The sequence below is a fragment of the Spinacia oleracea genome, chromosome 4, assembly GCF_020520425.1.
Source record: "Spinacia oleracea cultivar Varoflay chromosome 4, BTI_SOV_V1, whole genome shotgun sequence".
Classification (NCBI taxonomy): Eukaryota; Viridiplantae; Streptophyta; class Magnoliopsida; order Caryophyllales; family Amaranthaceae; genus Spinacia; species Spinacia oleracea.
This window is the reverse complement of record NC_079490.1, coordinates 172,758,327-172,819,274: the sequence shown is the minus strand read 5'-3', so window position 1 is coordinate 172,819,274 and position 60,948 is coordinate 172,758,327. Positions and strand designations below refer to the sequence as shown.

Here is a 60,948-nt window from a genome sequence, read left to right as displayed (position 1 = left end):
AAGCAATATACCAAGAACACCTACATTATAAGACAATACTAGATTCGTAGGTATACTTGGGGGCTAGCATGAAAATGCCCAAATTCAACAAAAATCAACATACTTGCAAAAATTAACATGCACAAACTAATTAACATGTTATGTGGAACATTTCCAACTATCTAATTGAAGAAAAGGGGCACAAAATCAAAAACCCCCAAATCAATTTCATGCACGAAAATACTTGACAAAAATACTGAAATTGACAAAAAAGCTCAAAATTATTGAAAATTACTTACATTGGGGAGATTGGGAAGTAATTTGGAGTAGAATTCGTGAAGGAAAGTGAAGAAAACGAGCAAAAATCAGTAGAGAGAAGTGAAGAAGTTTGAGCGAAAATGGTGGAAATGGGAAAGGAAGGAGACGGTCCGCGAATTTAAAGACCAGCCCCCCCTTCGCATTTTCAACGCCCAGCTCTGGGCGTTAGAAATTCTCGCGCCCACTGCTGGGCGCTGAAAATGCTTCCTAGACAGCGAATATTCGCTGTCGGGCACGCGTACTCCCCTATTTTGTGTAAGATATCCGTTATCTTGATATTTCTATCCCAAATATATATATATATATATATATATATATATATATATATATATATGTATATATATATATATATATATATATATATATATATATATATATATATATATATATATACATATATATATATATATATATATATATATATATATATATATATATTATATATATATATATATATATATATATATATATATATATATATATATATACATATAAACAAAATAAAATTTCAAAACAGATTCGTCCACTTCTATCGGACGGGGCGTCCACCCTCAGCGGACAGGTTCGCCATCTTCAGCCAGCGGGGTCTACGTCACAAACCGCGTAGGTCCTTATTTTCAAAAACATCAAAACAGATTCGTCCACTTCTATCGGACGGGGGGTCCACCCTCAGCGGACAGGCTCGCCCACCTTCAGCGGGCGGGGTCTGCGTCACTAACAGCGCAGGTCCTTAGTCGCTGCAGCGATAACTTTTATTGGTTTTCCCTTTTTCCAAAAATTAAAGGATTGGTTTTCCCTTTTTCCAAAAATTAAAGGATTGGTTTTCCCTTTTTCCAAAAATTAAAGGATTGGTTTTCCCTTTTTCCAAAAATTAAAGGATTGGTTTTTCGTTTTTCCAAAAAAGAACGATGTGCTGGATTTTCCTTCGTTTTACGTCCTATAAAAACAAGGGGGTTTTCTCGTTTAGCTATCCCTGAAAATGAGAATCTTTAAAAACGTTTTACCTCGTGATTGGGCTTGGCCAGGCCCAATTACACTTTACAGCTTCAATTTCGAAAACATTTGTAGCTACTCCCAATGACAACGTGAGGGAGCTTCTACGCATCTTTAGATCCTTCCAATGACAAAGTGAGGAAGTTTCTATACTATTAGTTGACAAATCCCAATGACACGTGAGGGATATGTCGACACTTCAAGTGATGACCCTTAAGTCAAATGTTATCACTCGGGGGCTCGTGAGACCCTCGCAAAACAGGTCACATACACCATGGCTTGTGTGACGCACTCCGTCTAATACTTTGACCATCGTCTTACTCCAAGACTCAGTCAAAGTGGGGGCTAACTGTAGACACCTACTTTTGTCCCCGTTCCTGCAAGGGAAAGGTTCGATGATGAAAGCATAAAAACTCCACTTGACAATGCATCTCCTATAAAATAAACGAATCTCGATTCCCCATTTCATTTCACCCGAAACCTTCTATTTATGAAAACCTGCTAAAAATAGTAACTACCGTAAAAGGTAGCTTCTAAAAGTGGCAAATCATAAAAGATAGAAACCTGTCAGAATTAGGTGTTGCATTCCAACATAAATCCTAAATGAGATAGAAAACTGCGAGAATCCTATTCCTAATAGGATTCGGAAATAAGAGTTACGTATTAATTAAAATCCTAACGAGCCTAGAGTTCGTAACGGGCCCAGACGCATTCCGTCACAAAATTGATACGCGCTAAAAGACTCGAATTAATCTCAAACTCTACGGATTTTAGGAATCCGAATCTGACTAAACAAAACTGCCCAGACCCTATTTTCAACGCCTGGCTCTGGGCGCCGAAATCTTCGGCGCCCAGGCCTGGGCGCTGAAAATACCTGGGTACGTCTCTTTTTCTAATTCTTTGTGGATTAGAACTCTGCAATTCTATCTTTCCACGAACTCTTCCCTATAAATAGGCCCCTAGTTTCGACGTGAAAGAAGACACAACAACACATAATATATTCTGAGTATTGACTCTAAACCCCTTAGCCTAAGCCTCTCGCTGCGAAACTGTTCACGCGTTCTGTCGCAATCGATCCATAAATCGAACAGAACGTATCCTGTCCCATAATTGAGATTCGTTAAATAAAAAGGAGAAATAGCAAAGTCAAAGTGGTTAGTTTTCTGAGAACCGTGACGCACCTCTCAAGGGTGCGTCGTAATGTGTCCCTTTTCGATGATTTAACTGCTTTCCTCGCCCTTTTTATGAACTGTTAAACTAACCTAATATGATTGTTCTATCACGCCTAACAAATATAATATTTTTGGGAAATCGGATTATCATGCTAGGTCCCTTAATGCTATTTAAATCAGATAATCACGATCGAATTAGTATTATATGTTGCATATTGCTAAAATCAATTCAGATTAGTTTAATAATTAACGCATGTCCCTTCAATTATTTATGCTGAGCTAGTAAGGATATCCTGCCTCTGGAGTTATCGACGAGCGAATTACTCCTCTCGGTAGTTACAGTCCCCCGAACCCTCAATCTCTACCTTGCGGGTGTATATTGAGAGATCCCCACACCAGGGATCACAAGAGAACCTACGGCCGTCGTGGTCAAACATAATTGCACTCTCTTTATGTCACGATAACCGGGTTTTGTCAGTTTTTCTCATTGTCGTTAAAAACTGAATGGCGACTCCTATATTACTAGTCAATTGGGTGTATACTCACAGGAAATCCAATTACACTTGATTGAATAAAAAGAATCGTCACACCCACGAGGGACAAGGTCACGCGTTAGCCTCGCGCTTTTTCGACCCCCTCACAGGCATGCAATCGATCGTGCACTCGATGGGGCTTGGGCGCAAGCCCAAGTGCTCGTCGTGTTACGATTGAGTCGTTTTGAATATTAATTTTAAATTTTCAGTTGGGAAATAATTTTAATTAATTTTAAAATTAATAATTTAAATTGTTTTCTTGGATTTTAATTTTGAATATTATAATTATTATAAATTTTAATTTATACTAATTATTTTACTAAAATTAAACCTTGAATTAATTTAAATTCATTTAATTCAACTGAAAAATAAATTAAATAAATGGATTCGATTACAATTTTATATGAGCTTTAAATTTTAATTAAACTTGTATGTTTCCGGTTAGACTAGAAATACATTTTTATGTTTAAAATTAGTGAAGCATATAAAGTTATTGGTTTAAGTGGGAGCAATTTTAGTCATAAACTCTTGATTAGGTCTACAAATCCTTTAAGGTTAAACAACTTGATTAGAATTAATAAGGACTGAATAATTGGTAGATTATTGGTGCCCTTGATTAATTGCTGCAAATATTTATGTGATGCATACAACGTGTTTTACTAACCAGCTATGTGGGCCATTCATGATAATGAATGGGTGAATGGTATATATTGTATATGTACTGTTTTGCAGGTTATGAAGTGACTAGTATGGCCCAAATAGGATAGAAAATATGGTCTGCGTACCATTAATTTGAATGTAATTGGTCTAATGCACCAAAGTTTGTTTTTCCAATTCAAATATGGTCTGCGTACCATCAAATAGTTGTAATTAGTTTAATTATAGCTTATCCTGTTTGAAGAAAATGGCGCTTACCACGGTGAAATTCAAGACGAAGTTTCCAACCATTTTCAAGACGGACTTTGAAGTTGAAGCTTCAAGATGAAGTCGGGCCATACTAGATCACATTTATCTTATGTATGCTTTAAGTTATTTATTTCTTTAAATATGTCTTAATTATGCATGAGATTATGGCTTGATTATGTTGCATGATTAAGGATTTTAGTTCACTTAAAATCTAACCAACATAGTAAGAGCCTTAAGTTCCAAACTTTAAAAATTGAGTTAAAAGGTGCCATGCCAAAATAACACTTACTTGGATAACCTTTACATCAATCTAGTAATAGTTTTACGCTCAGCGAGGTGTTACTTATTGATCCTAAAGGGGTAAGGTACACAAGTAATTGTGAGTACATGTTAGTTTTGGTGAAACTCAACGATATAAGTAAGGAGTCCTTTTATGTCGTGGCAAATTCGATAGGTTTACCTAATAAGTTCTTAGACGTACCTATCAAATTCTTACCATTTTATTTTATGTTGAATATTCTTTTCAACTAGATGATCTTACCAGAAGCTTCTAAAGTTCTCTAAGCATCGATCTATTCGAATGTCTAGGGACTAGACTCATTCGAGAATTAAATGGAAAAAGATATTAGGTTGTTAACCATTGGTAAAGCTGAGCGTTTAAACTCAATGCTTTATGATCTCAAAACTACATTGTATTTGAATTCACAAGCACCAATCGGTTCGCCATTCGACTTTGATACTCAAAAACAACCATAAAAGTCGCTAAAAGAAACGTACATTTTAAATTGCTCATTTTCTCTCATTTCCGTGAATCGTTCTTGGATTCACTACCAATCGAGGAAATTTACTGTTACCTTTCTAAAAGGGTTTACTGCAGTGCAAGATATTTAATTATAAATAATAATTAAAACATACATTGAAGCATGCAAAATCTAAACATTTATCATGAATAATAACTTGAAATTAAAGCAATCATGCAATTCAAACAAGTTATTAGCATTTTATTCGAATTTATTGTTCCGGCAGGTGTGAATAAAATGATTCCAAGACCCTAAAATCATTGAAGAATTTAAGCACATTATGTATTTTTGACTCAATTCTAAAATATTTTAGGTAAGCAAAAGCCTTTTGCTAATAGTCTAGAAACTACTCTTGGTAATTTCTTGTGAGAGCATGCATCTAGATCTCTCAAGAAGAGTCTTGTTCATACGCTCCGCAACCCCATTTTGTTGAGGTCTACCCACAAAAGTTCGATGCCACACAAAACCATTCTTGAGACAATAACTTGTGAGCTTATTTTCAACAAACGCTAGACCATTGTCGGTTCTCAAAGTATTGATCTTTATCTTTGTCTTCTTTTCAATCATGGTCCTCCAATTGACAAATACATCAAAGACATAATCTGAGAACACCCACACTTTTCTAGAGAAGTCATCAATAATTGTGAGCAAATAGTTACAACCACTAATTGAGGGAACTCTAGAAGGACCCCACAAATTCGAATGGATATATTCAAGTATCCCTTTGGTGGTGAGTATCGTGGGTTTGAAACTAACTCTCTTGTGTTTTTCAAACACACAATGCTCACAAAATCCAAGGTTAGCGTGCCTCATGCTTCCTAACAAACCTTGTTTGCATAGGTCCGACATTCCACATTCTCCCATATGTCCAAGCCTCATGTGCCATAGCTTGGTCTCATTATCATTCATAATGCCGGTGGAGACGTTTGACGAGCCACCATGGTGGAACCTTGTAGTACATACAAGCTCCCCAGTTTGGTACCTTCCATCAACACAAGAGCTGATTTCACAACTTTCATAACACCACCTTCCGCTATGCATCTACACCCATTAGTGTCAAGGGTGCCAGTAGAGATCAAGTTCTTCTTAAGCTCCGGAACATATCAAACTTTGGTCAAGGTTCTCACAATACCATCATACATCTTGATGGAAACCATCTCAATACCAATCACCTTACAAGTAGCATTGTTACCATGATGACATTACCTCCATTATACTCCTCATAAGAGCTAAAGAGATCCTTGTGTGGGGTCATATGAAAAGAGAACCCGAATCCAAATCCACTTATCATTTCCCTTGTTTATTCTAAGTGTGACAACCAATGCATCACAATCACTCTCGGTGTCTACATAGCTAGCATCAACGCTAGTTTAAGGTTCCTTGCTTTTCCCTTGCGATTACCTTTTCAAGGTCCAACATTCCAATTTAATGTGGTCTTTCTTCTTGCAGTAGTTACAAGTCTTGTTGCGGTTAGGGTTAGGAGGTTTTGATTTTGACCTACCCTTCTTCTTACCATTCTCATTTCCACCATAACTCGTAGAACCCTTCTCATGGTTTCTACCCCTCACAAACAAGCCATCGTTACTAGAGTTATTTGATGACTTAGAAACTAATTGATTGTCAATCAAATCTCTTTGGGTCAAAGCATCCATCACATTATCAATACTCAAATCATCTCTACCATATAGGATTGTTTCACGAAAATGTTTGTAGGATGGTGGTAATGAACACAACAAGTATATTGCAAGATCTTCACTATCTATCTCAACATCAATATTCTGAAGATCCATAACAATCGAAGAAAATTCATCAAGGTGAGGTTTTAGAGAATTACCTTACTCAAGTAGACAATCATGAAGCCTACTTTTGAATAAGAGCCGGTTTATGACACTCTTTGTCATGTAAAATTTCTCTAATCTCAACCATAGACCTTGTGTCTTCACCTCCTTTGCAACTTCCTGCAAGACCTCGATCATATGAGAGGTATAGTTGCATAGCCGACAAAGCTTTGAGATCAATCTCTTCCCATTATCATTTATCATGGATTCAAGTTTCTTTGGCTTCCCTTCAAGGGCTTTGTGGACTCCATTTTGAATCAATAAAGCCCTCATTTTTAATTTCCAAAGGTCAAAGTTAATTGACCTATCAAACTTCTCTATGTCTAACTTCATAGTTAACATAATCTTCAATCAAGAAACCACCAAAACAAATCCAAACACAACCTTGCTCTTGATACCACTTGTTATGAATTAATGTCTGATTAATTCAATAAAGATCTAAGGATTTTGATTTGTGGTTTTCTAGTTGGGCAATAAATGAAAAACAATAAATACTCAAATAAAGAACACCAAATTTATAGTTGTTAGCTCATAAATGAGCTACATCCACTTTTGGGGAGGGGGGTTAATGCTTGTATTAATCACTTCAAACTTTGAGGAGGTATTACAAGTAGAAATGGTGCGAAAATTAGTTTAGATCTACTTTCTCTCTCTAACTATCTTGTGTTTTTGAATTTCTCTCACAACAAACTCACCACACAAATCAGAAAATAGGTTTAGTTGGTATATATAGTACAAAGAAGAAATTAGATCAATGGAGTAGAAAAGGCCACGTAGCCCAAACAAAAGGCGAGTGAAAAGACCCGATCAGTTGTGCGTGCGCACAACTCAAACCTTATGTGCGCGCACACAGGTTATTTTGCGCATGCACACAAAATGCCAAAATTTGGCAATAGCTCCGTTGAAATATGTGTGTGCGCACAACTCAAACTGTGCGCGCACACATGCCATTTTTGTGCGTGCACACAAATTGGCAGAAACCTTCCAGGAACTCTTGTGAAATCTGTGCGTGTGCACGCCGTCATATTGTGCATGCGCACAGTATAAGAGAAGCAAATTGCTTCGTTTATATTCTTCCTTCAATTCTTCTTTGCATAATTAGTAAACCCAACTATATTAATCCTTCATTAAGGATTTAATTCACCTATTCACAACATATTACAAAAACTCACTTCTTTTCGTTTAAAAAAATCTTCTATTTTTCTGAATATATATGATGCATGGAGTATACATCTTAAAGAAAGGTGATACTACTTCTATATTTCCAAATAGTTTAGAAAAGTATAATAAAATCATACGAAATATATCAAATTATAAAGATTCAATTACTACTTAAGCCTTGTTTGGTTCAACTGACTTTGGCTAAAATTAATTTATCTGAACTTATCTAAAATTAACTAAACTTATTAAAATTTATTTTTGTGTTTGTATTAAATAAAATATTTATGTTTGTACTCATAAGAACTTTATCTGAAATTATTTTTGCTAAAATAAGTCAAAATACATTCATCTTTTTAATTCCTACATGGACGCTCAAAAGTCAAAACAAGATTTATCATTTTCAATTTCTTTTTGGGGTTAGCTAATTTTTTTTTTTTTTTTTGTCTTTTTAATAAAGGAGTATACCCCGACAATAAGTAATTTTGGGTCAACTACTCCCCCATCCTTAAAAAAAGTTTCCCATATTCTTTTTTTGAATGTCCCTATTTGTTCGCAATTTGGATTATAAACCCGGGTGCACAATGCTCATTGTGCAGCTTGATGGACATTCATTTAATATCTAATGAGTAATGAACATGGAGAATGCATGATATCAATGTACGCGTATAACGTGGAACATCTTATTATATGTTTTTTGGATTTAAACCATATGTTATTTGCGTATGCACAATATGTTCTTTAAATTTGAACTATATGTTCATCTAAAAACAAAGTACACCGGGTCCATAAATCATATTTCGCTATTTGTTGCACATACCTTATTAAGTAACGTTTTCCACTATCTCTCTCCTAAAAATCCCACTTTATCAATTCATAATTTCGTGTATACTTTTTATCCTAAAATTAATAAAGTGATCTTTGTTATAAATATATTGTATTGTGGATGCCCATTATACCCTCGACATCGTTATCCTATATAATGTATGTATGTGTACATATGATGTGGATGGAGAATAAGAATATAACCGCCTGTTTCTCTCTTTCTCCCTCTCCCTTTTCTCCCTAATTTCATAACACGTTATCAGCACCATTGTTAACCATTGATGGAAATCAAGGAAACCGCAATTGAACAAACGAGAAAATAACTACAAACGTTATCGGTTAGTCATTATTACGTACTAGTATAGAAGCCCGTGCGATGCACGGATTTGTCAATGTTCGTACTTTTTTTGTCTTATTATAATTATATTATCGTATACAAATACGCACTTTTTAAAGTATATCTATAATAGAAAGTTAAAATAGGTCCCTTTTCAAGTTGGAGTATAAACGTGTTCTTAAAATTAAAAATGTTTATACATAAGGCGCTCATGGAAAAGCTGAGTTATGAAATGGTAATTCAATAATGGTAAAACTCGGGTTAGTTATTCATGTGATCTCAACAAAATCATTACATATACTTTGTATAAGTATAGAATCCCTCTATCCTTATTTTCTCGCCCCATATTCTATTTAGTACATCCCTTAGATCGAGCAAATATACAAGACTCCTCCCAAACCCCAACTATATAATGTAATTACCTTTTGAATTAGCGGGTGTGGTCAATATGCTTAGTTATGTAATTACCTTTTGAATTAGCGAGGGTGGTCAATATTATCAGTACGAAGTAGTTAATAAACGAACCAATTACATTAAAAAAAATAGAAAAAAAATTCAAGGGTGTAGAATATTAGGAATATATTACGTTAGAATTATCTTAGGAAATATTATGTTATAATAAGTATTTGGTTCATATTAGGTATATATATTAATCCCTTATATGACTCTCGATCGTTCAGTTTTCAACAAACAATTTTATCAAATATCTTTAGAAAGATCTACCCTCACGTACCTCTTTTTGTTTCCAATGCTCTCTTATTTGTTTTAATGGGATAATTGTATCTTTTTCTCTTATTATCTTTTAATTAGTACTTATTTATTTTTTTATTCCTAGCAAAATTTATCTCTTATATTTTATCGGGTGCTTATTTATCTATTTTTATCTTAAAAATCTGAATAATATTAGTTAAATATTTATAGTAAGGAGGATTCATCAGACCAATATTAGTTAAATACTACCTTTTGCGATTGGTACAAAGAACTGCAATACTTTATGTACTTAGTACCAATATTAATTATAACTTAAAAGTAAATTAATTAGGATTATAGTTCTAAAATGATTTCATTATATTTTCTGTATTATTAATGACTTGATTATGAGTACGTGATTTTGTTTACTTTACGGATTATAAGAGAAAACGAAACAATAATTTGTTACTCCATATAAGATTAGTTTGCATTGGACACAAAAATTAAGTTAAAAAAAATGGAATCAAATAAAATTTACACACCAGATTCACCAACCCAAGTGGCGGCTACATGGAGTGGAGTTATCTGCACATGCCCATTGCTCAATGTCAATTCATGAGCAGAGACAAGTGCCTCATTCGTCTTGTGGGTAATCCATAAACCAATGATCATCACCAAATGCAACCAATAATTCAAAAAAATATCCTAGAACATTCATAGTTCATAACCCTCAAACGCAATTCACAAGACTGATTACTCAATCGCAATGCAACCAAATTCGTTGCGAGACCAATTTTGATGGTCTTAATCGATTTGCATAATTTTTCCTTTTTTCTGTGAAAAATTTAATGGGTCATATGATTAAATCTCGTAAAATTAGGTCTATTTATAATGTTTTATGATTGAAAGTTTAACTTAGGCTAAACTCTAAGGGTTTTTTTTAAATAAAAAAATCATACTAATCATTAAAGTATGACTCAATGTTTATCTGATGTTTATATTTTATCTTTAATTTGATTTTATCTTTCCTCGATTATTTTTTAATTATTAGAGTGTTTGATTTTCGATGGAGTTGTATATATTAATAATTAATTAATTAAAATATCTACGTGGCACCTAATTATCTACGTGGCATTTGATTTTTTAATATAATTCAAAAAGAAATTAGAAATCTTATTTTTCATTGGCCGAAACCATTAGTAATCCTATGTGGCGCTCTAATATTTCAGCAAATATGCCTCCTTTATATATGTATATTAGATTACTATATTATTTCGTATTTACTAGATCGCCTTTACTTCCATGATTTATTTTTAAAGAAGTTATGTGATCTTTCCCATGATATGATTATTATATACTCATGATTTGATAATACTGTTTACTTTATTAAGTTGTTTCAATGATGTGATCTGCACTATATGCCTATATACGTTAATTTCGTATGTCATCCAGATATTTCGTACCATATTTATGTTAATTTGTTTGTAGGTATTACCGTGTAATATTGAGTAAAAATACTATTAATTATGTCTGATCGATGATGCTAGTATATGATGCTAGTATGTGAATGTTAATGTAAATTACATTCAATGTGGCATCATCCTGCGTCGATATCGATTTGATGCACTGCATGAATTTTAGTAACCGTTTTTTTATTTTCGGTCCAACTTTACAAAGTTTTGATCTAGATATCTTTTGATTTGCATAATGCTCTAAAATATCATTTCATTAATTTAGTGTGGATCTCATGATTGATTTTACTGATCTTTTGGCAAATTGTATGTTTTTTTTTTTAACTATTTTTATTCATTCGCTTATTAGATTTTGCAGTTAACGTACATCTCGTGTATAAATGTCAGTTACTTATTTATTACTTCGTATCTAATTTCTTGTTGCACTTTACTCCTCATACTATACATACTTACTCTATCATTCTTGATTCTCAATGTGTGCCGGTTAATCATGTGGAATGTATGTATATGTCATGAATTTCTTAATCATGCTATGATGACGGTTTCGAAAAAATATTTGCAGTTATAATTGTCATATTTAATTCAGTTAAACTTGTAATGTGATTTTTGATTCGTTTGTTTTACATATTACGGAAATTTTGATGTAATTACCCCCATTTTCTTTTGGTGTCAAGAATGGAATACAAATTGTTGATTTCCTTATCACCCCTGGAGGAATAATTAAACTTCAAATGGTTTATGTTGATTTTAAGTATGGAACTCCAATAGTTTATCTAAGCTAATTTTGTTTTATGTTGTGAACCTTTTGGTTGTATTATGATTTTATGTTTTTATATGATTTAGAGATTGTATTGTTTTGGGTGGTTTATACTATGATAAATCTTGTTTATAATTTTGGAGAAATTGGTTTTGGACAACCATTTGAACATGATTGATTTCATGATCACCACTCATAAAGAAATAACTGGTTATTAAAGTTTATGAATGCCCCCTCATACATCAATGAGAATAATTATGAAAAGATGTATTTAGTGGGGAAAACAATATTTCTTACAATAGTTGAGAATATAATATATGTAAGATCAGTGGGAGATAGCTTTTTAGTTTACAAAATAGTGGTATATAGATTAAAATGATACATGGATGTTAAATGTGGTACTAGTTTTTGTTCATAAATCAATAACTCCTTTTATAAATACGAGTATGAGTTTATGATATTGATATCATCCCGAAGATGAAGAAAGATGTATATGTTTATTGAAATTGATATGTACCACATTTACAATGTATACTCCAGAAGAGTACACGCTATCTTTCCACAAGTTTTGTTAAATTGTCTTGCTATTAGAAATGAGACACCAGTTTGTGTCGTTATATCACATCACAACATGTCCAAATTATAGTATTTTATAATTAAAGTAAGTGATCACTTAAGGAAGATAACCAGCAGTTATCGAATGAAATATTTTATATGATATTATATATGTATGATGTGATAATTTAGGCCATCCGGGTTTAAGAACACCCGTCATGAGAGTTTATTGTCAAATACAAGTTTATGTGCTGACACTCCCTCATATGTTGTATATATATTCAAGGGCAAGACATATTGATGAGGTTGAGTTGTATTTCAATCGAATAGTTATAATGAATCGATTGAAATACAACTCAACCTCATCAATATGTCTTGCCCTTGAATATATATACAACATATGAGGGGGTGTCTAAATACAAGAGATATTAATAGCTTTGAAAACTTTTATAATGATAGGTGATATGAAGTTCACCATGATAGTAAATGACCTGAAGTTCACCAAAAATGATAGTAAGTGACTTGTAGGTCACCAAGAAGTTTACAAGTATTTTGTGATTGATTTAAATATCGTAAATCTCTTGATTGGGGCAATCATATGTCAGCACGAAATGAGAAAATATGAAAAATATACAACTGCACAGTGTATCTACTCCCCATGATCAATGTTAATCTCCAGAAGAGAACGAAAGTATGAAATATTTATTAAAATACACGTTTGAAAGTGTATTATTAGTTGGTGAAAGACTTTATGCCCCATAACATATTGAAAATATTTTCCCAACTTAGGGGGAGACGAGCAAGAATAAGTTGGCAAAATTGAAAGATAATAAATTGATCCCCATATGAGTAAGTGTACATGCCAACTTTATGTCCTCGAAGTATGTTTGGACATAAATATCTATGACTTAATTATGTTAAGAGACATAAAGGTATATGATAGTCATAGTGCTCGATGTTACATAAAGTAAGTGTTGAGAAATATATATCTTGCCAATATTTATTTAAATCTCTACACCTGAAGTGTAGATTATATATACGGTTCCAACATAATGATGAATTATAGATTTATTTATACGAAAGGGCAAGATAATGCAGTTGATGATATTATTGAAAATAAAGAAAACACTAATATATAGTGTATGCAATACCCTTGAAGTGGTATAGATATCTGAACTATAATAGATGGCCCGTGTGAAAAGATGAATGGTACCTATTGAATAATTATTTAGATATCATTGATGAATAGCATGCAAAGTATATGTTGAAGAATTTTGATGATACCGGTATATGATGGAACCGAAATATAATGCATATGCGAGAAATAATGGATTGAATAAGGGATCATAAATCTATGTCTATATCGATGTAGATATCATTATAATGATCAAATGAGCTCATGGACCTGAAGTCCAACAAGTTATGGATTTGAAATATCCACACTGTACAGTGTTTTGCATTTTGAGTCTTACATTCATATACATGTGTAGTTAATAGGTAAATGCATCATTCATCATACATTTAGTTTGTTTTATATTTTATCATGGTATGATGTAGAATTATCCAGTCATAATTTCATATTACATGTTTCAAAACTATTATGATGTCGTATATGAATATACATTCCAAGAATGGTATGACAGATTTGCAACTTTATGAATATTATAAGAGGAGTTTCTTACTCCAATGGGCGGATAGTTGCGAAAGAAGTATATATATAATGTTGATTTAATAGCATGTTATGAATCATGCAAATAAGAAGATTTCATGAAGAACTTATACATAATGTTCTTAACATCTAGCCCTTTAAGTTTTGCATATCAATATCACAAAATTGATGAGATATTATCAAACTCTTAAAGAGTTTTTCGATCGAACTGTCGTCTTAACCAGTAGTTTGAGTACTTCAGAATTATGAAATATACATATTAGTTTATTCACGGAAGAATTCTTGTACAAATATGAGTTGATTCAAAATTTTAAGATAAGAGTATGTAATGTCCTTACATTGAGTTTTATTTTATGGTCCAGAAGAACCATAAATTATATTATACCCTAAGTTGGACAGTGATATTATAATTTATCATATATTGTCATGAAAGTATGACTAGAGAAATTTTGATCAACATTGATGATTACTACTACTTATGACCTCCAGAAGAAGGTTTATATATGTCCAATGTGAAAGGATACATTTTGTAATATTATGTACAAGAAAGTATATTATTATTTCAGGTATTATTTTCAAAAGTTTGGTGATATAAATACTCACCTAGTGCATATAAGTGAACGTTTGAAAATTCGACTCAAATTGTGGAGAATCAATTTCCAAGGAGCTTCATGTTGCTACATTTGGAAAGTTATCAACAATATTAGATTTATTGAACTAGAAGATCTCAAGTGATGTATTCATCAGGGGGAGAAAATACGCGTTGCACTCTTTTTCCCTTAACCGTGGTTTTGTCCCATTGGGTTTTCCTGGTAAGGTTTTTAACGAGGCAACCTCCCAAGCGTATTATGATGAGTGTTGTACTTTTTTTTCCTTCACTAAGTTTTTATCCCACAGGGTTTTCTTAGAAAGGTTTTTAATGAGGCATCATCTCATATACATTATAGTTCCATTGTATTGTTTTAGATAATGGACATCCAAGGGGGAGTGTTATAAATATATTGTATTGTGGATGCCCATTATACCCTCGACATCCTTATCCTATATAATGTATGTATGTGTACATATGATGTGGATGGAGAATAAGAATATAACCGCCTGTTTCTCTCTTTCTCCCTCTCCCTTTTCTCCCTAATTTCATAACAATCTTTTATTTATAGGGCAATATTTTAAAGACAAAAGGAGTGTTTCACATAATCACATAATCATATGGGAAAGACAAAACATTTTAAGCTTAAGCAAGCCATTGCTATTTCTCACTCCATCGATTCTTATTAGCAAAGCATCAACAGCTACTTTCCTGCCAGACGGCCTGATGCTCACGCGTCTGTCAGACCGTTTGTTTGCCCACGCGCGCGTGAGCTCACGCGCAAGTATAAATCCTTTTATTTTCTCTCTCCTCTCATTCCTCTCCTGCAGCGACTCAACATTTCTCCCTCCTCTTCGTTTCCTCCGTTCTAGATTTTCTCCTTTCCTCTCTGCACTCATCTTTTTTTGCCGGAGACAACACCATTTGTGCACCAGAAATCCACGGAGCTCCTCTCCTCGTTTCTCTGCTTAAAAGCCAAAGAAAATCAGACGATGGAGGTGCGACAGTGGTGTGCGGCTGCTACATCGATCTTTCCGCCCTCACACTCGCCAAGTTGTCAGCGATTCTCCTTCCGGCTACCAGAGATGTCAAGAAGATCCGTCGTTTCCGTTTCCGTTTCTTTGAGATTATGTAAGTATATTTTTCATATTCAATTTTGCACTCAAAGTGCAGATCTAGGGTTTCGGTTTCTTCGTATATATCTTAGGTCTCTTAATTACGCTGATGTAGTTGAAATTATTCATTCGAATGTGCATGAAATTATTGATTAAATTTACATTTTAGTTAGCTCTTCTTAATTTTAGTTTTGATTTGTGGAATTCTTAATTATGAATTAAATTCGTTAATAGTTAATAATTTCTCACATTTAGTTATGTTTTTGTGGTGTTTAGTTTTCAGTATGAATTAGTTAACAATTTCTCATATTTAGTTATGTTTTTGTGGTGTTTAGTTTTCAGTATGAAATTTCTTGTACTACAGTTTGTTTGATCATTAAATTTGCTATTGCAGCAATTCAGAGGCAACCCCAAATCAATTTAAACCCTGGGAAGAACAAACCATTTACCACTACTCAGCCTCCGGAACTTGATAAGAACATCTTTGGTTGGAGTTGGTTGGACGGCTAGCAAACCATGAAAGTCACAGGCTTGCTTGGTTGTGAACTTGTGATGCCTTTCCAGGACATTTTTAGGACTAGGACTTGTCACAGGCTTGCTTGGCTGTGATGCCTTCAACACATCATTGGTAGAGGATTATCTACAGTTGAATCAGGGATGCCATTTTTTGGTCTTAGAGATTGAGAGCATTCTAGGAATTGATTTGTATTGTTAAGTGTATTTGTTGATTTATTTTTGTAATGATTAAGTTGGTTTTAGTTAAGAGTAAGTTATTTTTAGTTTAACTTTTGTTATATTTAGTTATGAAATAAAATACTCCGTACTTGAGTTAACATTGTTTTGCATTGAAGTCATTTTTTGTTTTAGTTATAATTTTCTTACCTTAAGTTAATAATAATATTGTTTGTATTAAATTTGCTTTTAGTTAAGATTTTTTTTTTTGAGCAAAGCTTTTAGTTAAGATTTGATTCGTTTTAATTAATATTAGATTTGCTTAACTAAATGATTTAATTGCTTAACTAATCGAATTTCAGATTTAACTAATAGAATTGTAGGCTTAACTAATTGGTTTCACTACTTTAACTAATTGGTTTAATTGCTTAACTAGTTGAATTCAATTGATCAACTAATCGGTTCTAATGTTTAACTAATTAGTTACAATGCTTAACTAATTGATTCTATTGCTTAACTACTTGGTTTCTATGTTTAAATAATTGGCTGCATTGCTTAACTAATTGGAATCCATTGCTTAACTAATTGGTTTCATTGCATAACTAATTAGTTTCAATGTTTAACTAATTGGTTTCATTGCATAACTAATTAGTTTCAATGCTTAACTAAAACTCAAAAAGTTTTAACTAAAATTCAAAAAATTATGATGTCAAGAAAAGAAAAACCACTTTAACGAAATAGGAACAAGATGAGTCAAAATCCTTTTCCAAGGAAAGGATGGGTCAAAGCCCAAAAAAAATTATACCTAGCCCAATATAATGTCACTTTTCACTAGTAAAGAATTTTCATTAATCGATTTAATCTTAACTAAAATATGATTATTCTTAACTAAACCTTATAAAATCTTAACTAAACTTAGAAACACGTAACTAAAACTTCTGAAATCATAACTAATTGGTTCTATTGCTTAACTAGTTGGTTTCGTTGCTTAACTAGTTAGTTTCGTTGCTTAACTAATTGGTTTTGTTGGTTAACGAATTGAATTTCAGGCTTAACTAATTGGTTCCATGGCTTAACTAATGGAATTTCAGGTTTAACAAATACTTTCTTTAAATCTGTAAACTTATTAGTTTCATTGCTTAACTAATTGGTTACATTGCTTAACTAATCGGTTCTAATGTTTAACTAATTAGTTCCATTGCTTAACTAATTAGTTACAATGCTTAACTAATTGATTCTATTGCTTAACTATTTGGTTTCTATGTTTAACTAATTGGCTGCATTGCTTAACTAATTGGATTCCATTGCTTAACTAATTGGTTTCATTGCATAACTAATTAGTTTCATTGCTTAACTAATTGGTTACATTGCTTAACTAATCGGTTCTAATGTTTAACTAATTAGTTCCATTGCTTAACTAATTAGTTACAATGCTTAACTAATTGATTCTATTGCTTAACTATTTGGTTTCTATGTTTAACTAATTGGTTGCATTGCTTAACTAATTAGATTCCATTGCTTAACTAATTGGTTTCATTGCATAACTAATTAGTTTCATTGCTTAACTAATTGGTTACATTGCTTAACTAATCGGTTCTAATGTTTAACTAATTAGTTACAATGCTTAACTAATTAGTTACAATGCTTAACTAATTGATTCTATTGCTTAACTGTTGGTTTCTATGTTTAACTAATTGGTTTCATTGCTTAACTAATTGGTTTCATTAATTAACTAATTACTTTCAATGCTTAACTAATTGGTTTCAACTTAACTATTTGGATTCAGTGCTTACGTAATTGATTCCACTGATTAACTAATCGATTCTAATGTTTAACTAATTAGTTACAATGCTTAACTAATTGATTCTATTGCTTAACTACTTGGTTTCTAAGTTTAAATAATTGGCTGCATTGCTTAACTAATTGGATTCCATTGCTTAACTAATTGATTTCATTGCATAACTAATTAGTTGCAATACTTAACTAATTGGTTTCATTACCTAAATATTTGGATCCAGTGTTTAACTAATTGATTCCATTGATTAACTAATCGGTTTCATTGATTAACTAATTGGTTCTACTGCTTAATTAATTGATTCCATTGATTCACTAATTGATTCTATTGATTAACTAGAACGAATTTTTTCTCAACTAAAACCAAATTATTTTTAACTAAACCAAAACTAAAACGACATTTTATTTTTGGTAAAATAACAAATTTTATTGCCAAAAGCTAGAAAAATCCTAATCGAAACAAAGAAAACAAACGAGAACTAGGGTGCACAAACCGCAACCCGAAACAAAACAAACAAAAAAGCACCAACTGCAGCCGAGGCACACACCAAGTTGCAACAACACACACAGCCTGCACACAATAGAGCAGCAACACGCCCTCACTCACGCCAGCAAACCAACAGACCAGCAACAACGAACACAAAAGCAACTGCACCAACAAGACACAGAAGCAGCAACACCAACTCTGCAGACCAACCAGACAGCAGACAATCATCTGCAACATACCAGCCTGCAGAACACTGCAATAGAAGTATAAAACAGCAACAATAGAACAGCAGCATCAGCCCATCAGTTGCAGAAACCACGTCCAGGTTGCACACCAGCACAACCCAAACAGCAATAACCCACAACAGCAACTAACTAACTAAAACGTCCTTATTCTTAACTAAATATAACAAAATCGTAACTAAAACAAAAAAAAATGAATTTAGTTAATGATAAAATGTAACTAAACCATAGAATTATATAACTAAAACCAAATAATTCTCAACTAGAGTACTTTAATCATTATTAAAGCACATCAAACAAATCAATAATTAGCCTTTTTACAATACAAACAATCAAATAAAATTTTGTACAAGGATTGAATGTAAAATATTCAAAATAATGACACTATTACAACACAAAGCAACATCACAGCTCCAGAATCGGCAGAAGCAGCATGGACAAAGCTGCCACCATTGGACCACCAGCAGGAGCTCCAGAATCGGCAGAAGCAGTAGCTCCAGAATGTTGCCACTACCATCTCCACCATCGAACGCTTGAAATCCCCCAACATTGCAGCCACCGAGCCAGTAGCGTATGTTTGATCAATCAAAACCAAAAACAACAAAATTAATGTATAAAAAATCTCAATCAAACAACACTTTAGGAAGCTCTTGCCATCAATCCAGGGGCAGTCATCACAATGGAAGAATTCGATGCTGCTTTTCAGCAAGAATCAATAATTACTCAGGAAGAATTTGTTTCAATAAACACCATCAAAGTAACAAAACAAAATCAAAACCAAAATTAATATTAGAAATCTAAAAGTTCTACAAAAGCAATGCATTTCATTTTCTCCATCTTAGTTGAATGTACCAGGGGTAAACTTCCACCATGTTTACATAAATCAAGCTATTTAGTCTTAAGAAAGAAAATGGAGACACAATCGTCAACCATTCATCATTAATCCGGTTCAATTTCCACTCAAAGTCAAGTTTAATCACAATAAAACATAATCAAAATCATTAATCAAAAAGCTGAAAATTAAAAAACCATACATAATACGAACTCAATAGAAGTGTTAAAGCTAGGTCGATTATCACTACCATTAATTCGCATAAAATGAGCAAACTCAATAGAATTCAATCCAAAATCCAAAATAATATAAACTGAAGTTCAAAACCCTAACTAAATGAAGAATGAAGGAGATATGAAGGAGACAGATGAAAGCATTGTGAACAAAATTCTCACCTCCGACTAACCGTCCCGCCTCCTTCCTCCACCCTCGCCGCCGTCAATCTAGTTTCTCCAGAAACCTCCGCCGTCAAGCTTCTCTTTCCAAGGGTTTCGAAAACGATGGTTCGATTGCGACAGTAGCAAGGATGCGACGCCGGCGGCTTCAACGACGCTTCCACCTCCGACATCCTCCTCCACCTCTTCTATGACCCCGATTCTCCCTCTTCCATTGTCGAAATCTATGATTTATCATAAAGAATTGAAGAATAAAAAACTTAAACAAAATTGAAAATTCTAAAACCTAACAGAATTGAAGAAAGGAGGAAAGAGATGGAAGATTTACCTCATTTACAAACTTCGCCGCCGCCGCTCCTTACCGAATCAACCGCCTTCCAGCTTCAACGCCGCCGAATTCTTGTGCACGAACCTTGCCGGAGGAAAATTTGAGCGGCGAGGTTGAGGAGAGGGAGGGAGGCAGAGGCTTTGATTGGCGAGGTTGAGGAGAGAAGGGGAGGCGGATAGGATTTGAGGAGAGAGAAAGAAGCAGGGAGTTTAGGAGAGGGAGAGGGAGAGGGAGAGGGAGAGGGAGGGAGAGACAGAGTGTGAGGAGAGAGGTAGAATTAGAAATATTTATGCGATCCGAAAATTAAAACCCATGGATTTTTTGACCCGCGAACTGACCCGCAACAGACCCATAGGTGGGTGGTCTGACCGGTCAGGCGGTTGTTTTTAAAAGTTTGTAAAGCATCAATACAGAAATACAGATCTTCATCCATCAGAAATCAAACAGAAGGAAAGTGATGTGCATCACTGTATTCCTATGGCAAGCCCACCCACTCTACCCGTTTCTCTTACTCCTCAATCGTGACGAATTCCATTCTAGGTAAACCCTTTTCTCTCTCTCCCTCCTGAATTTCATACGAAGTATATTTTAGCATAATTATGAACTGGGTGTCTTTGAAAATTTGATTTTGTTTTTATCCCTCTTTCCTAAATTTGATGTTTCTGGTTAAAATTATGAAGTGGGTAAGTTAAAAGTTTGAATCTTTTACCTTCTTCCTCCAGAATTTGATGTTTATGAACAAAATTATGAAGTGGGTATGTTAAAAGTTTGAATTTTGTACCTTCTTTTTCCTTAATTTGATGTTTCTAATCAGAATTATGAACTGGGTATGTTAAAAGTTTGATTCTTTTATATAAAAAAAACATTATTTCTTTTAAATTTTATGTTATTGAGCATAATCATGAAGTGGGTATGCTAAAAAGGTTGGTACTTCTACCTTATTTCGTCTAAATTTGGTGTTTCTAATCAAATTAATGAAGTGGGTGTGTTAAAAGTTTGTTTCTTTAACCTTAATTTGATTATTTTTTTAATCAACATAATGAAGTGGATGTATCTGAAATTTTGATTTTTTTTGGAAGGCCAACAAAACCAGCAGGGTGGTGGGAAGGAGAAGACATAATTGGCGGAAGAGACGAGGTTGGTGGTGGGACATGGTTGGCTTGTTCCAAAAGTGGAAGGGTCGCATTTCTTACTAATTTTAGAGAGAGTGAATCTAATCCTGATGCCAAGAGTAGAGGTGACTTGCCTGTTCGTTTTCTTAAGGTAATCATGGATTTGATCTTTTTTAGCTTCTTCTACTTGCTTGTAGTAGTGACTTATCATTTGATTGCTTTAGAATCTTTTTCATGCTTTAAGGTGGACTTTGATTCTTATGGATTTGAACTTTTGTGGTTGATTTTATCTGTTTTTATGAAGAGAGCATGATTCTTAAGACAAGGTTTCGAGAGTAGGCTTGAAGCTATTGTGTGTAACTTGTAAGGCAAGGGAATACATGTTCATTGTAATGGTAGATATTAGAGTATGCAACATAAGGGAAAGCTAAACTCAGGACAATTGACTTGTAATTGTTGTATGATTGCTAATATCTTTTGGTAATGCAACTATGTGCACTTTTCTGCAAGTGTGCATCAATCGAGGCATTTGTTTTATACTTTTATGCACAAAACTTAGAAGATAATGCAATTGTGTGCACTTCTTTGCAAGTTTTTATCAATCGAGGCAGTTGTGTATTTCTGTGCACTCTTACTTGTCAATTTAAAACACCAGTTCAATGTTATTTCTCAGTTTTGAATACTAAAGGAATAACTTACAATTCCTTAATATGTTATATGTGTGCATAACCTTAAAAGCTATGTTACATGGACTCTTCGTTTTACCTCAAATACCCGTGTCTGATCCTCGACACTCGGATATGAGTATGGACACTTCGACACTCTATTTTGGACCAAAACCATGCCAAAATAGCCGTGTCTGACACTTAGACATGTACTCGTGTCTGATATGGGTATCCGAGTCCAGGAAACGTAGCTAAAAGTCACTTATGTATACATGAATTTGTTTTAAGTGGTTCAAACCTTGACAAGACATCCCTGGGTTTGAGATTTGCTGCTCATGACTTCAACGGCCTGCCAATTTTTATGCCAACATTTGTCTTTTGAAATCCTTTTTTTCCCTAGATAAATATGCATTTCTGGAAGATCCTTAGGGGTCTTGTGGCTCATGTTGTACATTTGAGGTCTTATTTTGGCTATTGGATTAAGGCGAGAATTATATGACTGGCGTGAGGGTCTAATATGAAATATATTCCGTCACACTAAGGAATACCCTGGTCATTTTATTCAATTATGTCTGTTGGCTGACTTCTGAGTTCTGAGGCTCCCAATTAGTCTTGTTTGAATCTGATTATGTTGTACAAAAGGATCAAAAATATTCATCAGAGCATGACCTTTTCGTTAAAGTTTGTATACTCCTTTATGCTCTCATGTTGTTCAAATCCTATTTCCATGTGTGATTAGATGAAGTTTTTTTTTTGAAATGTTCTGTATTTCAACATTTTCAAGTGAGTATATCGTGGATAGAATTACTCATGGTTATTAGTAATTTGTAAAGTCATTCTTAGTTTTTACTCCTTTCAAGATGAAGGACTAGCAGGGATTCTTACCATCGGTTAGTTACACATCAAGCTAATCAGCAGCTTATCCAGAGAATGATGTGACCCTCCCAATAATTTGGTGAAATTTTGTTCTCTAAAAAATTGAACAAAACACTATTCAAGGTCCAAGGACTTGTAGTCTGCATTTTATTGCAAATTGTTTATCAGGTTCTTTGACTAGTTTAATACTTGGTTTTGAGTTTGAACGCCTTCGAGTTTGCTTCTTAACAGAGTAAGAAAAATCCTTCTGAATTTGCCGATGAAGTTATCCAGGAGTTTGATCAGTATAATGGATTTAACTTGATAGTGGCAGATATCTGCTCCAAAACAATGGTATACTTGACCAACAGGCCAAAAGAAAATAAACCATCTGCCTTGCAAGTTTCACCCGGGATTCATGTTTTAACCAACAGCAGTCTAGATTCACCTTGGCCTAAAGTAAGTTTTTCTTCCTTTTTGTGCTTAATTAGCTTTTGGTTCTTTACCCTTGTTTGTTGTACAAATAGCAAACAATCTGTCTCCTGTAATTCATCTCATTTTTCTGTGACTTTGTTTTCCCTTCGGCCGGGTGTGCTCAGGCTCAAAGGCTTCACCATAATTTTAAGGAATTAATGGACACATACAATGAAGGTGAAGTACAAGTGCATGAAATGGTAGAAAAGCTGATGACGGACACAACAAAAGCAGACAAAAGCTCACTTCCAGGAATTCTCTCCCCTAATTTCGAGCATCAACTGAGTTCCATTTTCATTGACACTGATTCCCCACGAGTAAATCCCATTCTTTACTACTCCCTCCGTCTCAATTTATTCTTTACGCTTTCCGTTTCTAGTGTCCCATATTAATCTTTAAACTTATAATTTTTCCTTTTATATTGTAGCATAAAAGTCACTAATATTCTGTCAAAAATCGTGTCAAATGATTATTTTAACCAATCAAATTCATTGGGTCATTTTAACCATTAAATCTCTCACACTTTTCCATTGAAAAGTCAAATCTTTCTCATGTAATTTTTTTTTGATTAAAGTGAAAATAATATTAATAAACGTAACTTGCATTGTTTAAGTAAAAAAAAAAAAGAGAATTTATTAATTATTTGTCAAAACGCGTTGTAAATAATAAAAAGGGATGGAGGGACTAGTGTTTATTTATTCGTTTCTACTTAAATCCTTGTTAAAATGATGTTAAGATCTGTATTAATTTTGATAGGGAAGGTATGGCACCAGAAGCACTTCCGTTGTGCTTGTGAAGGTCGATGGAGAGGTCTGCTTCCATGAGCGATACCTCGAGGATAACTCCTGGAAGGAGCACGCGATAAAGTACCAGATAGAGTAAGATGAAATTTCACTCTTGGGAAGTTAGTTAGTTGAATCCCCTGCTGGTATGTCCTAAAACTAGTTTCTGTTATTGTAATCATAGAATGATAAATGAACTGTATAGCATTAGTTATGCGTTATAGTTGGCTAATCATCACCAAAGCAAACAAAAGAACTCTATAGTTTGCTAACAACCCAATAGTCCACGGTTCCATGCCTCGACTTGTATATAGTTTTATGGTAATTGTAATTTGGAAGAGTTTTCCTGCCATAGTAAAACATATTATATCTATCCTGTTACACAATTCACACATAACAACATTGTATACTTCTTGTAACATATATATAGGTTCTCTTCTTAACCTGTTATATCTCTTGTCCTTGTTGTGGGTTCAGCTCACTTGTTGCACAAGTACTCCGTAAGTCATTTATCTTGTGGTTGTGAGTCTAAAATGTTGGGTTATGTTTTTAGTCCACTTGGGGCTAAATTGGTTGGCTTATGTTAGAAGCATTGGAGTGTATTTGATGTTTAGTTATGACCTAAGGGGAGTTCGGTCAGCTAATAAATAATTAGATCTAAAAACACTCACATAAAAGAAAGGAGAGAAAGAGAAGGGAGGGTTCGTAGCTTTCAGGGCAGTCATCAGAAAACTGCCGTTTGCCGGAATATTCAACGGCCGGATCGTGCTGATTTTTTGTCAGCTTGTTGAGGATATATAGGGCCTCATTTGAACGGTTGGATCGTCGTTTTGAGCACTAGTTTGTCCGTGGTCGGTGCTGGACAGTACCTATATTTTTTGGTGATATTTTTCATCTCTTATCTCTTAATTGTTCATCTCTTATGTATGGAAGTGTTGGTGGGTTGTGAACCTTTATATGTCTGATTTGGGTTCTTTTGCCCTCAATTTTGTCATAATAAGAGAAGGTGACAAGGGTCTACTCCTCATAAGTCCCGTGATTTTTACTCTTTACATCGAAGGGGTTTTCCACGTATAATTCTTGTGTGTTGATTGATTTTTGTTCTTCCGCATTTGGTTTTAGTTGTTGTCCATTATTGGTTGATTGTTAGGTTATTTGGTTGTTGGATTATTTGTGGTGTATTGGAGTTGTATTGTTTGGTTGATCGTCTTGGAGGTGATCCTTGTAGGTAGTTGATATACGCCTTAGTGTTCTATCAGTCCAATCAATCATATAATGAAGTTTTACATTTCCTTGGCTGCCAAATAACCTGTTTTCGGTAACAAATATTTTCTCCGTCTTATGTTACTTGCTCTATTTGACCAATTTTGACATAAAAACCATCCCATCATGTCGGGCAGGCTAAGTTTCAGGCCGATTAGTGCACCAAAAAAGGTTAAAATTTCGAGCCAGGCCAGGCGCTTACGTTGATCAGGTGTAGTGTTTGTGGTTTGGTCAAAATGGAGAGACGAAGCAACAAAGGGAGTACTTCTCTGGATCAAGTCATTCGATAAAATCAGAATCGATTTCTTAAAAAACAACTTAATTCATTTGTAATGAACATCACGGGCATTGAAATAAAAGTGCAAAAGTGAAGTTGAGAACTGAAACTTTTATTATTCACCAAACTGTCAAAAACCGTACAAGACTCTGATATAATAAGTGTGATTACAAGTTTACAAGTGATAATACATAAAGACTTATTTAAGCTAAAACAAAAACATGAACTCTTGAAAACAGTTTGACTAATGACAACTGCACAAACAGTAGCTGTTTCATCCTGTGGTAGATGATCAAGCAGCACAGGTTGAGCAAGCGCAGCCGGTGCTGCACTTGCAGAAGGCCTTTCCTGTGCCCTTCACCACCGTCTTACTACAGGTGCATGGATTGCACCCGCAGTGCTCCCCGCATGAACATTTATTGTGACCCATCTCTTCGCCTGATGATGTTGTGCACCTGCAAGTTTGATCACCAGGACAAGGAGAAGGGCAACCACATGTTTCGTTACAACCTGCAGTTGTTGATCCCTTTACATCTGCCATTTCTTCTCTTCTAATTCTCTCTACCTAATTGTATACGGTGTACCTCTCTTGAATCACAAACTCTGCCTTCTCTTTGCTACCTCGGTTTTATTCAATCACCGCCTCCAAATCCACGTGGCGTAAAGCTACGTTGCTGATGGGGTACGTGGCATAACTTTAAGTCTCTAACTACTCAAGAGTACAAGAGTATTCTTTTGTAATGTGGATTGTTCGACCAGCCCAGCCCAGCCCAGCCCAGTGAGCCCACTGCCCTTCCAGCTCGACTAACTTGTTTACGCCTTTAATACCAAATACCAAGTACCAAGTAAGAGAGAAACAGCCCAATATCTGTTTAGAATAATCATAATACTCCGTACTGCGTAAAATAGAAAAATTAGGAGAAAACCATTTTATGTTATTAAAAAACTAGTGTTTAGCTCCGGGCAACGCCTCGTGTTACTGCATACTCTACTAACATTTATATTATTTTTATTTGAAACAATTCGCCTTTGATTACATTTATTAGTATTTGTTTTTGCAATGAAAACAAACATAAAAAGCTGACAAATCAATCCTTAATTTCCATAGTCTTAACCAAGATTACTCACTTAATTATAGTTATTAATTAGACAATTTGACGTAACCAAAGTGCTTAGGGTTACTAGATTGCGTCAAAGTCTTGAGATCATAAACAACCCAACATTTTAACCTCTCTTCATCATAGAAAAAACCAACACACTTGCAATCTTTGCTACACATAGCCTTACACTCCCTTCCTTTCATCGGCCCCTCTCCTTCGGTGTACATGCTACTGAAATGCTCAACACCACCAACCTTGTAGTACTTGGCATTCATCCCACCACCACCACCACCGCATCCCACCAACTTGGGCGGCGCACACTTTTCCGTCCAACCCAATAGCCCTCTAGGGGAAGGACAAGCCACACACTGCCCTTTATAGCAAACACCAAACTCGCCGCACTTCTCAGGCATTTGGCATTCAGTTGCCCTTTTTTTATCATTCATCAATGGCTCACCCATAAAAAGAGTGAACTCTACTTTCCATATGGAGTCAAGACCTCCTACCCTGTTCATAGGGTCGAGATTATACGTACGTAGTATACCATCATGGTCTAGTCGGAGGAAGGAATACGTGCCATTGTACCACGTTTCGACTAACTGTTGATTCGAACTGGACGTGTCATTGTACGTACGTAGTATACCATCATAATGATCTGTAGTTATGTATTGAATGGCTTGGAAAGTAAAATGAAAAAACAAGTTTGTAACTCCTACAAAATATTTGAACTCTTTGGAAAAAAACGTTGAGTTACTACTTTGATCAATTCTAGCTGTAGTAAGGAAGTGGTGTTGGATTGTTTGAACTCTTGTAATATAAGGACACATTATTAGGGCTCATCTCTAAGGTGTAGTTCCCTTCGAAATAGCTCGAAGGCGATGCGTTACTTACGAGCTTATTAGTTAACCCGGCCTTAAGAGACTGGCCGGCCAATAATGTATCCGAAGGGTAATCAAAACTTTGCCATACAAAATTGTTATTAGCGTCGTATAATACCAAGTTGCCGTTATCAAGCAACTTGAACCCAATCACACCGTTGTTGGCCGTGTTGGTTTGCCAAACAACACGGCCATCATCATCGGCTAGTACGAGATTGCCGTCTTTCCCTAGGGAAAGACTAGCCCCGTCACGAACCGGGTTGTTCCGGTTTGGGGACCAAACCCATTTAGGTGGGTAGCTCATGCCTATACCAAGGGTAAAAGAATTTAGGATGTTAATGTTGGTGTAAAAGCATAAAGAGAATTTTGGACTATGGATTCCTACACATCGGAAGGCGGACTCGAATTCGCCGATGTTAACATCAAAGTTACCTCGATTGATATAGTGGAATGGTATAGAGCCCGGAACCGGGGCCGGAGTAAAGGATAGTTGAGAAATTGATGGCGAAATGAGGAAGCAAAGAGATGGGATTAATGTGAGGAAATAAATTAAGGCAGACATGTTCTTAAGCATGTGTGTAGGATCAGTACTAAATTGCTACTACTAATGCATACGTAGTGGTACTATTTATAGACTTAATTATCCAACGAAAGGGGTGATAAAGATAAATCTCGTCTACATGATTGATTGTCTTTGTTATCTTGATAAGTACGAGTACATTTTATCTTTTTTACTGACGTTGTTTTCTACCCACGAGTTCAGATTTTGTGCAAACTATAATTTGAATTTCTTATTATAGATAAAAGACGACATGGAATGAGATTCATAGGATAAGGTATAGTGTCACATGACATTAGTATATATTAGACCTGATCAAAAGTCAGGTCGGGCCGGGTTCGGGCCGGATCGAGAGAATAAAAAACTGCCCATTGTGTCGGTTCGGGCCAATTTTGTCTGCCTAAAACCCGCTATTTAGGGTCAAAATTAGCGGGCTTTTGAGCCGGGCCAAATTTATAACTAAAAATGTTGTTTTGCGTTGCCCAAAGCCCGCAATTTTTTTAAAAAGTTCGGGTCGTACGCCGGGCCAGAAAATCGGGCCGGAATAGGCTGCCCAAAACACATTAATTTTTGGGCCGGGCCCATAATGATCAGCTCTAATATTATATACAGATATTTCATGAAATACCCCCGAGTTTTGAAGTAATTCACCAAATGCCCATCAAGTTCCAATAATTCACCAAATACCCCTGACAATTGACTTAATGCCCAAAATACCCTTACTAATAACGGTCCGTTAGTCTGCCGTTAGCCTAGTTTCATAATTTACCAAATGCCCCCTTTTTAAAATTTATTTCACCAAATACCCCTATTATTAAACTTATTTCACCAAATGCCCCAAACTTAAAAATAGTTATTCTGATGTTCCAACGGGTAGTTTTTTCGTTTGAAAATTAGTCGTTGCTTATTGTTTGCTTATGCCTTCTTGATCCACTAAAGTCGTGATAATATCTAAAGGCTAATTATGAACAAACGTAGTAAGAAGAAAAAATAATAATGTTGATTGTGTGTTCCACTCAATACAAAGCTACGCAATTTATAGGTATCAAAATAACAAACTAACCCTTACAATAAGGGAGAAAGATACTTATGAAAAGAATCCAAGCATCAAAGAAAATCAATGTTCTGATTAACGAGTGGGATATCTTGAAATGACAATTTGTACATTAAACCCAAGGCATAATCTCAAGAGAAGCTAGCAGGAAAACTTATTCCTGATACGATGTCAATTATGAGCTTTGGATCTATTGCTGTCACAAGGAAATTTGACAAGCATCGACTCATCGTACACAAATTCAACTCAACTACTTCAACCCAGGGACGGGAAACACTTGAGGAGAATCTCAGAACCTGTTTCGAGCTCTTGTTCTAATATGGTCAGTGGAGGAACCAATCTCACTATTTTCCTTTTCCAACAGTTAATATTAACAATTTAACATTCCTGAATTTCGACAAGCATCAACTAGCGGGCCAGTTTGTATATCCAACTCTATACCAATAATAAGACCCTGCCCTTGGACTTCTTTCACATGTTGGTTGCCTCCCAATTTCTTTGATAAGAGTTCTCTGAAGTCCTAACCTTTCTTTGCTAAAAGTACTTGTGTGCTCTCCTGAGTCCTAATTTCTGCTTGTCCATCCCAAACCATGACATAAATAGGATTACCCTTTCTTCATTTCAAAATTAAAGTAAGATGCCTTGTATATATTGACATTACAGTATCAACTTTTTCTTCATTTTCTTCAAGTCCTATTGCATCTTACTGTTTCCCCTATTTTCTGTACTTTCTCCTTCGTCTAAGCTTCCCCTGTATTGTCCTTCATGCTGCTGCCCCCTGTTTTTTGCTCAACTACTCCCTTGCACTATCTCGGATTGTTGCAAGGATCACACTTGTAGTACAACATTTGTGGATTGAGTGTTGTATCGGAGCTTCGGATGACAAATTTCCTACCACAATAGCGAAATTGGTTAGGTACTCTAATATATGTGGACTCATTGTGTGTGGATGATGATTTTGAAACAAAACTCATGACACAAATCTAATGAAATTAGCAAAGCAAAGCAAAGCAAAACAACATCTAAATTACAAGAAACATTAAGAAAATGGGTTTTTATAGCCAAGCAAGACCAACAACTACTTTTCAAACGAAAAAACTAGTCGTTGGAACATCAGAATAACTATTTTTAAGTTTGGGGCATTTGGTGAAATAAGTTTAATAATAGGGGTATTTGGTGAATTATGAAACTAGGCTAACGGCGGACTAACGGACCGTTATCAGTAAGGGTATTTTGTGCATTAAGTCAATTGTCATGGGTATTTGGTGAATTATTGGAACTTGATGGGCATTTGGTGAATTACTTCAAAACTCGGGGGTATTTCCTGAAATATCCGTATTATATATAGACTTGCTTGGGTCAGTATACTTGACTAGGGACTAAATTAGGAATCAATACAAATTTAAGCTTGATGTTGTTTGATGAATGTTAATTCTAATAGACTAATTTTGACTCTAGCTTGGGTGTAGTGAAGATTGTTTTTTCTCTAATAATGTATGTTCGGACTTTTTTACGCCCTGTGTTAATAGCGGGAGTCATATACGAAGTACATTAGACACAATATCTTTTTATAAACTTATCTAGATGACAAAAGAGCAAACAAACATGTCAATACCTATACTCTATAGTGCCAATGACGCAATGGATTTAACAGAAGCACATGGTATTTTCATGTATAGTCGCCTTGCCTGCCGTTAAATTAAATGAACTTACCTAGACTAACTAGACTATATCATACGTTTTCAAGAAATTGAGACTACACTTTATCATACGTTTTCAAGAATTGCTGGATGGCAAATAGGGGACTAATTCCATTATAACTAATTCGAGCATGTGTGTAGGCTCTTTGAATCAGTGCACTGAAGTCCATATATAAGCTGAATCCTTTATTGCACCACGTCGAAAGCCACGTGGCACAACGTCGCATTATTGTGTGGCATGTGGCATAATTGATTAGAGTTATGAGAAAGCTTAATTTTATTGATGTTTGCAATGAAGTATCTATACAAGTCTAAGAATATGATTAAGTCAACAATAATATCAATTGCTAAAATAACAAAGATATTGTACATAATTAGAAGATATTTAAAATCAAATCTACCACTAATGTGTTAAGTATATTTACATAATCAGTAATACTATAAAAGATATATTATCCATTATATTATGATATTATCTCAATAATAATATGTACTACAGTATTTGCTGCAATCTTGTTAGAATCTATGTCAACTATGTTATTTCCTGCAAGAATAATATGTGAGCTGAACTATTTTGTGAAAATGGGCTCAACTTGTTTGAGCTCTAGTGGCTTTTCTATCTTTTACAATGTAGTCATGCGGATGCGGATGCGGATGCGGATAGTTCAAGCAGTGCAAACCAATCCAGTTTTAGTATAGCAAAACAAGGCCTTTCAACAGGCATGATTCATTACATTATTTACATTTACACACTTCCTCCGATTTTTAATACTCGCAACGTTTGTGATTTCTACACTATTTACACATTATACTTTGAACATTGTGTTGATTCCATACAGATCGATTCGTGTTGTTTGGGTTAATGTTCTAATTCATTCATAGGAACACCAATTTCTTAAGAACTATAAACAAGAAAGGTTATTTTGTTGACAATAAATATATAAAGTGGTTCTTATTCCTTCAAAAGGTAAGAGCATTCAAACTTGTTACTCCCTACTTGTTACTGTAGATGATATAGGCATGTGACATTCAGAAATGAAAATGTCTTACAAGTTACAACTTTGAATTATAAACATGTTGTACAACATCATTTTTCTTTTGGGGACCCTATCAAAATGTAAACATGAGGATATTTCAACACATATTAAAATTGCATGGACTAAGAACTAGATCGGCTGTGGGCCTGTGGCCCAATTTTGACCTTTTGCTTGAACCGGAAGTTCTGGTATGAAGAAAATCACTCAGATGTTTTGTGACTTTGTTCTACATAGAAGAAAGAGAGGGAGGGGTGGATTAAAAAAAAAATGTGTGGTAAGCTACATTCTTTTTGAAGAAGTAGATTTTGATATCAGATATGTATTGGCAAATACATATCAGCTAGCAACAAGACAAAAGAGGAAAATGACAAAGTACTAAAGGACAAAACACAACAACCCAATGGTTTTTTTTTATGAGGTTTATGAATCTATACTGGGGTATACATTAAAATGGTATAAAGGGCAAAATAGTAACTTCAGTTGGTATATTAAGGGTTAAATGGTAAGTTCATGTAATAAATTGAGTCTGGTCCACGAAAAATAACATTTATATTTGACTTGTGGGTACCAAACTATGTTGTTTGGAACCAAATAAAAATGAAACCACGTTACCAAACTATGTTATTTGGTATCACATGAGAAAATACAACTACTTTTCTACCAAACTATGTGGTTTGGTACGAAATAAAAATGCAGAATATTAGTATACTATTTCAATGGTATACCTAGTATAGAACAAGACTTCCTCTTTTTTTTATGAGAAAATGGCGTTGTTATGTGAAAATTGCATTTTTTGCGAAAAATGGCGTTTTTACATCTCTGAAATGACCAAATTGCCCACTAATATATTTTTGCTCTCACATATCTAAGTGCCCTCCATTCTTTTTAGGTACCATGGAAAAATTATACTACTTCTAGTATTAAGGCTAGTGCATAAAATTCTAAAATACTTGGAAGTTGGGACATTGTGGAATTTTTAAAAAGAAACAATCGAACCTCAAATTTGATCCCTACTCCCTAGCCCCAAAATGTCACTTGTGGGTTTGATTCCATAATTACCTTAAACTCATAAGGTCAAACTTCTAACACTACTCACCTAGGAGAACTCTTATTTGCTCAAAATATTAGTTACGTATATAGTTATACGGAGTACTCCATAATGCAAAGTACATAATACTAATACTCTTTTATTTTAAAATACTAGATTAGGTCCCGTGCACGCACGGATATTTTTGACTATCTTTTTTATAAAATTTTAATTGAATTATTTATCCCTTAAATCTATTGCGTAATTAATAATCTCAAATGTACTCATTTTATCATATTTTAACTTACTACGTATTATATATTTTATAGGTTTAATATAATGATCTGACTAAAATATTTGATATATTTAATATGCTAATTTGGCCAAAATATTGAGTAAGAATATTCTCTATTATTGATATGACAATTTGACTAAAATATTACCAAAATTTTAATAATGGCATAATCCATAATCCTATTTTTTTTTCCCATATATAAACATTTATACAAAAGGAGAGAAAATAAAAAAAGAAAAAAGTAAATATGTCTTTTTAGGAAAGAATTTTTGGGGGAAATCTTTTTTCCAGGAAGTGACACATGTCATTCCTGGTGTCTCTTTTAGTATATAGTAATAGATAGGCGATACTTCAATTCGTATATACATAATATTGTTTGTCAACTTTGAATCAAATTAGACTTATTGGTATGTTGTATATTTGTTAATTATTGAAATTATTTAAAAATGATAAGATGTAAAACCTCTACAAATAGGAGAAATAGGATTCATAATTGTAGCCTATTGTACACAGACTTCGACCTTAAGTCCTTAACTATTAGGCCTGAACTTTATTGATTAGGTTAATCTTATCTCAATTTTTAAGTAGATAGTCTACAGTCCACCCAAATGGACATTTTCACCGTAGTACTTGTATAATTGTATGATTGTATCACTTGTATGGTTGTATTTCTTTGCATTCTGTCCTTTTACCTAAACTTAACAGAAGAAAAATTAACACATTTTCAACTACCTATAGGCCCAAGTGTAGGGCCCAATTTTAATTCATTTAGTCACCCCTTATAACTGTGGCCCTGTGGGTCTGTGGCATGGCCTTAAAAGTTCACTAAAATATCTCATTTTTTTCCTTTTTGTTTTTGGCAAGGCATTATAAAATATCTTTGGGGGGTTGCTTCTGTAGTTCTGTTCCATGATCCATCTCTTTTGGGACCTAAAAATGAGCTGTTGGTCACATACATTTCTTACACCCTTAACATTAAAAAAAAACATTAAAAAAAAAAAAAAAAAAAAAAAAAAAAAAAAAAAAAAAACCCACAACCAAAGTAAAAGCATAAATTAAGGGGATGTACGATATTATTGTCAATTTTTAAATTTTGGTTTTATAGTGGTTTTGATTGAATTATTAACTCAAAATTTGTTATCCTTAGAGCAACATTAAAGGGTCTTATGTTAAGACTTTTCTCATGTGTTATGTCAGCTTTCCACTAATATTTAATTAATTAAATTTTGTTGAGACTTAACTCATCTAAATTTAGATCTTTCCCCCTCAAACTCATTTAAAACATATCAAATAATATAACATGTTTAATTTTTAATTTAACTCACACGTTGAGTCTTAGTTTTTCAAGACTCGATTTAAAATTTTGTTAAGACTAACTCACTTCAATGCTACAAACTGATATATCTAATTTTAAGACTAGCTGAGTGCCTGACTGCCTGAGTTATATGACATGTCAGCTTGCTGTTGATGTTGCTCTTATGTTGACAACAGAAAACTGAAAACTGTTTTTTATGTTTTCTTTATTTTTGTTTTTAGTTTGTAGAAAAACAAAAATTTGAAGAAAAAAAAAGAAGTATAAATAAATCAAATGGCCCTAATTTTGTTTGTGTTTTATTTTCTTCAATTATATTTGGGCCACTAAAAGTAAATCAATGCATGGAATAAAAGGACAATCAATTTGTCTGCTACCAGGTCCTGTTCCCTGCTCCGCCATTTATGTGTCCTCCCTTTTAGTCTATGATCGACATGAGAGGTTCAGTCCAATCTCCATAAAGATTTATTAAAGTTTGTTAAACTAATCATCACAAATTCACAATACAACAAATGTTATGATTTGTATCCTTTCATTTTGGTAACTGTAGATTTCTTTTTCCACGTTTAGTCTTCCATTCTTTGGTTTGATTCCATTGGGTTTGCTTTATGGTAAATTGGTGGAAATGTGGAATGGTAAGTTCGAATTATTTTGACAAATAAATTAAATGCATTTCTCAAGAGCATGATCATGTAGAGTGACTTGAACTCAAATTGAACATTTAAGGTTCAGCCGCTCCTCTCCCTTATCTCTCTCCTAGGGGATCACCAACCATTAGGTTAATGGTAAGCCCTTCTTTTCTTGATTTTTCTAGCTTTTGATTTCATGTTCGGAATAAAAGCTATATTCTCTCCTTATTGGAGAATTTTTTACCCATTTATTGAGTTTTATCTCTCTCTTTGTGAAAGTATGGGCTATGTTTTTAATTTCGCAAGAAAAGTTAATTTATTGATGAATATTTGTGCGGTGTTACAACGGATGTCAGTTCTATGTCTACAATCAATTAAATCGAATTTAACTCAATCCCAAACTTACAACAGATCAAAAGATCTCCTCGTTGAAGGTTGTATCAAACAGCAATGTGAAGGAGGGTATTTATCATTGTCAGATCTTATCCACAACGATTGTGGTTTTGCCGGATTAGAATTTCGTTTGATCCTAGTTGTTTTGTATATATTAGTTTTGATTTCCATTGTAGATGGCGTATGACTATTTTATTAATGAACTAATTTTACCTTAAAAAAATGGGTTGTTTCCACTTTCCAATTTATTTGGGTTTTTCCTAGATTTTTCTAGGTTCTTGATTCTCATCCATGGATGAGAATTTTATTTTAGGATTTCAATAATTGAGAAGGAGATTTGGATTACATTATATGGAATAACCCACTAACTCATTACTACCAACTAATAATATTCACGTACCTAAAAACTCAAATTGACAAATTATACGAAGCACTCAATATGAAGTAAATCTTAATTCCGTCAACCCACTTTTACCATCAAATAGATTATTCATAGGCGTCTTAAATTATTGCGTAGTTTTATTTTTAGATTAAAAGGGTACAAGAAGCAAAGTGATCCCCCTAATTTAGAAGAAAACTACTCCGTAAAAACTAAATCCTTACAAGAGAAAATTAAATGCAAAACTAAGAGAGAGAAAAACGATTTAAAATATAAAGTTTAACAAGAAAGCTAAACACAAGAAGAAACAAAGGCGGATGGAGCGAAGCGACGAATACACGATAACAACATCGAACGGAAATCAATGATAAAAGTAGGGGTGGCCACGAACAAAATTGTTCGTAAACAGCTCTGAATCGGTTTGATAAAAGTTTGGCTCGAGCTCGATTCGTTTGTAAATGAACCAAGCTTGAGCTTAAATGTATGGTTCGATAACTAAACAAACCAAACTCCAATACAATTGTGTTCGGCTCGAAAGCTCGCTAGCTCATTAATTTAAGAATAATAATGCATATTTATGAGATTTTTATATATCGTTTAACACCATTGTCTAAACTATCAATTAAATGATAAATAAACGATAATATTTTACATAACTTATCCAAGAAAACACTATTATAATGTTAGATTAAGAAAAGTATTAGTAATATTATTGTAACTGTTGGTAGAATATGGTTTATCGGTTTATCGAATCAAGTCTTGATCAAGCTCGAAACTCGGTTCGAACTCGGAAAATTCTTATCAAGCCTGACTCGATAAGGATTTTTAAGTTCGAGGTAAGTTTGACCTCGAGTTTAAACTCGAAAAAAATTAACCAAACCAAGTCAAGCGTATTAAAGTTCGGCTTGGGTCCATCCCTAGACAAAAGCAACCAAATCCATTGACTTGGGCCAGAAACCACCATCAAAAACAACAATTTAAATTAAGGAGATAGGAAGCGTGACATTCTCCGATAGAAACTCAAATACGAAGTATGAGAAAAGTCTAATGATCATCCTAGAGTTGACTCAAGTGGTAAGTAGTTTGATGTTGCTTAAGAGAGGTCTCGGGTTTGAACCTCGCCGTATGCAGAAACTTTTATCGGAAGACTCACCCATCATAAGTAAGGTGTGCGACACGGGTCGGATCCGGATGTAGTCGGAGCTAAGCTCTGGTGAACTGGTTGTGCTATGCGTCAAAAGATAAGTCTAATTTGTTACGAAGTATTAAACGATCAAAATGGTAGTTTTGCCTAGGTATTCGCATATGCATGGACAAGTGGACATAAATAATGTCAATGTATTTTGTATCAATAATGTCTTGGCCTAGTGGTAATTGAGAACGGGGATGTGTATGTAATAATAGTTGTGGTTCGGGCCGGCCTGATACCTGGCCCTACACGGGGACAAATTAAGCAACGACTGACACGAGAACGAAGTCATGGGAAGAGTGCCGAGCCTGAGCTGTATTTTTTGGGAAAGCACAACAAGGCACAATACGACAAATAACACTAAAGTTAGTAAATTTAAGCTTTGTCATGACAGCCCGTGGACCTGAGCCTTATTTTGAATTTTTTGGTCCATCCCGGACCGGACACGGCATGACATATAGTGGATTTGGTGTGGGTCAGGCCTGTTTAGACCCATGAGGCTCGGCCTGGCCATTATATTACCGTTTTTATACGTGTGATACTTGATACTCCCTTAAGTCACTTGTTCGAAATTCTGAATCCCCGTTTGTACTCCAATGTGTTCGTTCAAGTGAATGTCACAACACAAGAGATGAATGATTAATTGCTTACGTAGGGTTGGACTTAATCCGCAAGATGACATATGTAGATTTATGGTGGAGTATAACATTAATATTTTCCGTTTGGATTTTGACTTGTATTTCGTGACTTCACCGCGTTTTTGTTGAATTGGTGATGAAAGCGGATCCCAAAACAAAAAGTGGAATTTGGTTTTCATCATCAATCTTCAATCTTCAATCTTCAATCTTCAATCTTGGTAGCCAACTCAGCTATCAATTTTTATCACCCCACTTTAAATTCAATCTTCTGCGGTTTTAGTTAATTTTGCAGCGCACCATCCTTCACGCGTATGGCCATATTATGGGCAATAGCAATGAGATTGCCACCCTTTCTCTCTCCACTCAAAATTGTTCCTCGTAATGTTAATAAGATCTTTACGCACTTGATTAACGTATGGGATAAGTAATTGAAGAATGTCGAGACTCTGTTTACAACTCTCACATGTTTAAAACCTCTTACTCCCTCCGTCCCAAAATTATAGTCCTGTTTTCTAAATCGAGTGTTCTAAAATTATAGTTTTGTTTCTAATTTTGGCTAGTAAGGTCTCAACTTTCTCATTTACTATATTAATTAAAAATGTATTGAAAAACCACACCCATGTACTATATTCCACTTTCCTATGTACTATATTCTCTTCCATATGTACTTTACTCCACTTTTTCATACAACTCAATCATTATTTGTACTATATTCCAACTTTTTCATGTACTATATTCTATTTTTCTTAAAATCCGTGTTTTTTGTCAAACGGAACTATAATTATGGGACGGAAGGAGTATTTCTATTGAAAATTTTATCTTACCTCTATTTTCTTCTTCATCTTTTACAACATTTTTGTCAAACAACATATGGCGGTATCATTGTTGCATGTATATGAAATTTATTGTCGCTTGCCGATTGCCAACGTCCGTTAGTGAACTAATATAGTAACGTTCCTTAATTGAATAAAATTTTAATCGGTCCATGGTGCATTTGTATATCTAATCATATTTTGTTTGAAACTAATTCTAATCATATAGCGTTGGTGTAATTAAGAAAGAGCAAGTGATGGTCAAACAAAAAATTAGTCTTCTAGTGATCTTAGGACAAAAAGTAAAGAGAGAGTATATACGGAATAATAAGTGCTTAAAAGTTAAATGTGATAAAAAAAAACGTGGATTTTAAAATTAAATTCTTGATCTTTATAAGTTTTTTTTTTTTAGCAAATAAAACAAAGAACAAACTAAAAGCAACAGAAAACAAGCAAACTAAATGCTATAATAATCTAATACAGAGTATATATAAATGAGAGTTTTTTGGAGAACATTTAAAGCGCCACGTAGGATTTTTACGTCATCATATATGTAACTACTCCGTAATATTTATTTCATTTAAGAGATAATTTTTTTCTAAGAGTCCAATTATATAAGAGATAATATTTGACTCCTGGTAATAAGTGTTAGTTGATAGTAAGGTATTTTTTTTTAATATAGTTAGTGGGAAATGTGTAAAGGGTGGGGAGTGGTGAGGGGAGCAGCGAGGCGGCTATCTGATATGTGTTGCAAACACATATCAGTCCACAAAACAACAAAATAAGGAAAAAATGAAGTACCATTCATGTAAAAACAAATATTTGTTCTACCCATTTGGAATCTTGGGAGTTTTTAAGAAAACTGGAATCTTGGTTTGTATTGGTATAAGTGTAATGATTGGGTGTAAGAGAAATTATTGTGTGTAAGTGTAATACCCCGAATTTTTAAAACTCGATTAATTAGGCTTAATTATTCTTATTTAGCTTAAAATCGTTTTAAATCCTAATTTCGAACTTTATTTTTAATTACGAAGTGTTATTTCTCTTGAAATTCTAAAGATTTGTTACACGACTTACTTCTCGGATTTTATAATTTAATTTTTATATTTACGAGCTTAACGACCTTTTTAAATCTTAATTATTTTCGGATTTTTGATAATTTCGAAACATTCTTATTTTATTCGAAAACTAAATTTATTTTTCGTTAACAATATTTTAAAAAAAAGATTATTTCGAAACTTAGTTTTAATTAACCATTTCTATTCTAATTAATTTCCTAATAATATAAATCAATTTTCTGAATTTTGGCCTAATATTGTGAAATTACGAAAATGCCCTTGAAGAGCAAAATTCCATTTCACTTCCTCTCCTTGCTCTCCACGTACAAAGCAAGAATGAAGAAAAATTCTTCATTCCTTCCTTCCCTCAAATCAGTCCAAATTCAGATACTTGGACCCCAAGCACCTCATCTTGTTCTTCACTCTTCCTGTATACAAATTCCCTTCCAATTTCAGACATTCAACATCAAAAAAATCAATTACCAAAAACTTAAACTCTCACTCCCTTGCTCCTTGTTCGAACCACCAGCAACCACCGTAGGCCACCACTGCATCCACCATTGACCACCACCGTCCCACACCGTTCGACAACACCTCACCCACTCAGCACCACCAACGCACCCTCTGTCCCCGCTCTCCTCCTCCTTCGTCGCAACTCTCCCCCTCCCCTGCTCTTCCCTCTCATGCACTCCCCTGCTCCCTCCTCCCTTTCGCCTGTCGCACCACCGCACCCAACCACCCTCTCCACCGTGTGAACTCCTCTACGTCCCCAATCTCCGGCGAAGACGCCGCCCAGAAACACCCTCAACAACCCCTGCTTTGTTCGGCCTCCCTCTCGCCCTTCCTTGTTTCTCCACCGCCGCGGAATCTCACCACCACCATCGCCTTACCGGCGCGATTCCGCCCCTGTGCGCCGTCCAGAACCCGAGCGCATCCCCACCTTCTCTTCCTCCCCGTGCCCTTCTCTGTTTCGCCCCCCCCCCCCCCCCCCCCCCCGCTTCGTGTTTCCATTCTCAGGAAACCAAAAATCAGATTTCAAAGTGAAATCTTGATTTTTCTTTCCTCAAACCCAATTCTAAAAAGTTGGGCCATTTTAGTTAGGCTTTTGGGTGAGCTAAAATTGAATGGTTGATTTCAGATTTTTAATTTAGTCATATTGATGTTTTAATATTTTCTTTTTATGATATAATTATTCACTAATAAATCATTATTACTTTTCAGGTTTGATTATCGATTTTACTAAAGTAAATTACTAGCTTTATTTAACAAAAATGGAATTTTGAATAATATTCATGAAAAACGATTTATGAATAAATAAATATATTTTGATTGAAAGTCCGATTAATAAAAATATTTTCGTTAAATTTCGGAATTTTATTTTATTAAAATTCGTTATTTACAAATTCGTTACTTACAAAATTTATGATTTATAAAATATTGCTTTTTAAATTATATATCGATTTAATACTAATTCAATAACTTAATATTTTGAAAGAATTCGGACTCGGAGCTCAAGAAGAACGAACCAACGAAAAGGCTTAGAAAATCGTGGAATTGAGGTAACGGTTATTGCTAGTACCCGCAATCCCTTCGAAATGTATTTATGTACGAATGATGTTATGAATGATTGGTGTTTTATAATGATGTTTTATGATTTGCGGGATTGCAAGTATGATTTGATTGAATTGTTTTACGATAATGCAGCTTTATGCAAAGTATTGATTTAATGAATTATTATTCCTGAAAGAAATGATTTTATGAAATAACGAGATTTAATGATTTTATTGAACCACCCTGAATGAATGAGATTTTCCTGATTAATGTTCTATTAAAAGAAATGTAAACATGATAAATGAAAGTGTAAGAACTGGTCAAGTTCCCCTGATATGGAGCCCAGGCTCCCCCTGATAAGAAGCACTGGCTTCCCCTGATATGGAACCAAGGTTCCCCCTAATAAGAAGCACTGGCTTCCCCTGTTATGGAGCACTGACTCCCCCTGTTATGAAGCACTGGCTTCCCCTGTTCGTAGGAGACGTCCTACCATGTTTTCCTGTAAAGTCCTGACGACCAGAATAATATTGTTAAAAGGAAAAAGATTAATGAAATGACGTTTCTGAAATAATGTTCCTGAAACGATGTTCCTGAAATTAATGTTCCTGAAATGATATTTTCGAAATGATGCTTCTGAAATGTTGATTTATTAAATGTTTTACTATATTCCATTCTCCCTGTTTATTAAATAAAATGAATTGAAATGATGTTACGATGTTAGGGTAACTCGTTACTGAGTCTTCGACTCACCGTTTTGTTTTCCGTTTTTGGTACTGCTGGGGACCACAGAAACGAGTAGTGGCGGATTTCATTATTACCAAGTTCACCTAAGTTAATGTTAAGTTGCAACAAGTTTAAGTAAAGATTCTTGATTAAGTTACGTACTTTTATTAAGGAATTAAGAAGGATTATTATGTTAATTTTGGAGTTTAATAGCTTATGATTGATAGTTGCCTTGTAATTCCCAAGAGGGAGTTACGGCAGGTAATGTCCCGACCGAATTAGGTTAATTCCGCTGCTAATTATGATTAAATAAATGAATTAGAGGTCGGGGCGTTACAGTAAGAGATTGAAATAAATGAAAGAGAGAGAAAATAATAAAGAAATAGAGAAAAGGTAGATATTTTATTATTAATAATAATAAATCAGTTTACGTGTGAGGTTTACCAAAAAAAATCAGTTTACCAAAAAATCAGTTTACCAAAAACATCAACAAAATATCGTATTTTGTCTTTTGCTATGATATTCATTTGCAAGCAAATATCAGATATGCAAAGATACTTCATCAAGTGGTGAGTGGAGGGTGTGAATTTTTAAATGATTTTTTGTAGAGAGTATGGGTGTTGGTGGATTAGTGGGTAAGTGTGAGAAATAATACTTCCTCCGTCTTTTAATACTCGCAACGTTTGTTAGTTTCACGCATGCCGATGCACAACTTTGATCATTTATATCTTAAATTTTGTTTATGCAAAAATTATAAAAAGTTGATATTTTGAAAATACACATTGAGACGAATCTAACAAGATCCCACATGACTATGTTTTATCTTATATAAAAAACACTAGGAATAGTCAAAGTAGATTATATGAATAGTGGCAAAATTCCAAACGTTGCGAGTATTAAAAGACGGATGAAGTATAATATAGGTAAAAATTTACATTTATAGAAGCGGTGCAAGTATTAAGGGACGACCCGAAAATGAAAACGATGCGAGTATTAAGGGACAGAAGGATTATGCTGGACTCAAATACCGTCTTTTAAGTGAAATATTCTACGACGTGCTATCTAATTACCGACATGATTTATGTGATGAGGTAGTCAATTATAACGACCCCTTTCACCACGGGTTTGCGACGGAATCACGTCATAATTGTTCTTTTACGGCGGAAAATCTTGTCGCCGTTAATACTTTTATCCCATAAAAAGTAACAAATCATGCATTCCCGTTGTAATTTTACTTTATTGATCGATGCATTACACGGGCTTAATCTAGTATAGATGATGACGCTCCCGGCCATGAAAGCCATAGTACCTGCACATAGTAAAACTAGGCACACTATAAATTCCCTTTATAAGTGATTTCTCCTCCACAAGTGCATTTTAATTGCGTTATTAAGATTTTAATTGCGTTATTAAGATTGATTACCTTGTATGTGAAAAAGAACGTATAAATGTAAACGACAAAACACATCCCACTGTAAAGCTCCTTTCTACATATATTGTGAATACATACACCATTTGAATTGACCTTTGATAGCGTGGATAATCGAAGATGACAAGTATTAACCATAAATACACAAAGAAGTTGCTAAAATTTCCAATCATCCCACCAATCCTGTGCCTGGAAATTAGTTGTACATTTTTATGTGTGTGAGTGTGTGAGTGTGACATATTCATAACAATGTGTCTTTGTTGTACACCTTTTTTCCCATATTCATTTTTGTAGGTAGTGGTCATTAATAAACAATGATGATTATACAAACTTGTATGAGTAGCTTTTTACTTGTATGATATTTGTGCTTTGATAGTCTTTTTGTTAAAAAAAAAGGTCTTACCAAAATCATAGTTTACAAATTGTATCCAAAAACGATTTTATAGTCGATCCATTTCAGAATACTTGCAATAATTTATACTATTCAGACATTAACTTTAACCATATTTACTTACTAATGTATATAAATTATATGAAGTTATATACTAATGCTTCGTATGTTGTTAGATTAGTCTTACTGTTTTAAAATCAAAAGTATACTAAAAAATAAGAGTCCATGCTAGAGCAACAACAAGGGGGAGCTCTTAGGTGACTCTTAAGGAGAGAGAAAAAATAAGAGCTAGCTCTTAAGTGTGTAATGGGAGTCTCTTATTTGGAGATTGTAAGAGAAATTTCTGAAATAAGAGCTAGCTCTTACATATACTCCCTCCGTCCCGGAATACTTGATTTGTTTTTCTTATTGGGCCGTCCCTTAATATTTGATCTGTTTCTAAAAATGGAAATATTCTAACAATATTATATTATTTCTCACTCCACTCCTATTAACCCACCTACCCCCCACTCCATACAAAAAATAATTAAAAATTCAACTCCTACTCTCCCCCAACCCCACCCCTTTACACATTTCCTACTAACTACATTAAAATAATACTCCACTATCAACTACTCCCTCCGTATTTATTTAAGAGATACACTTGGTCGGGCACGGGTATTAAGAAAAAGAATTGAATGAAATAAAGTAATAAAACAAATGGGGTTGGTTATATATTTTAATAAGTAAAACAAGTGGGGACCATGTCATTTTAGGGGAATGGGGGTGGGGATGGGGTGTAGATAGATTATTTAATTAGATGGTGGGGTTGATAAGTTATTAAAAATGACAAGTGTATCTCTTAAATAAATACGGCCGGAAAATGCAAGTGTATCTCTTAAATAAATACAGAGGGAGTACTACCTATTAAATTAAATAAGTCAATTCAAGTCCCTTAAACTCTGTGCCGGTCAAACTGGGTCGAGTATTCCGGGACGGAGGGAGTAAGAGCTAGTGCCATGTCATTGTTTTTGTATAAAAATATAATAGAAAAAATAGGGTGGGAGAGCATAACAGTTAGTATTAAGAGTTAGTCTATTTCCACAAAATTTAGGAGGGGACTCTTATTTGAAGATGAAGCTTATATGGTATAGGAGAGAGACTAAGAGACACCAAAATAAGAGTTCCTCCCTTATTGTTGCTCTAAGAGATAATCCCAACAACCCCAAAAATTAAGATTCGAACCCAAACCTCCCGCCTTATGATCAAAGCCCCAATTGCTCTGAGGCACACTACACCATAGTGATAGACTGATAGTACGATTGTCCGATAAGTCGTTAACCCTTTTGTCCTTTAATCTTCATTATACGAGTAGTAATTATACCAGTAAAATACTTAATTTACCATATACTCCGTAAAAGTAATATACATGGTAAAAAAAAAAAAAAAAAAAAACGCCTAGCTCAAAATCCAAAAATTATTAACTACGTACAAACTAAATCATATTATCCTAATCATATAATTTGAATTATTGGTTTAGTCCAAGGCATTTGGACCAACACAAGCTTTCAAAACGGGGCTCCAAATCCACTGAACCAAAAACTTCCTTCCATTTTTCCCATACATATTAAACGTCTTTCCACTTCTATCCCTCATTACTTGACCCGTATACCCACCACCTCCACCCGTTCCGTACAATCCTTCACAAAGATCCCCAATTTCAGTAGGAGCCGTCGGATCTCCCCCAGCATACCACGCATTAATCAACGGATTAGATGAAAGTTCAGCCAATTCATGTCCAATCACACTAATCATCCCATCGATTCCGACATCACCATTCGGCGGCTTGAGAGCCGCCAACCCGCCACCGCTCATGTAGGCGGGCAGGGCAAACGGGTACGCGCAAACCTCCGGGCACTGCTTGCCCGAGTTTCCAATCCACGCGTATGGGAGCGTGTACCCCACGAGCGACGGGAAAGTGAAGTAGTGGAACCCACACACTGCCCGGCAGTAATCCTGCATAGTAACGTCCTCGGAAGTTAATATAAGGTAGATCCCGTTTTTATGATCAACGGGAAACGGCGCCTTTTTAACGCCGTTAGCTATAACTTGCTGGACGGACAGCCGAGTGAGGTGGGTCCCACGGGAGTACCGATGATCGGAGTATTCTCCAGCAACGATGAGGTTGCTTGATACATTAGCTCCTGTCTGGTCAGTGTATAACGACACCGTCTTCCACCAGTCTGACACCGTCTGAGTGTTGGCCGAAGCGGCGGCGGAGGAGGCGGAAGAGGGTGAGATAGAGTGAAGGAAGTCTCGAATAGGGGACTGTTGCCTTTTGGCCCACTTGCCATACCAGATAATGTAGACGTTAATGGGGGAATTGGAAAGAACTGGGCCCATGTGGTATTTGAGGTCGACGAGATTTGAAGAACCCTCGAATTTTTTGTTGGTGGAGAGTGATTTAGGGGAAGGTGGGATTCTAGGGTTTATGATGTCTGGGTTTAGCTCTAGAGTTTGAACTGTTTGTTCAGCTGAGGTAGCTGAAATGAATTGAAGAAGAGTGAAGAGAGAGAAGACTGTTCTAAAGAGTGACATTTTGAATTTCTGGAGAGAGAGGGAGGGAAAGAAGAGGGTGTGAGTGTTGAAATGGAGGAGGGGTGAGTTTATAGAGGGTGAAGAGGAGAGAGAAATGGGCATGGGCTGGAGACAGCTGCAGCTGGTGTGCACTTGGCTTCTTTGAATGTTTTGTTGTGGGGGGAGATTTAGACATTGGGAAAAAAATATTGGTGGCTCTAATTTTTACTAGTACTATTGTAGGTTGTCTAATTTGGGATCTTTTATTAAAGTGGCTAATTTTACAATTTTATTTACCAAAATGACTATCTTTTAATTTTATTTCCCAAACTAGCTATTATTTAGATTTTAAACTAGCTATATTTTAATTTTGATTTTAAAGTAAAAGCAATGAATCGGTCTAAGTTTTTATTTTTATACTGAACCGGTTTGAGCTTTTTTAAAATAGTGAACCGCTTTGATTTTATTTTTAATAGTGAACCGGTTTGATACATATTTTTTTTAATAGTGAACCGGTTTGATATTTTTAAAAAAAAATAGTGAACCGGTTTGATTTTTTTTAAATAGTGAACCAGTTTGGTTTGAGTATTTAAAAAACAAAATATTAAACTGATTTGGGTTTTAAATAGCCTCAATTGTCTACTTGAGCATATTTGAATTTGTACCTTCTTTCGTTCATTACCCTATTTATGTCATTTTTTTTTTCCTGAGTATCGAGTTCTACTGAGAATACATGTTGCTTTGGACGAATATTAGGGACAATGGTTAGTTATGGAGTTATCATATTTAAGTTTACGAAGTTTTTAAATTTAAGTTTAAAGGTTTTAGTGTTTATTAATTTTTTTTTTTGTCTAAAATAAAAAAAATATAAAACTGGTTTACATATATATTAAAAAATAAAAACCAAACCAGTTTAATGGTTTTTTTTTTGTCTCAAAGTCAAAATAGTCATTTTGGTAAATAAATAATACGAAATAGCTAGTTTGGGAAATAGAATTTAAAAGTAGCCATTTTGGTAAATAAAATTTTAAAAGTAGCCAGTTTGGTAAAAGAACCTCTAATTTGCTTAATTGGGGTTGTTGTCTTGTTACTCTTATCTCCTTTGTGTTTGTTAATATGATTATTGTGATTTTGATTGGTTGTTTAAAAATGGAGTTAGACGTTTTTAAAACGGTGTAGTTTGTCTAGGTTGAATCTCCTCAACTTTCGAACAAAATTTATTGAACCTAGTTGAAATTATTGGACTTGGTTGTAACAAAGTAAATTTAAGAAAGTACATTCAATTACTTCGATTAAACATGATAGGAACTCATCAAACTAGATAACTTTTCTAAACTTAATAGGCCCGGTAGATTGGTGGGTTAATCTAACTATCACCAATTGATTTTAGAATGAAACTCGTCAGACTTATATATGGTCGATCTCTTCTCTTGTATGACCTTGTGTGTGGAGTATTGTGTTTATCAGAAAAGAACACATATTTGATAAGTTTATTTTTTTCGGATATTTTTACAACCAACTAGTAGTAGTTCGAATGAATGTCTTATTTATCAATTGACGGTTTCTATACGATGGGTTTTTTAGTTGGTCAGTTAAATATTTTAATAGATATTTAATACTGTCAACACCGTAATAATAATGTAGGATTGTTGAACAACAATAAACTCAAAATCTCACTATTAGGTATGGCTATTTTATATCGATGTTTTCCTAAATCATATAATCGGAGGATTTATATTGGCAATTCGGCATGTGCTATATTTATTTTGTTTCTACTTTATTGTCATCGTACTAATGTTAGAAACGCTAAGTAAATGAGTTTTTTTTCGACGTAAGTAAATGAGTAATTGCCGAATAATTAAGTAATCCGTATTTCTCATTATTTTCACTGTGGATTATTAATGAATCACCCTAATAGAACGATTGTGGTTATTTCACTTACTTGGAGTAATTGCCATTAAAAACGAGCAGATGAATCAATTTAATTTGCTTGTGCTTTTGCAAGTAATTAACAGTTCGGTCATTGATATCAGAGTGTGTTGCATTTTGCAATAGAAAATGAAGGAACATGAAGTAACCCGGTCCGGATTAGTCCATATAGGGTTTCGACCCCTTCCCTAATTATTTGTTTCAGCCTTTTTGTTTCATTGCTGAGTGAAATTGAAAATAAATAAAAATCGTGGACGGATTGTATTTTAACATGCGAGACTAAAGTTGTTGTCTTCATTATCAATTATAATATTTCTGTCATTTTTTTTAATCTGCACAATTTGATGTTTATCTCTTGCCCATGCGAAACTTTAGCCATTAATATATCTAGTTACATGGAGTATTAGCTAAAATTAGAAATTTACATATTTTAAAAATATATATCGAGACGAATCTAACAAAATTACACATGGCTACATAATTCATTATGATTCTATGAATATATAAACTACAAAAGTTTGATAATTAAATTAATGAAAGTGTGTGAATTTTATGACATGAGCCAATGTTTTCCAGGGGAATCCATCATGCAATAAAAAACATTAATCGTTTTGATAAATTCATGTCTTGTTCTATGCCGTTGAGGAAAGAAGAAATTGCAATTGGTGCAAGTAAAAAAAAGCCGGAGGAAGTATATACTTTGTATATGCAATATTTTGAGGGCGATTTCCGGCAATAATGCTTAAAGATGTCAAAATTACCAAATTGTGCCACATTTTCAATTAATTCTCAATCTATCGTCTACGTCAGGATTGACATAAAGAAAATTATTTTCTCCTAGTTCAGCGATAAATTGCCAATTGAATTGGCGGCGTTATAAGGCAAAGCCGCCAATTGAATTGGCAATGTTGTAGACACCATCTCCATTTGAATAGGCGATATATTTTACCATGCAACATCTCCAACAATAGGTAATTGTGCCTGTTTTTTTTTTATATAAAAAATATTTTTCACGATTATGCAAATGGGAGAATGGGAAAGGGTAACTAAAACCAATAAAAGTTATAGATCGCCATTTGAATTGACGATTTAAATCTCATAATTCACCAACTCGATCAATTGGCGATTTACTGGTCTAAATCACTAATTCAGTTGGCGATCTAGAGTTGGCTCGTAAAAAAAAGATCGATTTTGTTGATGACGTGAACGGTAGATTGAGAGTTACTAGAAAAATGAGGCATGTTTTGAGAATTTGGACATCTTTTAGCAATATTGTCGGAAGTCGCTCGTCTTTTGAGAACGGATCAAAACAGCAAATGAAAAAAAAACAAAAAGGGACAGAGAGAATACATAATACATAGAGCGATTTCCAACAATAATGTTAGATGATGCTAAAATTCCCAAAATACGTCCCAACTTATGTTAATTCTCATGATACCGTCCACGTAAGCAAGAAACCACTCTACTTTTATTTTATTTTAACCAGTCAGCACAAAACCACCAACCGAATTAGCGGCTAAATAAAGTAAACCGCTAACTCAGTTGGCGGTTTACTTTACATAATTTTAGATGCTAGGTGAGTGTGTGTGTCAATGCCAGAGAGGCAGAGACTAGATGAGTAATGTTTACACAATATACATGAGTGCGTGTGTTAGTGTATTTTTACAAGTAAACCGTCATTTGAATTGGGGGTATATAATATACTACACGAAAAAGAAGGAATATAATGTCAACTTTAAATTTTGGAAATAATGGAGAATTAAAATGAGTGGAGTGGCTTTTGTTTCCTCTTTGTTAAAGAAGGTGCCTTATTTTCTAGGGAAACAGAATTTTATTTTCTACGGGGTAGTAGGAAATCTTAAGGCCACCAGCTCAGCAAGCCAACCAAGTTGGGAGTATATGTACCTTCTAATTATTCCAATACTAGGTTAGCACCCGTGCGATGCACGATTATAACAAAACTCTTTAAAATATTTATTAAGTAATTAGTTGGTATGGAATACGGGGAGTAACAATTTGATGTACATAAATAATGTAAAAAATACAATATTTGATATTTACAAAAGTAATAATGTTTTCTATTTGACCAAATGTATAAATACAATGCATTAGTGAAATGTTGTGGAAAAGTGAGTTCAACTTGTTCGATTAGGGTAAAAAACAAAAGCGTTACAATAATAGTTCCCACTTGAGCTTGATACGATTAGCGATATTTCTTTGAAAGCCAACTCTAATGGAAGCTTCCTCTTCGAAAACTTGACAATCATTACAATAAAAAAATTGACTCTAATGGCATTGTAGCAAAGTCACTCTAGTGTACTTGATGCATTTTAATTAACATTTTTAAAAAGGTCAAGCCACTATAGTAAAAACTTGCTAATACAAACTCCAACCTGCACAACCACAAGGTCCACAATAACAAATTCAACAAAATTTAAACCAAATATCAACTCCAACATTAAAATTCTAGACAAAGTAGCTGTAAATTAATTTCCATACAAAATTATTGAAGTATTATACGGAGTAGTAAATTATTCAAATGAACGGTAGAAAAATCAACTAATAACATTCAAAACGAAAGTGAAAACCAAAAACTACTTCATCGTATTAGAAATTAATTGAAGAAAAAGTAATGCAGAATAAGGGAATTATAGATGATCGAATTAGACCTTCTCGAGTTCTCGTAGCAAATTGCAGAATTGAATCTTCCCAACTTCCTGGTAATAATCCAATTGCAGTCAATTCTTCGACACTACCCTATTTTCTACCTAGCCAAAATTTCGATCAAATCCAATTAATTTTTTTGTGAAAAAAAAAGTAAGAAAACATGTGTAAAACAATTCAATTCATTACTCCGTATAACATAACTATAGTTGATAGACTTTAATTGGATCGAGTTAGGCCAGCTAAATTGAAAATGAAAAATAAATTACCATTTCAACAAAAATAATTGCAACAAAAATGAAAAAAAATGGAGAAAATAAATAGATAGAGTGATAACCTCAAAAATAAGAATTGCCCAAGATATGCAAACAGATGTTTTCCTTAATTGTGGACGCATTTGCTGATAACATTCAACTGAGAAAGTGAAAATATTTATAAAAATAATAATAAATAGAGATCGAAAGAGATGAATTATAGTATCATATCTTCTCATAACAAATTCATTAGCCACAAATGCACAAATTATATTATTATACCTTATCAATTTCTCAGCCTCAAACCAAACAGAAAGAATGTTGTCATCTCCACCACAAAATCCTTCAAATATGAATATATAAAACCCATCACCAAAATTCAAATAAAAAAGTACTCTAAAAGGGATTATGAGAAGAGAGGAGTTACGAAAAAGCACCGAAGGAGGGAGAGGAAAGATTAGGAAGATGAAGAGAGAAAATGAAAGGAAAGCGGTTTTGTGAATAGTAAAGTGTGCAGTATTTTTGCAGGCTTCTTTTTTGGGAAAGGAGAATGTGTACTGCATGCCATTAATTGCATCGAACAGTGGAGTAGACTAACAATTTACAACCCGGTAAAATTATATAGTTAATGACGTCATTATTAGATTAGGCGGGAAAATTTGCTTGGAGAAGCTGACATGTGGACAATAATGATGTCAGCGGTATTTGTTTTAGTAATAGTTATAGACTTCCTGTTCATTGCCAGTCATTTCATTTTGAAATTGTCCCAAATTTAATTAATTAATTTTGTATTATTGCGCCACATTTTTTTATGAATGCGAAAGCTCGACAAACTTTTTAACACGGGAGATGGATTGAAGGAAGTTAAGGTTGATGTGAATCATCGAGTGTCAATTTTATCCGAACGGGTCAGGTCGGGCTTCTCGTTTTGGGCCAAGGTATCGAACTGAGCCATGCCCAAGTACGGGCCAAACATTTATGTACAATCCTGAGTATTTTTTGGGCTAGGCCGGGCCGATTTTTGGATAACCATCCGATAGAGTTAAATGAAAAAAACAACTAGAGATAATTCGTCATTAAATGACATATTTTCTTTATTTCTTATTCCATTTCAATCTCAATTCTCCCTTTTTACTTGGTATTATGTGGTACGAAAGTAGTTGATTCAAATACGAAGTATGGTTAATAATTTGTTTTTTTTAATAACGGTGGCTTGATTTCACCTAATATTTTATAAACTTATGAGATGTGGTTGGAACTTAACTGAGCGACTGAATATATTAAACCTGACACTTAATGAGTACTCGTATTTTTTTTATATATATATAAGAAGTATCGCAGATTTCAAATTCTACAACAAAGAAAATTGGGTACCCAAGTGGGTAATACTCGTAATATATATTTTTTTTTTTTTTGGCAGAGGATACAAACAGTTCACAAAACAAAGAAAACAAAACCACCCATTACACATAGCTTACGGGCTATGCCATTCATGGGTAGCATAGGACACATGACTATTAGAAGTGGAACTAATACTAGACTCAACATAAGAAATGCAAGAACTAAAAGACTCCACATTACTACAACACACTGCTTTCTTCCTTGGTCGATCTGAATACTCCAACATAGGAGTAACATTCCTCCTCTTCGTTCCTGCACGAGGCCTGCAACAAACAACAAGGTGAGAGCGATCACCTAGAGCACGACTTCTTGCAGTCATTCGCCTCCTCGGGTTAGTGAGCTTCTTTTGAAACATAGGCTCCTTTTCTTTTTCCATAGCTGCTTGATCACACTTTCGGTCTTGTTGGAAGGTGAGGGCTGAATAAATGTTGCCATATTTAGAGGTAGTCGGCAAGATATTACACACATGATTGTTTGCTAGATTGCTCATTTCATCCTTGTATATTGATGATTGTTCATCTTCTTGTCCTCTTGGACTCTCAGCATTGATTGAAATCTCATCTTGAACACATTCCTCCATGGAAGAAATTGGGGAGTCACACAATCCCCCTCCCTGGACTTCACTCTCCTTTGGTGGCAAATTCCTTGGCATAGACACTAACCGGATCACCATAGAGGAACTCATTCTAGAGTTAACATAATAAACGGATTTTCCTTCAACTATTTTTTGATAATCCTTCTTTGAGATGGCAAGATAGGAGCATGTCCTTCGTCGGTTAACAAACCGATATTTGGACTCCGCAAGATCAGGTCTTTTCAAAGTAGAAGAACTTACATCATCCTCCATTACTCTATCAACAACCGCTTCTTCATTCTTACTCAATTCACTGGTATCACCTATACATGAGTGGCCCTCCAAGCTCGTTTTCATACTTGAAACCGTAGAGCTGTCTTCATCTTAGCAACACATATTGTCCTCCATCTCCTCATCTCTAGCCACACTTGCCACCTTACTTAAGCAAACCTTATCATCAGGACATCCTTTCACCAACTTTCCCTCCTCACTTGGTATGTCTTGTTGTGCACTATCCTTCGTCTCCATACTAACCAAGGCAACATTATCTTCCTGCTTTATCTTTAGGGATGGCAACCCTAATCCAAGCCCAACTGGAATAGCGCTTTCAGTACGAGATATATGCCCCCTTTTATAAGTAGATTGCTGAACTTGCTCCAATTTTTTACCTACCTCCCGGTTTGAAGGATCAAGTTCATGGGTTATTGCCAAGTCCCAATAAGCAAAATCACTCCTGCCCAATTCAATTGCAGCTGTGGCTCTTCTAAACAAAGCTTTGATATTAGTTGGATCAAATTCCAAAATGATGGTACATATGTAACCAACTTGATCAAACTCTTTTTTCTTGTTAAAGCAAGCAGCCAAATTCAGCAGAATACAAATAGCCAACTCAAAAAACTTAATTATATCTTCTTCCAACTGAAACAAAAATGTAGTAAGGAAGAGACATGCATAGCCATATTTCTCCAAAGCATCCTCTGTATTTCCACTTTTAAACAACATATTTCCTTCCTCCTTCCACTCCTTGGTAAGATCCAATACTTCTTTTGGGTTCTCTGATTCTGAAATCAAAGAAAATAAAAGCTCATCTTCTTCCTTGAGGTTGTCACCTTCCAAAAGGAGTCTGTTCAACTCACCTCTAAACTTCTTATAATCTACCAAAGAACACATCCTAGAAGTACAGGCGGACAAGAACTTAACTGAGAGTGCACAGAAACTATGAATTTTATCCCGATCAAACGAAGGAAGAAAAGCAATTTTTATACTGGGTTGAAAATTAAATAGGATTTTTTGTCATTTAACACCTTAAAAAAAATTAGTTTTTGTAATTAAACACCTTACTTATTTTTTATTATATTTAAACACCTTAAAAATCTAAAAATTTATAAATCAACACCGCTTAACGATTTCCATAAGAAAAAAACGTTGATTTTTAATCATGCTATAACTTCCGAAGCATAATTTGATGGTAGAAGGAGTTGTTTACCACCATATCATGCCTTGGGAACTTTAGCATAGTTAAAAACTAATGTTTTTTCTAACAAAAATTGTCAAGTGGTGTTGATTTCTAATTTTTTTTTGTTTTTTAAGGTGTTAAATGACAAAAAATCCAATTAAATACTACTGGGTAGAAAAATGAAAACTAAAATAAGATACAGATTAAGGAAACCAACTCGTCGGAGAATCGAAAGGATAAATTACCGGTCCTTCGTCATCTCCGGCGAGCTCAGACGGTAGAAAGCACACCACCCAAGAAAATTTTGACGAGAGGGAGTTTGATGGGTTTAAGAGAGCCACCTGTATTCTGTCCCTTCACTTTTTACGATTTTTAATACTCGTATTTTTAATATGAAGAAAACATACTAAAAGTTGTTGGAGGCTTTCTCTCTTTTCAGTATGTTGTTAATCATTATTGGTATCACTTGAGAATATCCTATTCATAGTTTCATACACAAGATTTGAATGTTTTTGGTTTTTTAACAAACCGCAAATATCTTCCTTATTATTGTCTACATTTTCAAACTTTTTGCTTATTATTTATATTTTGCAATTAAATGTCTCAACAAATAGTTAGTTGATCATTTAGTACCATGCAATTGTTTTTGAATATCGTGTCTTTAAGTCTTTACTTTTTGTTATAAAGGGAAAAATTAAACCATAAACATTGAAAGGGAAAGTGAGAGTGAGAGTTTGTTTAAGGGTAAAGATATGGAGATTAAACAGATAATGAGTTTTTTTTTTTTTTTTGTCTTTAATAAATGCTTTTTTAAGTGAAAAATAAAAGTAAAAAAATTAACAATTTGAAGTTTGGGATTTTGGAGCCATCCCAATCTCATTTGGTTGATCACATGGGGCACTAGCTTTCTAATTTTAATTTTAATGGATAAAGTAATTAAAAGGCATATCTTTTGGGTTGACACAAATGCAATTTTTAGCAGTATTTCACCTACCAACTACGGATTTACATTAAAATTTGAAGGGATTTCAATAATTGTGTCAACATATGTTGGACTTGTGTTTAAAGTATCAGAGATTTTATTATTAGATAATAAAATTTATTTATAATGTTAAGAAATCTAACTAGTTTTAAGGTTTGATTGATTCAACCTATGTCATACCTTCATTAATCCATTACTTTTAAAGCGGAAGAATATATGGTCTAAGAAATCGATTTGTGTTATTACATTTAAACCTGAAATAACATGTAAAAAATATAAACAGATTGATTAAAATAGTAAGAAATTATTTAAGGGGCTAGATTGATTAAAATGCTTCTTTGAGCTTTTTTCTATTGGGTAGGTTGTCATTATATTCTATATTCTATAAGTGTGGAGGGTATTTTAGTAATCCAATGAGGACACCAAAAGTGGATTTACGAAAATAACCTCACCTATTCAGTTATATAATAGAGATTTGTTTCAACTTAATTTTGATTCATTTTAGAAAAACAAAGTTCAAATAAGTTAAAATAAGTTCAACAAATTAAAATAATATTTTTTAAAGTTAATTTAACACACTTAATAAGTTCGATCTTTTTCAACAAAAATATATAGGTCCATATTAGTTAATTTCAGTCAGTTGAACCAAAGAATCTGTCATTTGAAATGTTTGCCAATAGCTTTTACATCATTGTTTCGGTGTTTCCATATTAGTTAGTATTGATATAGTAACGCACTAAGCAAAATTCTACTCACTTGGTACAAACTCTTATCCTAGACTGATGGATATATCCTTGAGCTTCAAATCTTGCCAAGTGAAGGTAAGTATGAGAGTAGGGATGGTAACATGTAGGATCTGGACCGGATCTAGATCCAAATACGTTTTTCAGACATGGACCTAGATCCAGTGTCGGATTCGCGGGTCCAGATTTTTTGGATCCAGATCCGTTGAATCCAAAAGACCGCGGATAGGATCTGGAGCCACAAGTAATTCTTTTTCCTTCAAAAAATATTATATTTATGTGACTTTTTACAAAAAAAAAAACTATTATACGAAGTATTATACTAAAACAGACACCAGGAATGACACATGTTATTTCCTGTTGCAAAATTTTCCCGCCAAAAAACTCTTTCCTAAAAAAATATACTCTGTATCTAATTTATTTATTATTTTATTTTCTCTCCTTTTATATAAACTACTATGTATGAATAAATAACATAGTATAAGATTATAGAAACAATATTAGACGATTTTGGAAATATTTTAGTCAAATGATATATCAATTACAAAAAATATATTTACTCGATATTTTGGTCAAATTAACATATTAAGTATATCAAATATTTTGGTCAAATTATCATATGTAACATCTAAAATATATAATACGTATTAAGGAGAAAATTTCATATTAGATAAATAAATGGGTACGTTCCAAATTTATTAATTACTCATTAGCTTTAACAGAGTATTATTTCAGTTAAATATTTTATAAAAAAGATGGTCAAATAAATTTTTGAATATCTGTGCGTGCACGCAGTGGCGGAGCCAGGAATTGTACGTTGGGGGCGAGGAAAAAAAAATGAAGCAAAAATGGGGGGGTGAAGAAAGAAATGAAGCTAAAAAATAGATATATTCCAATCGGGAGGATTTGAATCCTTGACCTAAGCATCCACACTTACTAAAACAACAATAACCACCAAGGCAAGGAGGATTTAATGATATATTTATGTATTAATTACTAATTATCTCTCTATTAATTTTTTTTTTAAATGTAGGGGGGACCTGCTTGCCCCCCCTCCGCCACTGCGTACACGAGATCTAATCTAGTATAAATATAAATTTTAGTTCACCTACGATGCAAAATATATTATAACGGAATAAATAAATAAATATCAAAATCATGAAGAAAAAAAATTTAAGTTATCCTTATACATATTTTTTTATTAAAAATATTTTTTCTTTTAAAACGGATCTGGATCCTATTTACTGTCAGAAATGGATTAGGATCCAGACCCACAGGGTCCAAAAATTGAAGATCTAGATCCTTTAAAACAAATTTGAATCTACGGATCTGAACCAGGTCCAGGATCCATTGCCACTCTACATGCATGAGAGTTAAAGTATTCTCTAGTATGTGCCATACAAATTCTAAACCAATAAAACCTCGTAAGGATTAGAGTTTAATCAGAGATCCATCTCTAAAGATGGATGTGGGATATTGTTTCGCGTCGAGCCCATGTGCCTTGAGCTTGAATAGACCCGACTCACACTACGCCACCTGTTTTGTGTCATGTTGGACAGGGCCGAAAATCTCAAAGGTGGCTCGCGCACAACCCAATCCAACACACCATCGTGTCGTGCATATTTAACCTAATTTTACTCAATTTATTTGTGTCTTGTCGTGTTTTTTTCAAAAAAAAGCGGCCCGAGTTCACCCCCACGACTTCGTACTGCATGATCATATTTTTCCCATGTTCTACTTATTTCGTGATGGCCGTGCCGACGGACAGACCAGGCCCAATACCATCTTTACCCATCTCCTTTGCTTTAAAAAAATGAAAAAGATATTGATAGGAGAAGGTCATGAGGTATTACACTTACTTGGAGAGTTGAAGTGATGTACGCGAAACATGAGCTTTAAATTTGGTGGTGTAGAAGAATTAGTGGAGTACAAAATTTCCAAAAGTGTAGGGATGGGATCAAGCTGTATCTATGATAGCGCTAATCAGCCAGTTAATTAAAAATACTGCGTCAACTTTTTGAAGAAAATGAAAGAAACTAGTGGTTTAGTGCTTGACTGCTGAGTGCTACTGCTAATTAATAGGAGTAAGATGCTAAATTGATGTCTTAACAACATATTTACATGGTTCACAATTGAACTGCCTTAAAGCCTTGAATAATGAATAATTGAATACTATCTTATTCATGCCCTGTGAATCTTTATTTCTCACGTCATGCAATGTAGTCTCTCGTATCTGTCCATTTTATAATGCGTCACTTCGACTATTAATACTTTTATGATTCATAGGTAGTCGAAAATGAGTCTAAGCCTGAAGTAAATTTTTTAAAAATTGAAATCATTATCTAATCCAAGAGGTTTCGATTTTGGGTACGTTATCTTTTTATAGACTTGAGTAAATTGTTGCCAAATAATTAAAAACAAAAAACAAACACCTACTTTATGATTCGGGTTAATTTTGTTATGATTTGGGTTTAAATTGTTATCTACTTCGTATTTTGTAGTTCTTGAATTGTTTTATGATTTGGGTTTGAATAACAGTTTTACTCAACTCTAATTTTTGGTTACCGGAAATCCCAACTGGAGGGAAACCGACTGTTCCCGATTTTGCTAGGCGATTTCGATTTCGAAAACGTAGGTTCCTATTTCCTAATAGGTTTTCCCTAGGGGTGTTCAAAAATACCCGACCCGCATTACCCGACCCGATGACCCGACAAAAATAAACTGGGTAGTTTTCAGTTTTTTTAAAAATAAATGGGCCTGGTATCCGACCTGGTAAAATAGTCGGGTATTCAGGTCGGGGCATGGGCCGTTTTATTTGGAAATCGGGTACCCAAATACCCGTTATTAAAAAAAAAAAAGGAGTTAAAGTCAGGATAAGGTTTACTACTTTACTCAACTCATTTTCCTTTCTTCCAGCCGCATATCGTTCTTCTTCTTTCTTTTTTTTTTTTTTATTTTGAAAGATATTACATACATTCATAAACAAACAAACTACATCACCCCCCTCTGGCCTCTTCTAGCTTTAACAGCTAGAATTCGAGCAGTGTTAACAGTTTCCCTAGGGCATCTATTTATGCTACAATTGTTAAACGACTTAGCAATATTTATGATATCATAGCAAACACTGGCAACTTCAAGAGGGTTGTTTGGGAAAGTCTTCAACGCTTGAAACAGTTTGGTACTGCCCATTTTAATAACTATGTTGTCCACCTGATTTTGCCTAGCATACACCAGGCCCTTCAAAACTGCTAATGCCTCAGTTTGCAGTTTACTATGTGAATAGACACATTCACCTTCTTCATGAGTGGTCCCATGATCACGAACAAGAAGCCAACCAATAGCAGCTGCAGCTGCAGCTCTACCATTTCTTCTCGTGCTTTTTCCCCAGGCAGCATCTACTAGAAGAATATCTGATTGTATATTGCTTTGACCAGTTAAGCAGACTTGTTGATTTCTCATTCTATGATTCTGGTCTTCTTTTGTTGTGTATACTTTTTCCTTACAGCATTTGCCCGTTCTACATCTTCCAACACTCCATGAATCCACGCAAGCAGCGTAGAAGGACATGTCTTTGCTTTTCTGAAAATAACATTGTTCCTATGATTCCAAATCCCCCATAATACAACAATGAATAGGTTGACTCTTTCATTCCATTCCAACTCACACAAATTCATTAACAATCTCAAAGAAACTCACCAATATCTGTCCATGAAACTCATAAGCCGGGTACCCGCTAATGAACACCCCTAGTTTTCCCATGCCAGATTGCCATACACCCTAATATTTATAAGGTATTTAGGTATATAACCCATTCAATCCCAAGGATTGGACCCTACTCACCAATATTTGTAAATGTTGTAATGATTGGGCTAAAAGGTTAAAAACTCCCAATTCTTATCCAAGTACTTGCTACTTGCAAAATTAATTAACGACTAACCAATAATAACAAAGTTAGAGTTGTTATCTTGTGATAATGGTGTCATCTCACATGTATCTTTCCATTTGCCAGATTGTGCCTTCGTTTTATTTTAAACGATCTTAAATTCTTAATTGCTCATTGATACGTAGTACGAGTATGTGAGAACTTACTTAACTTAGGCTCTGTTTGGTAACCACTTTCAGTCACCTTAAATGAATAGGTGCTAATGATTTAAGTCATCTTAAATAATTAGGAGCGTTTGGCAAAGAACTGAAATAAGATTTAAGGTGGATATATCGGCTGAAATAGAGACGTTATCTAGACTAACGTTTAGATATCAGGCGCTGAAATTCATTTTTCATCCGTAAAAAAAACAACAGAATGCTCCCAAAGCATTGCGATACGCCGAAATACAGAACTCTTGTAGTGTAG

At 34.3% G+C, this 60,948-nt stretch overlaps 7 protein-coding genes across 13 annotated transcripts; 1 reads left to right on the top strand and 6 right to left on the bottom strand.

The window, feature by feature from the left end:
- Positions 1-18,551: 18,551 nt before the first annotated feature.
- On the bottom strand, positions 18,552-20,729 carry LOC110793328 (uncharacterized). The gene is made up of 3 exons (XM_056842906.1): positions 20,457-20,729; positions 20,129-20,352; positions 18,552-18,912 (listed from the first exon to the last, which is right to left on the bottom strand). The coding sequence occupies exons 2-3, from the start codon at positions 20,299-20,301 to the stop codon at positions 18,612-18,614; spliced, it is 474 nt and encodes a 157-aa protein (XP_056698884.1). The 5' UTR covers positions 20,302-20,352; positions 20,457-20,729; the 3' UTR covers positions 18,552-18,611.
- A 109-nt stretch (positions 20,730-20,838) lies between these two features.
- Positions 20,839-24,794, top strand: LOC110793327 (uncharacterized). The gene is made up of 5 exons (XM_021998194.2): positions 20,839-20,996; positions 21,536-21,719; positions 23,341-23,547; positions 23,688-23,879; positions 24,319-24,794. Exons 1-5 carry the CDS (start codon positions 20,914-20,916, stop codon positions 24,442-24,444), a joined length of 792 nt encoding a protein of 263 aa, XP_021853886.1. The 5' UTR covers positions 20,839-20,913; the 3' UTR covers positions 24,445-24,794.
- A 1,186-nt stretch (positions 24,795-25,980) lies between these two features.
- Positions 25,981-28,442, bottom strand: LOC110793318 (metallothionein-like protein 4B). Its single transcript, XM_056842907.1, has one exon. It carries the CDS (start codon positions 26,423-26,425, stop codon positions 26,177-26,179), a length of 249 nt encoding a protein of 82 aa, XP_056698885.1. The 5' UTR covers positions 26,426-28,442; the 3' UTR covers positions 25,981-26,176.
- LOC110793320 (epidermis-specific secreted glycoprotein EP1-like) lies at positions 26,861-28,436 on the bottom strand. Its single transcript, XM_056842905.1, has one exon. It carries the CDS (start codon positions 28,434-28,436, stop codon positions 27,753-27,755), a length of 684 nt encoding a protein of 227 aa, XP_056698883.1. The 3' UTR covers positions 26,861-27,752.
- A 16,967-nt stretch (positions 28,443-45,409) lies between the features above and the next one.
- Positions 45,410-46,700, bottom strand: LOC110793326 (protein EXORDIUM-like 5). The gene has a single exon (XM_021998193.2). The coding sequence runs from the start codon at positions 46,613-46,615 to the stop codon at positions 45,554-45,556; it is 1,062 nt and encodes a 353-aa protein (XP_021853885.1). The 5' UTR covers positions 46,616-46,700; the 3' UTR covers positions 45,410-45,553.
- Positions 46,701-50,444: 3,744 nt separating this feature from the next.
- On the bottom strand, positions 50,445-52,162 carry LOC110793317 (uncharacterized). 7 transcript variants are annotated; one of them, XR_008919009.1, is made up of 4 exons: positions 51,724-52,162; positions 51,525-51,601; positions 51,193-51,291; positions 50,445-50,916 (listed from the first exon to the last, which is right to left on the bottom strand). XR_008919009.1 is itself a non-coding variant. In XM_056826990.1 (2 exons), the coding sequence occupies exons 1-2, from the start codon at positions 52,002-52,004 to the stop codon at positions 50,884-50,886; spliced, it is 513 nt and encodes a 170-aa protein (XP_056682968.1). In that variant the 5' UTR covers positions 52,005-52,162; the 3' UTR covers positions 50,445-50,883. The 7 variants fall into 7 exon arrangements, 1 of the variants encoding a protein (XP_056682968.1); XR_008919011.1 differs by having other exon boundaries at positions 51,193-51,287; XR_008919007.1 differs by having other exon boundaries at positions 51,193-51,601.
- Positions 52,163-53,800: 1,638 nt separating this feature from the next.
- Positions 53,801-54,586, bottom strand: LOC110793319 (peptidyl-prolyl cis-trans isomerase FKBP62-like). The gene has a single exon (XM_021998184.1). The coding sequence runs from the start codon at positions 54,584-54,586 to the stop codon at positions 53,801-53,803; it is 786 nt and encodes a 261-aa protein (XP_021853876.1).
- Between the last annotated feature and the right edge of the window lie 6,362 nt (positions 54,587-60,948).

Coding starts and splice junctions, on each gene's coding strand:
- LOC110793318 (XM_056842907.1), bottom strand. CDS start 26,425: ATGGCAGATGTAAAGGGATCAACAACTGCAGGTTGTAACGAAACATGT.
- LOC110793328 (XM_056842906.1), bottom strand. CDS start 20,301: ATGTCGGAGGTGGAAGCGTCGTTGAAGCCGCCGGCGTCGCATCCTTGC. Junction 18,913..20,128: donor GGCGGGACGGTTAGTCGGAG/GTGAGAATTTTG, acceptor CTTCTATTGCAG/TGTTCTGCAGGCTGGTATGT.
- LOC110793319 (XM_021998184.1), bottom strand. CDS start 54,586: ATGTGTTCTTTGGTAGATTATAAGAAGTTTAGAGGTGAGTTGAACAGA.
- LOC110793320 (XM_056842905.1), bottom strand. CDS start 28,436: ATGCTTAAGAACATGTCTGCCTTAATTTATTTCCTCACATTAATCCCA.
- LOC110793317 (XM_056826990.1), bottom strand. CDS start 52,004: ATGCAGTACACATTCTCCTTTCCCAAAAAAGAAGCCTGCAAAAATACT. Junction 50,917..51,524: donor GGGCAATTCTTATTTTTGAG/GTTATCACTCTA, acceptor GTGGTTGTGCAG/GTTGGAGTTTGTATTAGCAA.
- LOC110793326 (XM_021998193.2), bottom strand. CDS start 46,615: ATGTCACTCTTTAGAACAGTCTTCTCTCTCTTCACTCTTCTTCAATTC.
- LOC110793327 (XM_021998194.2), top strand. CDS start 20,914: ATGTGCATCACTGTATTCCTATGGCAAGCCCACCCACTCTACCCGTTT. Junction 21,720..23,340: donor TGCCTGTTCGTTTTCTTAAG/GTAATCATGGAT, acceptor GCTTCTTAACAG/AGTAAGAAAAATCCTTCTGA. Junction 23,880..24,318: donor TTGACACTGATTCCCCACGA/GTAAATCCCATT, acceptor TAATTTTGATAG/GGAAGGTATGGCACCAGAAG.